Source organism: Carettochelys insculpta, chromosome 8 (assembly GCF_033958435.1).
Source record: "Carettochelys insculpta isolate YL-2023 chromosome 8, ASM3395843v1, whole genome shotgun sequence".
Lineage (NCBI taxonomy): Eukaryota > Metazoa > Chordata > Testudines > Carettochelyidae > Carettochelys > Carettochelys insculpta.
In genome coordinates, this window is record NC_134144.1 from 3,172,449 (window position 1) to 3,244,537 (window position 72,089).

At 47.0% G+C, this 72,089-nt stretch overlaps 1 protein-coding gene across 1 annotated transcript; it reads right to left on the reverse strand.

The window, feature by feature from the left end:
- Positions 1–42,640: 42,640 nt before the first annotated feature.
- On the reverse strand, positions 42,641–57,999 carry SPP2 (secreted phosphoprotein 2). The gene is made up of 7 exons (XM_075001904.1): positions 57,948–57,999; positions 57,734–57,858; positions 53,664–53,786; positions 52,067–52,177; positions 50,044–50,098; positions 49,107–49,214; positions 42,641–42,776 (listed from the first exon to the last, which is right to left on the reverse strand). The coding sequence occupies exons 1-7, from the start codon at positions 57,997–57,999 to the stop codon at positions 42,769–42,771; spliced, it is 582 nt and encodes a 193-aa protein (XP_074858005.1). The 3' UTR covers positions 42,641–42,768.
- Positions 58,000–72,089: the final 14,090 nt, after the last annotated feature.

The window sequence follows — 72,089 nt, forward strand, 5'->3', positions numbered from 1 at the left end:
GAGTGTGAAGGGAAACCTGGCACCCCAAGTTGCACGAGGGAGATGAATGCCTCTTTTTGTTTTCTGTTGAGGGCCATGCCCAGGAGGTATTCTTTGCTTTTGCTTCTCGCTTGCATGGGGCCCCCGACCCAAAGCCGGTTCCCCGCCCCTGCCATATGATGCAGACTCAGCTTCCACCGGTACATGCTTTTCTGCCAACAGAGGAGCGCCACCTCCAAGAGTGACATTATGGCAACGGCTGCACTGTGTCAGTAAAGCTGTGTCCCTGCTGGAGGTTCTGCTGCCGCAGCACTGTCAGCTACCAGGCGTGGCTTTTTTTCATGCCTCTCACTAACAGAGATGCCGGCACACCTTGTAAGTGTTAGCCAAGCCCCACAATGGGAGTCAGAGCCTAATCCATCACTGATTGTCTTTAAATCAAGCCTTGAGGTCATTCTAAAAGATCATGCAAACCGAGTTCCGTGTTGACGCAAATGTTACCGAAGGAAGGAGTGTCACACCAGGCTGGGAAACTCTGAGCCAGACTCCTATCTTGCCAGCTCCAATGCAGAAGGGTAACTGAAGTGGCTGATGCAGTCAAGCCCCTAGCTGGTAATGGGAAGGAGCAGCTGGCCTCATTAACTGGGGACTACATACAGCTTGCAAGGAAGGAAGGACAAGGGAGAGAGGAAAAGCAGGAACCAAAGACTCCAGGCCTGTGCTCCCCTACTAGCTGCAACCACTCCCCTCAAAAAAACATCCTGGCACTCCTTGAGGCCTCAGGCTTAAAATTCTGCATGGAAGGTGCACTTGCAATAAAACACATGGGCGATTGCAACACCAAAGAGGTGTCCAGCTGATTTGTGGGTGCCGGTATGGTAGAAGCTGGAAGGGTCCACTTCAGCCCTGTTACACCTCTCAGACTAGATCGTAATGTTCCCATATGGCTTTGAAATCTGTGAATTCAATTGTCATTTGGGCCTTTGAGAAGCTCCCCCATGGCGTGCCAGCAAGAATTGAGTGTAAAGGCAACCAACTTGGCTCATGTCTTCCTTCCACCCAAGCCAAATCCCATTATGCGCTCACCTTGCAGCTTCCAGTGCAAGACCTCAGTCTCCTCGCCAGAGGGACACAGTATCTTTACATAAAGGATGACAAAGGAAGCCTATTACGTTGATGACTTGTTGAGAAATGGTGATACATGTCCTTGACTACCCAGCGGCTGTATTATGCAAGTGGTCTACCAGTCTGAGCATTACTTTTATCTATGAACTTACTGAAGCACTCTCTTGTCTCTCTCACACTGGACCGGTTTTAATTCCACTTCAGTAATACTGTTGAAGAGGTTTGCATCAAGAGAAAGCTTAGCAAAAGCTTTTCCAAGCCACCGTACAGTGCTGGCTCTATTTTCAGCAATGTTCATCCATTTAAGTAAGAAATGAGGTTGCAGCTAATCTCTGGTGTGACCTACCTTACTTTTGTTATATCTGCATAGGACTAAAGCTTTCAGGGTAAAATCTAGCACTCCACAGAAGGCCAACACATTACCCTGTAAACCTCACAGCCTCACAGTCCTGGGGACAAAGGCAGAACACTCAGCTTGAATTTGAGCCTACAGTCCATACTCACAGTGAGGATTCACCCCATCGTGATCTTGCTAAGCAGTAATTTAAAAGATTTAATTATCCAGTTTGTCAGCAATTCTCTGTGCCTCATCCTCTCTGGTCACAAAAATCCTTTTTGTTACAGCTGTTCTTTTGGCTGCCTGGTGCAGGACTACATCGTATTAAGGGTACGAGCAGGACAGGAAGAATATCTCTGGAGACGTGCATGTCACGAAGCATCACTGCAAGCCAGTAGCAGAGTAACACTGACAGGAAGACAGCCGACACAAGTAAGGTGGTGACCCTTTGGAACTCTTTCAAGTAATGTGCTCTGGAAACACATGATCACTAGTGGTGATGAACAGGGAGGCAAGCCCAAAGCAACAGATATTCGGTGCATGGAGCTTTTTTCAAGTGAGCCTTGACAAATCATGATGAAAAGGGCTCAGCAATGCAATAATAAAAGTCTACTTCCCAGTTGTTTGCTGTAGGGTGTTTGAGGAGATATTTAAAGCCGGGATCGGCATGTGTTCAGATTTAGGAAGCAAAGTTCCTAACAAAACATGTCTATAACTGAAAGTAAAACGAAAGTAACAAACATGAGCTTCAATATGCAGCTACATGATCCTCCTTTTCCTTATGCTTTGGTGAGCCTGAAAGATTGCTAAAATCTTTAAAAATCCTGTCCCAGCACTGGAGCAGTCCCAGAACCAGTCTTCTCTTGGAAACACTAAATATTTTTCGCCGTCCCCTCTCCTTGCACATCCTCCTGAAGGAAAACCAGCATCAATGAAAGGACAAAGAGAATGATATTGTATGTACTAAAAAGAGAAAACCAAGCTAAGGTAGCACGTACTTGACCCTGGGAAATTGCTATGTTCTTCATAGGAAGGCAAGTTTTCTGAGGAGGCACTGTTTCAGCTGCTGCAAAGTGAAGAGAAAGACAAGAGGAAATTGAACAAAACCAAGCAGAACTAGTTCAGATAAACTGAGAGCTGTGTGAATAACTGTTTCTGTGGTTCAGGTCAGTTTAGGCCGAAGCTGGAAATGGAAAGACCAGACATCCTGCAGGAACAGCCCACAGCATCTCCAGACTGGCCCAATCTGTAGGTTACAAGAAGAGCTAAGTGTTTCTATTCAGACTAGAATTCCAATAGCTCAGCCTCCTGAAGTTCACTTGTCACTACTAGTGGAAATGACACCAAAACTTTTCACTAAGAGTTAGCTTTGTCTTCCAGGGTTAGGATACAGCTGGAGCATCTGAGCCCCTCACAATCCAATGTCTCTGTCCTCACCACACCTTTGTGGTGTATGGTGTATGGAAGTGCCTTAGCCCCAGTTTACAGATGGGGAAGTGAGGGACAGAGAGACTTGCCTGCACTAGACCCAAGGTCAATCCCTCATTTTACCAGAGGCTTCCTAAGAAGCTGTCTAATCCCCTAACTTTTGGAACAACCTTCCAGTCAAGTCTTCTCGTAGCAGCTAGTCTGTGGGCATCTCTGTGGGCACAGCACGGAAGCAGCTGAGCAACTGGCATAGAGCAGCTCTGCAGACTCTGCCATGACACCAGCTGAGATGGAAGTTCATGGTCTTTCAGCTCCCACCCGTGAGAGGACTCAAATTGGAGGGGTCACATGGGGGCAGAGCCCCAGCAACATAATGGTGACAGAGAAATTGATGACAGTGTAAGTCTAGCCTATTGACCAGCAACCTTGATTGCAGCACACATGTACCATATTTCAATCCATTGGCTTAACCAAGCAGCAGAAGAGGAGGTGTTGTACACTAGGATGAAGATAGTGGTTGATTCAGATTCACCCACATTTTATTTGCTTATGGTCTACAAACAGCGTGCGCGCACGCACACACACAGAGCATTCATAGGCAGTGCATTTAACAGTGAGTAAACAGGAGCAGCTCATCTAGACACCAAGAGTTGTGTTTTCCACTTCTGGGAATTATTTGAATTTACTATGCAATTGAAATGTCCAGAAAAAAGAGTTCAGCAGATCCATTCAGGAAACAATACCCAGCTGCTAAACTTGCATTTTAAAAATGCGTAGTTCATTGCCCATAAATACTCCTTAGTATGTGCTTAAAGACTTGTCATTTGCACAGAAAAATATGGCTGGCAGTAAACTCATTTGCAAGAATGACCACATTAGGAAGGTGGAGCTGGCAGCCACTGGGACCAGGTTCAACAGAGGGATTCCTTTTCAATAACACAACACAGAACTGGCTCAGAGGACCAGGGACAAGCTGCTGCTTCCGGGAGGACGTGCAGAGCCAGGTAGGGAGCCTGCCAGCCCCACAGGAACCAGACTGTAAACTAGACTTTTAGTGAAAAGCAGCAATGGCAGTTTATTGAGCTTTCTGGTTGGTGAGAAGCCAGATAAAACAGCTTTTACTGCAATATGTACAGAGCTCAGTCCCTTACTAATCATAGCATCATACACAAAACATTAGAACTGGAAGAAACCTAGAGAGGTCATCAAGTCCAGTCCCCTGGTCTCATGGCAGGGCCAAACACCATCCTGATCCCGCCAATGGCTCCATTCACTACGTACCATCTGAAGCAGGCAAAAATCGTGATGGTGGTAGGAAGTAGCAGGCTCTTTCTATGCCCGTTTGCCTCAAGTTGTAGCTCCCCACCCAAAGCCGTTAAGTGACTTGAAAACGTTTGCTCCGGTGGAGTGAGTGGAACCATTGCCCTAATACACGTGAACCATGGGAGTTTGATGGGACAGGCCCCAGCAACACCTCCACATGAGTTTTCCTGTTATTCTGTCTGTTCTAGGCAAAAAGTTGTGGATGAACCCTTAGTGCTCCAGAAAAGCTGCTTATCGGCATGGTGGGTTCTCGAATCATGATGATGACTAGCTACCAGCTTCATTCTTACATCTGCCACCTCCTACAGTGCAGAAACATTACAAGGGCAAAACAAGCCCCATTATCACTGCAGTCTGATTTTATATGGCAAGACAAATTCAACTCTGGAGGGAGAAGGTGAAACCCCAGGATGGAAGTTGGCTCCATAATGGTTTCCTCACTCAGTCGGCATTTACTTTATGTAACATACACAATAATTCCCCACCAGGGCTTGACATCTTTTTATCCTCCCTTCTGTGAAGTTTTGTGGGGGCATTACGTTGAGCTGTGGCAGTGTTAACCAAACAAGTTTTGCTAGCTCAGATCTCACCTGGGAGAGAGTTCCGTAGAGAAGTTCACCTGATCTGCCAATCCTTTGTTTTAACCCGCATATTTAATTAATAGCAACAAGCATTAGTACAATGTTAAGTTTGCACAGATCAGCGCTCATGGAAAAAACACATCCCTGGGAGATGTAGCGATGCTGAAATATCCCTGGTGCAGACCGTGCTAAATTGGCAGAAAATTTCTTCCAACAAATTAACTATCATGTCCCAGGGAGTGGATGACCGACACTGACAGGTGACTACATGGAAATGCTACAGTAGCACAATTGCAATGTTGTACAAATTGAACCTCTCTAATCCACACTCTCTCATCTGGCGAACTCTGTAATCTGGCATGATTTTAGTTAGCTGGATGACCACTTATCCTGGGTGCAGCCAAGTTTCCCATGGTCCAAAAAAGTTTGCTTACAGCCACTAGTCCTGGCTCTCAGTGTTCTGTGCTGTTATTTAGCTGCAATTTACCCCAAGTGGCTTCCAAGAGCCCAATAAGTAGTGGAAGTGTTGGTAATATTGCTAGACAATATTAACCTCCTGTGGTCTGACATTTTTTCTCTCATTTGGCACCAATTAGGACTCAAGGGACCCAGACTAGAGAGAACATAAGAACGGCCATACTGGGTCAGACCAAAGGTCCATCTAGCCCAGTATCCTGTCTGCCAACACTAGCCAATGCCAGGTGCCCCAGAGCCGGTGAACCGAAGACAATGATCAAGCGATTTGTCTCCTGCCATCCATCTCCCGCCTTCGACAAAAGGCTAGTCACCATACCTTACCCCTTGCTAATAGCCATCTATTGACCTAACCTCCAAATATTTATCAAGCTCTTTTTTAAACTCTGTTAGAGTCCTGGCCTTCACAGTGTCCTCTGGTAAGGAGTTCCACAGGTTGACTGTGCGCTGTGTGAAGAAAAACTTTCTTTTCTTAGTTTTGAACCTGCTACCCATTAATTTCATTTGATGTCCTCTAGTTCTTATACTATGGGAACAAGTAAATAACTTTTCTGTATTCACTTTCTCCACACCATTCATGATTTTATATACCTCTATCATATCGCCCCTCAGTCTCCTCTTTTCTAGACTGAAAAGTCCCAGTCTCTCCTCACATGGGACCCGTTCCAAACCCTTAATCATTTTAGTTGCCCTTTTCTGAACCTTTTCTAATGCCAATATATCTTTTTTGAGATGAGAAGACCACATCTGCACACAGTACTCAAGATGTGGGCATACCACAGTTTTATATAGGAGAAGTGAGATATTCTTCATCTTATTTTCTATTCCTTTTTTAATTATTCCTAACATCCTATTTGGTTTACTGACTGCCACTGCAGACTGAGTGGATGTTTTCAGAGAACTATCCACTATAATTCCAAGATCCCTTTCCTGATCTGTTCAACCTCTAGTAATTTAAGTGTAAACATACCCAGAGTAATTACTCAGTTCTTTCCACCCTATCCACCAGAGCCAAGACTGTGATTTGAATAGCGCTAATCCAAAATCCAAATTTGGCAAGATTTAGTTTTGTATCAATGGTGGTTTTTCTAGAACAGCAAGGTTTCTTTGACCCTCCAGACCTGGAATTAGGAGCTTTATTCCAGTGGAGGAAAAAGAGATTCCCAAATTCCTAAGGTTCAAGCGGCATTTGCTTCTAACCCGGTAACATCCAGAGATTTCTGTAGAAGTAGCATATATGAGGCACGTGGTAGGCTGAGTATCTATTTGAGATAGCCTGCAGGAGTCATTTTAATTGCTCTGGGGTCAGACTGATGAATTCTTCACTGAGCTCCCTGTGTCTGTACAATGTTAGATGTCAGATTTAGCACTTGATTTTTGCGGAAAGCTCTTTTCAAAGAGGCCCCTCTGACTCCAATTCAATTACGCTGAACCAGGCAGTGCCCATCACCTGGAGGAGGAAATCAGCACAGGTTTAAACTAAAGGGCATGAGAAACGTCTAAGATTTATCATGAAGGCCCATTAAGCTCATTATTTACTGCCAAAGTCTTCAGGCAGCTCTAAGCCCCTTCTAAATATAGAGCCACTTAATGCTTTTCTAAAATCCAAGGAATTCAGAACAGGAAATGAAAATGACACAGACCTACCAGAGCAATAAGGGATTTCATCAAGACTATTTTAAAAATAAGCCCTTGCACCTGAATGCACAAAGAATAGACCAGATTTCATAGGGAAAGGGATAGTTAATCAATGGAGAGCAAGAGCCACAGCAGGGGTAATTATTTTTTTGTCAAGGTCCAGAGTTCTTGGTCAAGATATAGTCACGGTATACGCTCTGGAGAAAATACAAAACACCCCAATAAATAAATAAATAAATAAATAAATAATAATAAAAAATTAAATAAAAAGACTTCATGGTCCCAAAAGCCATCCAGTCTGGTGATACAGATTTGGCCTGTGATCCACTTACTGACTGCCCCAGGCTACACTATTGCATTGTGAGAACATTCAATATTGCTACAAGATCAATAATTTTTCCACTGAGGTCTGAAAGACACCTGACAAGATGTGCTCTCAGGTGGCTCCCACATTTGTTAGCCATTATCGGGAATGTCAACATAACCTACTCCCAAATGCAATGTGAACTTCTGAAGTTACTTAATTCCCCGTCAAGATCACTAGTGATCAGATTGTCTCCAGGGCTGGGCAGTCAATAGGAGATGCAGCAACTCCAACTTTGATAATCAGAGGGATAGGCAAGGCCTGATGTTCGTTCAGTATTTCAGTAGATTATATGTCACTTTGCACTGTGCTTACCAGCTATCATGACATTTCTAGTAGTCCTAGTTGCCTTTTATTTGACTCCGAATACACCATTACTGAAAAGACCTTCAGCTGTATCAGTTAGAACTTAATCAATTAAAGTTTCCATTAGAGGCTTGGAAGGATCCGATATAGATAGAAGTTGAACCTTGCTAATGCAGAACTCTCTCATCTGGCAAACTCCATAATCCAGCATGAGTTTAGTTCGCTGGATGACCACTTATCCTGGGTGTGGCCAAGTTTCCAATGGTCCCATAAAGTTTGTTTCCAGCCACCAGCCCTGGATCTTAGCACTCTGAGCTGTTATTTAGCTGTAATTTACCTCTCACTGACTTCTAAGAGCTCAGTAAACAGAAGTGTTGGTCATGTGCTAGGAAATATTGACCTCCTGTCATCCAGCAAATTCTCTTGTTCAGCATCAGTCAAGACCCAAGGATGCCAGATGAGAGAGGTTCAGGATATTGAATCAGATCAGCTTGTTCATCTAAGCCAGAGTCCTGACACTAACAGAGACCTGTTCCAGATATTTCAGCCAAAGAAGCAAGGAGCCCTGCAGGAGGGTCCTATGGAATTCTTTGCCACTCCTAAGCCTTTATCGCTATGCAACTTAATTCCCACACAAAGGTTTACAGCCCTTTCAAAACCCTGACTTTTTCATTATTTACTGTAATGGGATATACTTGTTATTCACATAGCTAATCCATTTCTGATTCCTCCTAAGCTACTGCTGTCACAGATAACTTGTAGCTACAAATTCCCCTTGATACGTACATTGTGTGATAAAAAAAATCTCATCAGTGTTGAATTTACCACCTCTTCAATCTCATTTCAGGTCTTCTTATTCTTGCAATGTGAAATTTCTTTCCCCTCTTTCTGTAACGTCCTTATTCTGTAGGCTTCCATTGTGTCTCCTTTTTTCACGGGTTTAAGGCGAATAATTCCATTGTGATTAGAAAGATGGAAAAAATCCTCAGGAGAAATTCACTGGTTGAACTAAAAAAAACACTGGAAAATGTTTTTTATCAATCTGAAAGGAATTTTCCCCCCATTTTTCACTGAAAAAGAATCATTTAGGGCAAACAAAACAATGTATTTGACAACAAAACAATGTATATGCCTCAAAAATTTTTTTGGGGGGCGCTATTTAATTTCTCAGAAGGCTTCCCCACTTCACAGCATTTCAAAAACAAGTTGGAACATTTTATTAAGTCTTTCAAAACCTTTTTTTAGTCAGACAGAAATTAATTTGGCAAATAAATCATTTGTCCAAAATTTTGTCCAGTGTTACTCTGTCTAGCGTTCCTGTCATGCTCTTTAAATTCAGCTGTATCCTTTTTAGACTGGGTGACCAGAGTTGGAAGAACTCCATATAGGGGTGAGAAGATCGACTTATTTAGCAAAATTATAATAGTCTCTGTATTCTTCTCCATCCCACTCCTAAAAATATTTTAAGGGTTTATTTATAGAGAGAAATTGACTGACTAGTTATTGTGGAATGAATTGTTCCAGAATGGCTCCTCCTGTGGGCAAAGTAGTCTGGTATTAGAAGCAATTTTATTCCACAATATTTACTGCATTTTAGAAGTAAATTTAGCTAAGCCAAAACAAAGCCACTTTTATCTCCAGTAGTGCCCCAACAAGGCTTTAACCCAGTTTACCTCTACTGGTTTAAATTCACGCCATTAGTTCCTTTTGAACTCTTTCTATGGAACACCTTGAACGGTCTTTCCCCACAGTCTTGGCACCAGCCACATTAGTCTGTTTCCATTTTTCTTCAGCATCTGAGGCAGTGAGCTGTATCTCACAACAGTTCCTGCCCTGACACCCTCATGAATTGGTTATTCTTTAAAGTGCCACCCAACTCCTCATTTTTGTTCTAACTTCAAGGAGGGCAACTTGAACTCAGCTTGTTTGCCCTGCACAAATTGCACCACTGAATCAGCTCTAGCTTCCCAGTGAATATCATTTTACCTGCACAGCCCTATCAAGGGCCAACCCAGAGTTTCACAGCAGTTATTTGGCAAATAGTTTAAATAAATGAATACATTTAAGCAAGTTGTGATCTGCTTGTGGAGAGTTAATGCCTGAAGGGGAAATTCTAATGTATTTGCTCTGAACTAATCACCCAGCTACTCCCACTTCTATTCCCATTAAAGTCCTACAGAGTGTAATTGCACATTCACAATTCGGAAACAAATTATTCAGCCTAAACTACAGTCAGCATTATGAGGAAAGAAAGAAGAATCAAAATGGAGAAGAAGGAGCCAGAGGTGCAATTTTATCAACAAAATATGAAGTAAACCAGAAGCCTGAAAAGTAATTGGTGGCTTCTCTGGATCATGTAGGGTTGCAGGCAACACTTAAGGAGGTCATTCTTGAGCAGCTAACTGATTTTCTTTTTATTCGCCTTCACCACTGAGAACGCTGAGGAAATTCCTACTCCAGCTGCAGTCTTTTCTAATGGCAAAGATGAAGTACTCTCAGAAAAAGAAAGATGCTGGAGCAGTAACCCTAATATCCAGAGCTGTCAAATGGGGACATTAAAACTCTTGCCGATGGCCTTACTCCAATCTCCATTACAGTTGAGTCCAACATGAGGCCATGTTATCCCACATTTGCTTCCTCCAAAGCAGCTCACCCTGTCAGCGATAACCACTAAGCCATGTAGGCCTCGGCTCTACTCCAGTGTGGCCCTTTTTGTGTTATGTATTGTGGAGTTTCTTTTAATACCCTCCATAGTACCCCTTGGCACTAATGGGTGAGGTTTGCCGTGTTTGTGGATTTATGGTTTTTCCAAGTATCCAGCAGTGCCTCTGTCAATCAAACTTCTAAATGGACGTTCTGTCAATACAAGGGTAAGAAGAAATAAATCAGGCTTCAGCTAGCCAAAAAACATAAAAATATGCTTTGGCTGGTTTGGTTTTTTTTTTTTTTGTTTTTTTTGCAAGCGAGACAGGCAGCGACATGGGAACATGACAGCCTGAGCCAGGGAATGGCAGAGATTCAGCAAGGGTGGATGGCAAAACTATGTGTCACTTCTGAGAGGGGCACACAGAGTGCTGGCCCACAGCAATACAGAATTCCCACTCCTGTCAAGCCAGCACGTTAAGTTCTCACCATGGGGGGGAACGTTCTTAGCGCTTCACGACAGCCCTGACACAGTAAATCAAGGCTTCATGCAGCGCGCAAAGTAATTTCAGGACTGATGGCGTAAGACCAGAAGCTGTGGAGCTGGGTTTTGACTGATGTGTCCTCTGCTAAGCTGCACATCAGAATACTGCTCCCCTGGAGAGAAAAGAAATCAGGATTTGAACTTTCCCTCAAGTTCAGGGGACTGGAATCATACCCATTAGAGTGTGTGTTGCATAATTCCGGATTAAATCTGAGCGCTATTGACTTCTGTGGGCCTGGGATTTCATCCTTTGGACTCAAATCCAGAGCCAGAGCCCTCACTGCAGCACAGGGCCAGGCCTGGAGTGCAAGGGACCCCACTTGAAACACCCACTGCAGCACAGCACAGAGCTTGGGGCTGGGGCCAGACTGCAGGATCCCTGCCAGAGCATGGGGCAGGACTCCCAGGAGCGCAGGGCTCCCACCAGACTTTAAAGAGTATCACCAGCACTCGGACCAAAGGTCAAATTTCAGCACTCGGCCTTGGAAAGCCTGCTGGGCCCTGCTCTACCTCGTAGTCCATCAGGTTGCAATAAGCGCCCTAAATGGAGCTTATCCCCAATGCTGTAACTCTCCCAACCAGCCATGCAGCTGGTCTTCACACCCTGCAGTCTCTGGAGGAACTGAACTGCCTCTGGTCCTGCAGCTCCCTTTATATGCCTTCCTGGTCCCTGAGTGGCTGCTCCTCAGCTGCTATTCCAGCTTGCTTGGAGGACTTCTCTGGGGCAGCATTTGGCAAGACCACAAGATCTCCAGTAAGGGGCCTCAGAGTTCAGACCACCCAGTCTTCAGGGGCTATAATGCTTATTGGAGTGGCAACCTGATTTGCTAGATTTCTGCTTTAAATCTAACTGGCACCTCAGCTAGTTCATAAAATTGACCTGCCCTTTCACTCTAATACCAGGTATTGCTAACTGCGGCAGCCACTCCAGCACAGCCACAGCTTGGTGATTGTCTCCCGCTAAGCAGGAGTCTTTCGGGTGCTGACATGTGAAGGGCCATGCACACAGCTGCTGGCTATAGCTGCCTAGGTGTTTTGCTGACCGGGTCTGCACTAGTCAGGACCGGAGATCAAGATATCCTTAAGCTATCAGCCAAATCATGGCCAGTGAAAGGGAACACGGAGACAAAAACTTTGGTGACGGACCGAAAGGGACGCGTTGGCTAGCCCTCTGGTTTGCTGTGAGCAACTGAGCGCTGGAGAGGCTTCTAGTCTGAGTAGTGCAGGGAGAGCCCAAAATTTAATCCTGTCCTACACCTGGAACAAGTCCAGGGCCAGCCTGACCTAAAGTACGAGTCTGCAAACCCCCTCAGTTGCCCACAGAATGCTCCAGTACAAGCCTAGGCTGCAGTCTTGCCATCAGAGCCAGGCAAATACACCTGCATGGGGACCCACTGAAAGTTCTCAGAGCTCTGGGGCATGCATAATTGAGGAGTCTCTTCATCGCCCCCAGAATACACGTGGCTGCAGTCTGGTTCTGGTTGAAAGCTGTGTGGCCTAGTAGATTGAGTATTGGACTGGGGCCAGGAGAACTAGCTCTAGTTCCAGGCTTGGCACTGCTTTACTGGGTGACCTGTAACAACACACTTAATCTGTGCCTAAGTTTCCCCCGGCACTCTGGGGATAGTGAGATTGACAGGCTTTTGTGGAGCACTTTGAGACTAATGGAACCAAGCGATATATGTGAGCTAACTAGCTCTGATTCATCACAGCCTCATCATGGCCCTATTCAGCTTCATGGCAGGATACCCACTGCCTTCCTGTGGATCTGTTGGAACCTACTTCCATCATGTAGCGACAATCCATTCTCACTTCTATGAATTAGAACTTCACCTCCTAGAGAGGAAGCATTTGATGAAGTGCCAGGAATTCACAGTGTCCTGGATTTAAAACAGCTGCTGCTTCTTCTGTCTTCTGCTTGTGGTGCACACCATTCCTGGCAGGCATGCTACCATCTCACCAAAAGAATAGCTAATGCCAAAAACATCTTCCCATAGATCTCTACCCTGAAGGAGTCATAACTTCAGCCTTAGTGGCATGTTTTTTTCACCACAAATAAAATCACTCTCCAACGGGCATGGATATTCCTGAAGGGAAAATTGCAGCTTGGCCAAGGTAGAAAAATGTGTATTTGTCATGGGGCTTGGAAGATAGTTCTGAAGATACACTGAGTTTTGGAAAACATCCGCTCGCATTGACAACACCAGATCACCACGAACCATTTCTGAATTTAAAAAGCCAGCTGTGTTGTGAAGGAGTGGAGAAGGAAGGGCCTGGCATCCAAGGGGTTAAAGAGGGCCTCTGGGCCCAGCTAGCTCCAACCTGCTTTAGGTGCAACCAATGCCAGCTCTGGAGGGAGGAGAAAAGGAAAGGAGCCTGGCTCAGTGTGAAGCTGACGTGCAGGGAGGCAGTAGGAGGTTCATCAGCAGAACCGTAGTCTGCCTACTTAGCAGCCATGGGAGCACATAAGCCCCCCCCCACCCCTCAGGAAAAAGGGGGAACCCCCTGAGACACCCAACTAAGGGGCAATTTGGACTGTTGGGGCCAAAGCCCAAATTTAAGGAATAGTAAGGGCGTGGTTCAGTGTCCAGGACCACCAGCGTCCCTGCTCCATTTTGGCCTGGCTACTTGGTGACCTAGCCACTCGGCTACCCAGCCACCTGGGACTTGGCCACATGCATATTTCACACCAGGGGACCAATACAGCCCCAGTGTGCATGTTTAACACTGAAAAATCACAATGGCCACTTCAGTAGAGTTCCGTTTATATCTTCACCGATCGCAAAGGCATATAGCTTCCTTTAGAAGCCATGGCTTCTGACTTTTATTAAATTTAATTGCTTCCCCAGTGGCTTTAAATGGAGGACATTTTCTATTAAAAGTAATTACTTTCCCTACAGCTGGCATGGTAAAGCGACATGATAAAGGTTAATCTGTTAAATGATGGCAGCTACTAAATGAGGGTAGATTCTATTAATAATTGCATGGTGAACATGAGCCTACAATTTAGGCATATAATGTATAGGGCACCTATCATGTCCCCTGGGTGCCTTGCAGCCTATTGTGCAGAGGAGGAACCTTCTCAGCTGACCAGGGATGCATTAAATTGCAACGAGCACAAAGGCCTCAGTATGCATCTTGTACAGTTGTGTCTTGGTCACGCAATGGAAAAGGAATCCTTGTGCTCCAACTGCGCCTTTTGTTACCAGCCAGTCAGCACAGGGCAAGGTGGGAGGGGGACTTGCTCTGCCCCCTTGAAGGGGTGTGGCGAAGGGCAGAGCCTAGGGCAGTCAGCCCTTAGTGCCTCGCAGAGCACAGCACTGTTCCCCACTCCCTCATAACCGCATGGTGCGGCACAGCAATTCCGTTATGGTCTTTCAAAGGGGCCTGGCACCCAGCCACCGCAGAAGTAGCAGCCATGACTAGAGCTCCAGGCCCATTTGAAATGGTGAGCTCTGGGGCAAACACCCCCTTTGCCCACTCCTCATCCGGGGGCCTGAAGAGCAGGAAGGGCATTTAGGTGTTAAATATTTGTGCTCCAATTCCTTTTCCCATCCCAGGAGGTCAGCAGTCCTTCAACTCCTGAATTAACAGTTTTTTTCTCGAGATAGCCTTGCCAACATGCTGATCATCCCAGCCACCTCCAAATTCAGTGTGGAAACAGAATGCAGGTATTCTGGGGAATCGGTGTCGACACTTGGGAGAACCTTGCCCAGGACTGTCCCAGGAGAGAGCTGTAATCCATGAGAGGGCGGCGCAATTTGAGAGGTTCCACTGCAGTGCAGCTGAAGAGAGGTGGAGAAGAAGGAAAGAGCGGCAAAATCCATCCTGTGCCGCTCCAACAGCTACCAACACCTGCCCCTTCTGGGATAAGATCTGCAGCTCCAGAATTGGGCAGGTCCACCATCAACAGACTCACAGACAGGAGGATGAGAAGACGGCCCACTCGTTGTCGAGTGGCTGCCAAGGAAGAAAGAAGAGATAGTGGGGAAAGGGTCAGAAACAGGCTGTTTGGCATGAGCTGTCCTTTAGGACAGAGGAATTTGAAGCAGGTAATAAGGGGAAGAGTGAGAAGGTTTTGATCACTACCCTAATCTGCCATCCCAATGGGAGTTTTGCCGTGTCTTTCACATCATATCTGAATGTTCATTTACACACAGGGTGAACTCCCTCTTAACCCTACAGTAACGACCTCCCTCCCTTCAGCATCAGTCAAGTTGTTAGTATGAGCAATTCTGATGATCTCACTTTTTCTTTAAGTCCCAGCTTCTGGAGTCAAGTGATTCTGAATGCATTAAAAAAAAAAAACCAACATAAGCTGAGATCCTTGTATAAAGATTCCATCTCTCCTGGTTATGAAGAAACATGTGAACATGTAATGTGTATATAATCTCAGCTTGTTTCAAAAGCCTTTGAGTTTGCAATACAAGTACTGCCCTGCAAACAGCAGGCATCCTCCTATGGAAGCAACTTCTACTAGACCGCCAGATACCTCTCGCTGAGGGAAGTTCTACACAGCTGCTGTGTATGGAGGGGGACTTTTCCCGACAGGGAGGGAAGGAGCTTAACGTACACTTGCAGATCATGTGCAAAGGGCAGGCTGGGCCCCTCCATTTCTGACTGCAAGGATCCTATGTGGGGAAGATCTGGGCCAAGAAGATGTGCCAGCTCTAGGGTTTATCCCCCTTCTCTACGTCTCACTTTTGTTTTTCTTCAGGCAAATCTGAAATGGTGGCTCAGAACAGGGGAGAGGAGGAAGGGCTTCTGCTTTCCCCTCCCTGAGAGTCCACATGCAAATTAATGCATATATTCACATCCATCACCGAGAGTCCTGCAACCCGCAGTAACTCTCCTTCCGTAGGTGCCAAGCTTTGCGGAGGAAGGTATTGCTCCAGAGACTAAGTGATGCAGGGCTTCTACTGCTATCAGGTGATGCCAAGAAGATGGAAGGGACGTGAACAGATTGTATAATGTTTGGCACACCATTTAATATGCAATATTCTTGTTGTCTAGCCAAGATAAATCCCTGCCCTTCTTGCCTCCCTCCCTTCCCTCCCCCTCCACAAAATCTTGGGTGGCACTTTTGGAAGCATCCCAAGAAAGGACTTTGTCTTCTGAGACCATGGGCTCCTACTAGGCCTGAGCATCTGGAACATTCCACCCCTCTACGCCCAACAGGCCACACCCTATCATACAAATTAATCACATAACCCACGCCTGCAGTTCCCAGAGAGTCATGGCCATTATCCTCTGAAGTCAGGGCCTGTGATCCAAAACCGTGGCTATGTAGGACTTGAGAGAAAGCAAGAGCTGCAAATTAAAAGCCTGAGAGCATGGAAAGGTTTTTGCATAAATCAAATGCTCCTCTGAATAATTCACAAGCTATTAGCCCTGTATGAGAGCTGGGGGTTGCTTTGGCCATCTTTCAGGGCAAAGCCAGCCAGCAATTCTTATGCCCTCATAAGGTATTAGAGCAGAAAATGTGCCCCCATGGAAGATGGGGAAAGATGATCATCTGCTCAGTGTTGGACAAGTGTATGGCGATCCAAACATGATGCCGAGAGGATTCTTGCCCCACGGGTATTTGAACAGTACAAGACATGCTTTAGGTGCTCAATAGAAGATACAGGGGCAGGCCCAGGGATTGGGCTAATAATGAAAACGATGAGCTTTCAAGAATCATGCTCGGCTCTTACAAGGATGCAGGAAGAGAGAAAGGCAGAAGGCGACGCAGCACAGCTCTGCTAATTCTGACTACCCAATTAAATTTCTGGATTCAGCAGACTGTGGAGGAATGACAGAAAGAGAACTGAGTCCAGAGGGAGTGTTTGAGCATCTTTCCAGCACATAATGCAAACAGAGCTGTTAAAGAATGCTCCTCTGCACTTTCACAGCACCATTGGACAGGGATTGTTGTGTTTTGTAGAGGGGGGAAGAAAAAGAAAAGAGAATTAAATACCCCGCTGCTCTGTGCCTGTTCTCTGGGCATGAAAAACAAATAGTCAAGCTTAAGAATAAAAAATTAAATCTCTTCAACAGCCCACGGTAGTGACTCTAATGTTAAGCCTATCATTCATTTTCCAAGAGAAGCTGCTCCCCCCAGCCCCCTGCAATGTAAAGAAGAAGGGAAGAGACAGTTCTCCTGCAAAGTTTGCACCCGGAAGAGAGACTTGAGGCGCGTCATACACGGACTTAGAAAGGGGCAATATTGACAACATATATCTCTGCAGCTGGTGTAGCTCAAGTCCACATGGGAAGGCGATGGCATGAGCGGGGAGGGGAGTGAGCGGAGGTAAGGGCTTTGGAGAATGAGCAGGGCTGGGGTGTTCACTTCTGTGCCACTAGAAAGCTGGCAGCCCTGAGATTCCAGCCACCTGCCACTGACCCCAGCAGGAAGGTGTGTGGAGGGGCCTAGCTCCCTGCCCCGCAAAGGGGTAGGGCCTTGGACACAAGAGCTGGAGCTGGGGCACCAAGCCCTCAACACTGCCTGGATTGCAGTGCAGACCCCTCCAAGCCCTCAGAGCTGTGCAGAGTAGCGCTCCGGTCTCAATTCAAAGGGGCCCAGGGCTTCAGCCACTGCCTCAACACCAGCAGTGGTGGCTGGGAGCTCCAGGCCCCTTTGGATCACTGGGCCTCAGAGCAACTGCCCCCACCTCACTGCAGACTGCCCCCCAGCAGTTCAGAGATGCCAGCGTCTCCCCATGGCTCCACTACACACAGCAGATGTGCTGGCTGGACTGGGGAAGGAAGAACAGATTCAGTAGTGGCTAGACAGCCAGGCACACCTGCAGGTCATCTTGCCCACTTCTGGAGGCTGTTCCTGCTCTGCCTTGTTGCCACTACCCATCTGTCCTCTCCTGCCCCCAGACACCCTCCATGCTCAAGTAGTGTCACTATTCCCCCCCAGCTCCATTATCTCTCTCTTACTTACACGCAACTCCCCAGCCGCCAGCCCATAGTGGCCCCGAATAAGAGCTGTGATGGGAAAAAAACACAGAAGTGGGTTGGAAGAGTGATGTGCTTGGGAGCACAGGGGGTATTTGTAATACATGGCGGCAGGGTGGGGAGAATTTCCTATGTAATTATCACTTACATTTGAAGAAGACAAGACCCTGCTTCCCTTGGCCAAATAGAATACGTAAATAAATGATGCTGCTCCTACATAGTTACAATTATCGACAGCCTGCTCCTACTCTAAGGTCAGTGGCGGATTATGTATTTCCAGCCCCTGAAAGAAAAGACACTTATTTGGTTATTTTTGCAGCTAAGCCAAGCAAGAGCTAGAAAGGTGTTATATTACTGTCAGCTTATCCACAGGTTTAAAAATAAATCCCCACTTTGTTGGATAGAGTCACTCGAGCAAATGAAATGGGAAGGGACTGCTGGGGAGGCAGAGACATTCATTCAGACCAAGGCTGTCTGTCAGGCAGGTCTGTTCCTATTAGGTATTGTTCAGCTCCCTCTGGGCCACTCAGAAAAGTGACTAGCCTTGTCTGCAGATAGCAAGCGCATTTTGAGTACAGGCAGACAGCAGGTCTTGGGCTGCATATAAAGATTCGCAAAGGTACTACGTGCATAGAATTGATAAACTCTTGCACCACAGACCACCAGTCACACCCCAACTCACTGCAGTTGCTTGCTTGATGGATCAGCCTTCCTACACTTGTTCTTTAGCAACTTTGGCAACATAAAAGGTTACCTGGGGGGGCTTTGGATAAGCAAAACTACATGCAATTATGCTGCAGAAGGATTATGCCCAGCCAGAGGGTGTTGCGATGACCAGGACTTTAACAGGGTTCAGAAAAGAACTAGATAAGTTCATGGAGCTTAGGTCCATCTATGGCTATTAGCTAGGACGGGTGGGGATGGTGTCCTTTGCCTCTGTTTGTCAAAGGCTGGGAATACATGATAGAGAGGGATTGCTTGTTCTGTTCATTCTCTCTGGGGCTTCTGGCACTGGCTACAGTTGGCAGACCGGATACCGGGCTAGATGGACCTTTACTCTCACCCCATATGGTCATTCTTATGTTATTAGTAATTTCTTTTCAGTCCTCTATTGAGTTTAATTGGACATTCAGCAAATGAAGGAGTCAGCCATAACAGTTCCCCATGAACTCCGGTGTCATTCTTACATTATTATTCCTCATACCAATGGGGTACAAGCCACCTCAGGACAGGTTGCAGAGATAAAGTTTTAGACACATTCATGATGGCTTCTCATAGCACCTAATCCTGCCTCATGGCCTTTCCACACCCTTCTTAGCTTCTCCTCAGAAAGCCCCTGCAACACGGCTCCCACACTGCTAGGCATGGCTGCATAGCGAGGCACAGCACGGCTGCTCACTCAGGCTACGTCTACACGTGCAGCCAACATCGAAATAGCTTATTTCGATGTTGCGACCTATTTCGATGAATAACGTCTACACGTCCTCCAGGGCCAGCAACGTCGATGTTCAACTTCGACGTTGCTCAGCCCAACATCGAAATAGGCGCAGCAAGGGAACGTCTACACGTCAAAGTAGCACACATCGAAATAGGGATGCCAGGCACAGCTGCAGACAGGGTCACAGGGCAGACTCAACAGCAAGCCGCTCCCTTAAAGGGCCCCTCCCAGACACAGTTGCACTAAACAACACAAGATACACAGAGCCGACAACTGGTTGCAGACCCTGTGCCTGCAGCATAGATCCCCAGCTGCCGCAGAAGCAGCCAGAAGCCCTGGGCTAAGGGCTGCTGCACACGGTGACCATAGAGCCCCGCAGAGGCTGGAGAGAGAGCATCTCTCAACCCCCCAGCTGATGGCCGCCATGGAGGACCCGGCAATTTCGACGTTGCGGGACGCGGATCGTCTACACGGTCCCTACTTCGACGTTGAACATCGAAGTAGGGTGCTATTCCTATCTCCTCATGAGGTTAGCGACTTCGACGTCTCGCCGCCTAACGTCGAAGTTAACTTCGAAATAGCGCCCGACGCGTGTAGACGCGACGGGCGCTATTTCGAAGTTGGTGCCGCTACTTCAAAGTAGCGTGCACGTGTAGACGCAGCTTCACTGGGCTAACACCCCTCACCAACAGTCGCTCCAATGCTTTTATTTGCAGCGACTCAGCCCAGGCCTGCCAGGGTCATCGTTACCCCAAGTGAGGGGCCGAAACGTGCTTTTAGCACAAACAAAAATCCTTCCCCACTGGCTGCATCCCTCTCTGGGGCTCCTCCTCAGGCCGTCTCCTTGCCACACTCAGCAGCTGGTAGCCCTGATTCTCAGGGGCCAGCAAGGAACCTTAGTTCCAGCCCCCCTGATTACAGCCCACCAGGAATCTATTTCTCCCTCTCATTTGCCTAAGATTTCCTCAGGCAAACCTCACGTGGGCTCTGCTCCTTTCCCCGACCCCACAGGGAACCCTGCTGCCTCCTCAGCCTGTCTTTTCTCAGAACTCCCACAACTGAGCGGAAGGATGTCCTTTTTAATAGTCCTGCCCTTTTCCCTGCCAGCCCTTGTCTGAGAGGAAGACCCCTTGTCCCCAGGTGAGGAGCTGAGCTAAGCCAAATCGCCTCCTGAGGCCCTGCTCACCCTGTGATGCCCCTGTGCTCTTCTACACTTTTTATACTCAAGTCTAACTTCTTCCACACAGCACTTTAGACAAGCGGGGACAGAGACTGATGGAGACTCTTATTCCTATTTTGTGCCCCAAAGCCATAATCTGTCCCACAAGCCTCAGGAATACACAAGATATCTGCGGGAGGTGCAAAGCACCAGCGTGCCTCAGGTTACCCGGGTCCTGAAAGCAATTCCCTGAATAGGCTCATTAGTGCATAGAAAACATTTGTGTGAAAGCTGGGCTCATTTTTAGTAGATTCAATGTCTTGGTAGCACAAGCTCATCAATTATGAATTTTAACGATGCTTAGTTGAAATTTGTTTTGGTTGAGCAGGGTAATTGGTAGGAAAAGTACTTCCTTTGTGTGAAAAAATACTGCTTCAGAAATAGACCATCACTGCTTTTTCCATCATTCCTGTTCCAATAGGTCTTTTTATTTGATTCAGAACATGTGTGTGGCTGCAAGTACCCCCTGAGGTTATTTAATCGTCTCGTCGGAGCAGTCGTTGCAGAGAAAGGACCGAAGGGGGTAATTTGGTAAAATGTGAAGATGAAGATGTGACCTTAGCTTTTGTCTGTTGCACAGTAATTGCAGCACAGATGTACAATCTGCTTTGGAATTGTAATGTGCGCAGTTTACAATGGAAGCTTTGCCACGAACATCTATTTGTCTTGTATGCAGTGTTGTTGTGGCCATACTAGTCACAGGATTAGTTGGAGCAAGGTGAGGCGATAAGGGAATATTTCATTAGACCAACTCGGCCATGGGGAGGGGCAGGCTTCTGAGCTTCCAGCTTGTCTCTCTCACCAGCAGAGGCTGGTGGTGTTAGGGAGCTGGCCCCAGAGAAGCAGCAACAAGACTTCCTCACATGGAGGCAGTGGGACAAGGTGACTCACAGCCATAGACGCTGACTGTGGGGGTGTTCCAGGTTAGGGGTGCTTAGTACCCCACCAGCAGCCAGCCCCACTGACTAACTCCTCTGCCTCCCCACATCACCACCTGCCACAGGCAGTGTTCTGAGGCACGCAGGATGCACTTGGAGGGAGGGGAGGAGGAGCGGGGAGCAGGGAAAGGGGTGTGACTGGGTGGGAGGAAGGGGTAGTAGTGAAGCAGACTGAGAAGAGGAAGGGGTAAGAGCTTTGGAGCAGGGCTTGGGGTGGAGTGGGGAGCTGAGTACCCCCAGTGCCCAGAGGCAGCTAGCACCTGTGCTCACCTTCCCAGAGGTGAAAATAAGCAGGTGTGCCCTGGTGTGCAGCCCTGTGAGAGCTGGCTGAGCTGTGGGAAAAGCCAGCAGGGAGCTACTTAGAGCTGACAGGGACCTGTGTGGCAATAGGACAGGACCTGTAAGGAATTGTAAGTTACTTTCACCGCTGCACCTACCTTTGTGTCCGTGCCTGGCCATGATTCAGATCCTAGAGATTGAGCATCGACTGGAAATAGCTTGACCATGCTTCTGCCCACGAAGGCACTGAATTAGCGCTTCTCCTTCCCTGAGCCGTATTTAGAGCAGCCGGAAGAAATAAGAGGCTGTTGTTCCTGTCATCACCACATATCATTCAGCTGAAGGGATCCCACCCAACCTCAGGTCTGTACCTTGATGTGGCTGCTACATCCCTGCACGCCCTGCAATTTTACTGCTTACTATTTTGGCCAGGGTGGAGGTTACATGAGCATGCATTCCTGCCCCGTTTAAAGGGTTCCCTCTTCTTTTGAGAAAGATGTTCTCTAGGGCAAGCAGCACCTAGGGATTCTGGCTGGTGGAAGACTGCTCTTCTCCTAGCTGGGTTTTACTTACAATAACCTTTATTTCCCACAGGAAAATGAAAGAAGAAACAAAGGCAGGGTGTCCACAAGTCCATATACATTGTGTCAGATTCCCCCCACCCGTTATTGCTAAAGTTGCACTGGTGAAATGCCACTGGCTTCAAGAGCACTGGTCTTACTTGGCACCAGTGTTCAACAGGCCAGAGGCCGTGTTTATATCTTCTCCACACCTGAACAAAAGATGCTGGCTGCCTTGCAGACCATAGGCCCACCACAACAGTGAGCTGAATGACCCAAGGGTAGACTTCCAGGGGACAATTCCTGAGCCCTTCTGTGGCCATGGATGGTTCCACACTGTGCAGAACCAATGTAGTTCCACTGAACGTTGCAGGGGAGTGGCTGATTTGAAAGCCCTGCACAGGGCATTTGTAACCCAGCTCTCCCTGGTGTCCAGCTTCTGGAGTGTATATCCCTAAACAAACAGATCTGGAGGCAGGGACAGGGTGAATACAAGGACCAGCAGGGATGGCAGATTAATCACCAAGATCCTGAGTGGAGCAGGGCGAAGGACGCACTTCACCATCAGGGCACAGTAAATTTGCTGTATTCCAAGCAACAATATGTTCTTCTCTGGCTCTTAATTTTTCTTTTTTATTTTTTTGGCAATGCAGTCAGCTTCCCAAACACTAAGAGACTGTGGAGCTTATGACTGTCAACAACCTGGCTTCCCATTTGACATTTATTCCAGGTTCAGTTATAATCAGTTCAGAAGCTCTGCCACCAAAAACGCATAGCCCCCAAATCCCACTAGCATGACAGCTGTTTGGCTGCACCGCTCTTAGGGGCCAAGAACCTTGGGTGGCACACAGTGGTGCAAACCAGCTGTGTGAAAATGGTTCTACAATCAGCCACGGCAGGTCTGGGATCCAGCCAAACAAGGCATTGTCATTATTGTCCCCTACAGCAGTTTGTTACTCTGCGCGGACTTCCGCCAGGCTGCTCCGAGCATAGTCTAGATTTGCAGTGGGTTGAAATGTGCCCCTTTCCTGGAGTTTTGTTTCATATCTCAAACAAACTTGAGATGAAGCAAAACCCACGTTCAGCTATTGGCGCCTTCCTAAAATTGTAGGTTCAGCTCAGGGCGCCAACGAGAAGTTATAGCAAACCGTGGACTAGTGCACGCATACAGAATGAAAGCAATGGATTACTCCATCATCTTCAGCTTGCCCAGGATGCAGCACACAGTAGCTGTAAACTGGTGTGGATGACAGCAGAAAATGTAACAGATGCAAATGCAAAGAGGCCAATTCCTGCTGCAGACACACAGCTCCACAATCACAGTACTACATTGATTGATGCCATCAGATTGGAAACTCCATGTACCTACAACACAATCCCAGAAACTCCTCTTTCCAGGGGAGGATGTGGATTGAAGAATTCTTCCTAACCTGTGGCTTTTGCTATAACAAGAGAGAAGTAGCCCTTAGATGGTAAAACATCAGCACTCTCATTAACAAGCTATTTTGCTCATTGTCACTCCCCTATCATATAAACAAATAAATGATGTGAAGAACATTAAGGATGCAAACTCAAAGGTGATGCCAGAATTAACCCTAATTCATCTGACTTGTGGTGTGACACAGTGGTAGTAACAACTTTCCTGAAAGGCTGCATAAATGGGAGGCATAGGTTTGAATCCCACTTCCAGATTAACTCTTTTGAAGCCCCAAGTGTATTTAGTATTGTTGCTCTTTGCCAAAAACGAATGTACACTGATATTAGTGCCTAAGTCACCGCCAGCTTCCTGTCTAGCTCTCAGAGTGACAGACAAGATACTTTGGAAGCATGGAATATTGAAAGACTATTGTACTGAGATTTGACAGCTGCTATGGACATATGGAACATTCAGAAGCTACTGTATTAATTTTAGAAGTGTTGCTTATTTATGGGTTGGCTGGTGATTGTGTTCCTGGCTGAAGGGGTGAATTTAAGAAGGCTTCCAACAGGAATTAAATCGCTTTGCTCTGCCCTACTGCCTCCTCCCAGCCCGCTGTGCCCTGCTTCTCTGCGGTAGCAGGAAGCGGAGTGCTCTGGGCTCGGGGTGGGAGGGGGCACGGCCCCAAACTGTCCCTGGGGTGGGCCGGCTCTGCAAGTTGCTGCTGGTTACAGATGGCAACATATAAAATGCTGAGGGAGTCTTTTGTTTCCCTTTTCCTATTTCCTGCTTTCCCTTCTCCCGTCTGACTCATTCTGTCCATCAGCCTCTCACCTTGGGACTGCTCTGAACTCTCGTTTCCAGCATAATCGGTTGAGGAAGGTACATTTTTTACCCCCTCTTTTTTTTTTTTTTTTTTGCTGGCTATAGTTCTGCCAGTCAATGCCCCAGGGTAGGTGCAGTTACGCTGGTGCAATGGCACCTTCTACTGTGATGCCATCTTTTGGCTCCGTAACTCGTATAAGCACTCCTATGCCGGTGCATAATTGCATCCAAAGTAGGAGGACAGCAAAGCATGCACGCCAGGCTTGGGTGTCCACCTTTTCAAAGCACGAGCGCTGCGCCTTCCCTGTTTCTTTCTTGCCGCGGTACTGCCCCATGCTGCTGATGTTCCTCTTGCTTGTTGACTATTTCTCTGCATTACAACAGCCAGCAAAGGCCTCACTGTGCTGGGTGCTGGATGGTGCACAGGAGCACACGTGGACCCAAAGAGCACAAGAACGTGGTCTAAGTGCCACTAAGGACCACAGGCTGCACCCAGAAGGTGTGTGGGTTGCGTACGTGCTCTAAGTAGATGTGCCATGTGCAGCAGCCTGGGGAGAGGGAGGCAACCGCATGTGCAAAGTGTTTCCATACAGAAATCCATCCGTGCCTCTCATCAACGAACCTCCCCGGATCTGGCACTGCCCACACCATCCACTAGGTCCACTTAATCCTCTGCCCTCTCTCAACACATACCGGCTCAGCCCTCCCCGCATTGCCCTGCAAGGAGGGAACCACCAGGATCACCCCCCACCCCACTCCTGCCTGCAGGAGGTGAAGGGGCTGCCAAGCAGGGCCACACCCCGATGCCTGGAGGAATTGTCAGCCTCCCCACACCTCTGCCACTATACCCACGTTGCTGCTTCCTTAACCCCCTCCAAGACTCCACCAGTAGCAGCTGCTGCAGCAAGAGTTCTGCCTGGCCACTCAGCAGGCACACGCCCATGCTCATGGCTCTGTGACGGAACCACCAATTAATATCCCCAGCAGGGTGGAATAGAGACTGGCCCACTGGGGTCCCTCACCCACCACAGGTGGGAGACAGTCCTGCCACTTGGTGGCCACAGGCAAGACATGAGGGTAAGGAAATGGAGCACAGACGTGTACAGCTGGCTCTTGGGAGCAGTCCAAAGGGAAGTGGGCTGGGAGTTTGTAGAACAGAGACAAAGTGGTGGTAGTGCATACACAGCATACATCTGTAGCCTGCCAGGTAGTACCCCCTCTGCACTGGCCTGTAGCATCTTTCCCCCTTCCACTCAGCAGCATAATATTTGCTGCCCTCAGGGTGGAGCCTTCAGAGCTGCCAGGGGTACGGCAGGGCAGCGTTTTGAGCTTTTTAGTGCTTACATTAATTTTCTTGGCTTCTTCATCAGCCCGATCCCAGCAGGGACAGACTTTATAACCTGGTGAAATGAAATCATTTGCAAAGGCTGTGGAGCTACGAGCAACAGCAAGTCCGTGCTGAAAGGAAAGAGCTGGGGTGAAGGACAACCATCTGCATTGAGCTTCATGCGTGCAGTCTGGCAGGGAGTGTGATTTACGCCACCCTGACAGCGCCTCTTCCGTCTGCTGTCATCAGCCTTTTATACGTTCCAAAGTCTGCCTGTGGCTCTAAGAACAGATGCCTCTAGCCTGCGCAAAAGCCTGCAGCAGACTTCAGGCTCATATTTTAACTTTCATATCTTAAGTGCAACACAGGAGGGGCTCTTTGTAAACTCTTTTATGCCTTCCCGTCCATGTGTTTTCACAATACAAAAACCTCACGCGTTCCAGTCTCCTCATACTAAATCAGATGAAGACCGAGGGTGCAACTAGCAAATAGCCTACAGATCCAGCAGCGCAGCTGTCAGCAGAGCCGCCAATTGGAGGCAAAGATCTCGCTGACTTAAACTGCAGCCTCCTCCCACTTCTTTGAGGTAATTTAGAGTTTTCTTTGGCAGAACTGGGTCTGCTGAAGTTGCAGTGGGCCCAGCCGACCACCTTGGGGCTGGAACTGTGTTAAACTTCGTTCCTGTGACTCATCATGCTTGTTTATGGTAACCTGTCCCACCTCTGCTGTGCCATATGTTACTAGCGGTCCCAGGGTTCACTGGCATGTCCTCTAGAGTTGCTACTCTAGTAGCACAGCCTATGGAAAGCAATGGATCTCTTGGGCTCAGCTTTGCAGATGGGTCATTTGAAATTCCTTTTGTAAGGGCCAGACAGATAGCAAAATACCTTCCTAAAAAGCCTTCCTACGGATAAACCTGTTTGCAGAGGCCTGACTCTCTGCAACAAAGGCTTGGTGTGGACTAGGCAGGTAAGTCGATTGCAGGTATACAATTCTAACTGCAGCAGTTGTGTAGCTAAAATTGACTTATCTGCAATCGACTTACCTGGCCATCCACACAGAGGGAGGTCGATGGGAGAAGCTCTCCCGTCAACCTCCCTTACGCCTCGTGGTGGTGAGGAGTACAAGGGTCGACTGTCGACCGCAGAAAATTCGATTTCACATGTCTCTGACCTCGTCCATCTTCCCAAAAGTGCAGAGACAGCCTGACACAATGTTGGAAGAAAAAAAACGGAATACACAGGTCAGTCCTGGGCCCCAGTAACCCAATGCTGGCTGCTCAGAAGCGTCTGAGGATCCCTTCTAATAGCAAGGTGCTGTTTGGTTACACAAGCAAATCCGTCAGACACTCCAGCTTCCTTTGTGCCACGACCAGGACCCTCCTGACACAGATGACCGGCTACGAAAACCACATCCACACAGGTTCTTCCATCCCCAACACAGCATGCAGAGCCAACCCTTTAGAATCTAAAACCTAAATGTTTGTTAGCAAAAGAGGGACAGAATAGGGTGAGAATGAGATTGTTAATGGAGTCAAGTACCCACATCATTCACAACATCCTTGATGCAGGCTGCAACAGATGGCGTAGGCTGCTATCTTATAAGTTTTTGGAATGTATCCTTTGTCAGGATGACTCTGCAATTCTTCCAGACTCTGCTCATAGCAGAGCTGCTCCTGCAGTGATGAGCTGTATTGCAGACTGGAGAGTGAAGACAAAATAGAGACATCTCAGGGCCCCCTTTGTAGCCTTGCCAATGTGGAGGGAAATCCATTGCTCCTCCTTGTCGGGGAGCATGTTCACAATGGCGAATCACATGATCAGATCAGCTGGTAATGTCCTTTCCTTGGCATTCTGCCACTGGTGGTCTCTCAGGCAACACGTCCACAGCCGCATTCCTTCAGATGAGGACTGAAGTCTGATGAGGCCCTGTCTCTGTTAAGTACAGCTTCACCTGGCTAGGACGCTGCCACACCCCCTTTTGTGATCTAACTTGGACTATGACTAACTTCACATACAAAAATGATGCAGATGTATAAGCAGCATAAGTGGATTTAGCGACTCAACCACTGTCATTAGGCACCTCACTTGGCCATCTTGCACAGAATTTGGTGCAAATGTAGGACAGGGGCTACAATAATGGTTTTCATGTTCATTTTAAAATCCAGTAACGTCACACATGGACACATTTTTTTTCCCATCATCAGCTCTGGGTTACTTTACATACCCTATTCCCAGATGGAAACTGGCCAAGGTCTAGGAAATTAACTATGAGCTCTAGCTATTGCTAGAATTGCATTGTCACATCATTCCTGAAAAGTTTGGAAATTGATTTGTAACTGAGGGTATGTCTACCCTGGCAACTATGCAGCACTGGCAGTTACACCGTGGCTCATATCGTGCTGCAGGGACACCACTGTCCTGTGTCCACAACATGCTTCCTGTGACACTGATTGAATCCTGCATTGTTCTAAGTTACCGGCAGAGCAGCACCCTTGTAAAGCAAGTCTTAAAGATTTTAGTCTAAACATGTAAGAGGCTGTCCCTTTAATAAGACTGACTCCAACTTTTCTTTCTAGCCCACAGAAGGGATTCTGTAGGTTCATCTGGGATTATTTCAAAAACTGAGCCTACTTGGAGGTAGCCTGCTTTGCATTCAGCATCTACAGAATCAGAATTTCATAATAGATTTACAATTTCTGTGGCAGTAAAGAAAGATTTCCTTGTGCAAGCCAAGCGTATGGGTGCAGCTGTGTCTTCCTCCTGGCTGCCTGGCTAAGGAGAACATGGACAAAGTCTGGCCCTTTGGTTGAATGACTGCATGCAAGCTTGCTTAAGAAATGTAACATAATTCAGCTCTACTATTATGACTTGCTGAAAGACCTGTCAGTCAGTAATTATTTTAACTCAGAGCATAGTTTACTTGTGACACATACAATGATCAAGTTAATTTAGCACCGGTTTGCCTTCAGAATGATGAATTGCAAATGGGTTTGTCACTGGAGAGTTGACAGATTCCCCCCTGAAGCTGGCTTTCCAAATAAGTCAGCAGAGGTATTGTGATCTGGTAGGTGAAATCTGACCTGGCTCACATTTCTCATACTAAGAAACGATAGTAACAGAGAGAAAGCCGTGCTAGTCCATATACTGTGAAAACAAAAAAGCAGTCCAGTAGCACTTTAAAGGCTAAGAAAATAATTTATTAGGTGATGACGACAAACCGGTCAGCCAGCATTTTAATGGAGTGGGCCATTGTGTTAATGACCTGAAGGTTTGCATCTTACTGAAGAGGAATTTTCACAACACTTTGGAAACAGAGGCTGCTGAACTCTCTTTTATATTCAAATTCGACACATTAACACATGGTTTGAACCGGGATGTGAATTTTCTGGGTCATTACAGGGGCTCTTTTGCATACATGGCTTAATCTAATTCTTGACTCCCTTTCCACCCCTCTACTCTCCAATTTGCTCACCTTGATAATATTTTTCTGATTTGTCAACCTTGATTACTATTTTTGGTTCTCTGTGCCTTAAATATTGAGTCTGTTCTGGTATGGCTATGATCTGAAGAAGTGGGTCTGTCCCACGAAAGCTCATCACCTAAGAAATTATTCTGTTAGTCTTTAAAGTGCTACTGGACTGCTTTTTTGTTTTCATAAGAAAAGATAACTTCAGATTAGGAAGTTTTGTCGTTGCTGCCTCTTCATGGGAACCGGTAGGTCTGTTACAGCACTCATTACACCCTTGGCTCAGGACAGAAGTCTCAGCATTTGTTCGCCCATGGATATCTGAGGGCAGGTCTACACTAGACCTCATAGTCGATTGTAGATACTCAATTCCAGCATTGACAGTTGCATAGCTGGTATCAAGTTCTCTACAGTCGACTTACGTGGCCATCGTCACAGAGGTAGGTCAAAGGGAAAAACTCTCCTGTTGACCTCCCTTACTCCTTGAAATATTCAGGAGTACAGGGGTCGACTGTCGACCCCTCCTAGTTCAATTTTGCATGTCCCTACTAAGCTTGCGTAATCAAACCCCAGAAGATAGAGCCTGACTGAGCTGATATTCTGGGTAGGGAAGCCACACACTGCATGTCCTGCAATGCTTAAAAAAGGGCAGAACTCATTTGCACTGACTTATTTAAATAGAGGCCACTGTTCTAGCATCTGTTCCTCAGTTCTTCGTGTGACCTATCGGGAGTGATGGGTGAACAAGTTTGGTTTGGTTTTTATGTTTAAATACAGCAGGTCAGCAAAATAAATATTGAGAACTTGAAAAAATGCTGTTCCCATTTCCAGCCAGGAAAAACCAACCTCCTATACCTCTGCATATGAAATGCTGTCAGATATTTCACTGTGAACCAATTCAGTAATAAACGTGTTGTGCTCCCTTAACATTTCACAGCCCAGTGCGGGGTCTTCCAGAGTGAGTTGATATGCAGACATGTTTATATCTGTAGAGGTAGTTACGCTTTGATGCCGATGGGTTGGGGCGGGAAGAGGACATTAGTATGTATTAGCTACAGGCAGCTTGTGAAAAGATTAATGTCTCACTTTTACCTGGTGTTAGACCTGATCATCGAGGTCAGGGGTCAGCAAACCCCCCCCCCCGCCCCGCCTCCCAGCACGGGTGCCAAGAGTGGCACGCAAGCCAAATTACTTTGGCATGCAAGGCGGGTTAATGGAGGCTACGTGGGCAAAGCAGCTGGCTCCCAGGTGTAAACAGAAAAGCACTGTACAGTCCAGAAAAAAAGGATGAATGGGGAAAACCAAGAGCTGTGATGTATTGCATGCAGGTCAGAAACCAGTCACCGAGCACCAATTCCATTGTCTCTCCTCTTTGGAAAGACTCCAGGAGATGCCATAGTGCAAAGCTACGTTGTCCTAGGGATTCTCTTATGTCTGGGGAAATGCTGCTCTCTCCAAGCTCTGGTCTCAAGCACCATGCATTGTGTTCACACCCACGCACTGTTTCAGTCCAGGATCTGGAACAGCCATGCACTCATGCAAAGGGCTAATCACTCCATTTCATTAATCATTCATTTCATCAATCATTCCATGCTGTTCCCTGGGGGCCACCCAGCCTTCCCTACAGCCTGTTCCAAGCTTGTTTAATCTCTAACCTAGTTTCTGAGCTGCTGTGCTTCGCTCCCTTTCACATTGCATTTTATTCACATGCAGTCATTCAACTGCCTCTGCTAGAATGAGAAGGTGATCCAGACAAGTTATTATTGTTTTTACTAAGCCTGGTGTCTTGAAACAAGATGGTTCAGTTGCTTAATTCAAAGTCTCAGAAGAGCACGAATCCATAAACTGGGAAAAACTTCACGGTAACTGGTATCTACAGGTCTCTAGTAATTAGCAGGTATTTCATCACTGTACAGAACAAAATATCTTCATGAAACAGCATGTCCCGGTGTTACATAGACCCCATCGCACAGGAACTGGCAGTAAGCACCAGTACATGTTAGGCACAGTCGTTTAATCACGAGTAGCAGCAAGATGCTACTACGTGTTTAAAGTCCGGGAGTGGGAAATCTCTATTCTTCTCAGGGTCCCCAATATACAGTAGTAACGGTGTGGCCTGGTCTTGTATGGCAGCACTGTACCTGGGATAACAGGAAGAAAGACACTTGAACTGAAGAGGAAGGGTTTGTCCAGCAGCCCCAGGAGGGAATGGTGTCGCTAGGATGGAGGACATAAGCCTGGATGGGCAAGGGAAGGGAAGTATCCAGTGGAAAGGAATCTGTAGATAGGGTCCCTGGACTAGACCCTACAGTAGAGGGATGGATGGCTAATGATCGGGCATGAATAGGTTTTTGTTTATTCTTATGGTTATCCAGCCCTTGCTCTGCACATTGGTTACTGGTATAAAACAAGCCTTTAACGACAAGGTCTCTCACACCTGGAGAATTCCCCCAACTAGTGAGTGAAATCCTCTGTAACCACATCATGGTCACCATGATACCGACTAAAGGGATGCAGCGAAGAGGCACGCTGCCATTTTAAGTGCAGCCAGCACTTTCCTTCCATGAGTACCTTGCTCCAGATGGACAAGCAAAAGAAAGAGCTGCTGCCTTAGTGAGTCAGCTTGCAGCAAGTTCTGCAGCTCCTGGTCTGCTCCCCAAACTTAGCCCACAGTACTTCCTCCACCTGCTGTGCCTACGCCCAGACTAAGAGTGTGAAAGGGATAAAAACCAGGAGTGAGGGAGTCACCCCAGAAAGTGTAAACTTTGGGACGGAGGGGAGGTGTGAATTTAGCTTTGTGTTTTGCAGAGCTTCTTTCTTCATCACTCGAGCCCAGAAGCCAAGTACCGCCTGAACTGGGGGATATTTAAAGCTCAGGTCTAAAGTCTGCAACATAGTCCTGTTTCCATGTTATGTGTAAAAAAGAAGCAAACTGCCAGAAGATGGTCTGCAGAGAGGACATGGCAGGTACACACACACACGCGTGCGCGCGCACACGCACGCACACGTGCACGCCAGCTCCTGGGGCACAGCTTTCGCCTCTCCCTCCTGGAAGGACTAGGCCATAACTCCTCCTATGTGCACCAAGCATGAGTCAGCAGGAAGTTAGACCTCCCACTTTCTCAGGAGACATTCAGCACTTGGCAGGATCAGCTTTATTAACCTGCTTCTGTGGAGGGCAAGTCAACATCTCTGAGAGAATCATCTAAACAGGGCCTGCTGGGAACTCAGCTGGTAGTTTACACAGGAAGACATTTTGTAGTGCAGTCCCATGCGCCCCTTCGCAGTAACATGGCCTTCCTGAGAATGACCTGCAATACCCTATCTTCCTTACATCAGTCTGGTAAGATCTCAGACTCTCGTTGTGCACTTCTCACTTTGCAGGATGCAAAAAAAGAAAAAGAAAAAAAAATCAAACAAACAAACAATCATAAACCCTTCATTTAAGGTTGCCCTGCAGATTAGCTCTGGAAATGCTGCAGATCCTCAACGCCTCTATACTTAAACTTGTTACCATGTTATCTCTGCCTCGCCCTGAAGTGATGGATAGAAAACAGTTGGCAGCTGCTTCCTGTCTGCCCTTTGGCGCTGCTTGACAGAGAGGGTTATAGCTAGATTCAACAGGTTCCCCCGACACACCCGCTGTCTTTCACATACCTACACCCACTCCATACAAATATATACATCCAGCAATTTATGCCTTGCTTGAGAAGAGACTTCAGATAGTGTTTTGTGGAGAACACAGGAGTTCAGAGCTGCCATTCCAGAGCCCTTCAGAGCTGACTTTCAGCTCACCTTTGTGATGCTACACTCCAGCTGCGTCTACACGTGCACGCTACTTCGAAGTAGCGGCACTAACTTCGAAATAGTGCCCGTCACGTCTACACGTGTTGGGCGCTATTTCGAAGTTGAAATCGACGTTAGGCGGCGAGACGTCGAAGTCGCTAACCCCATGAGGGGATGGGAATAGCGCCCTACTTCGACGTTCAACATCGAAGTAGGGACGTGTAGACGATCCGCGTCCCGCAACTTCGAAATAGCGGGGTCCTCCATGGCGGCCATCAGCTGGGGGGTTGAGAGATACTCTCTCTCCAGCCCTTGCGGGGCTCTGTGGTCACCGTGGGCAGCAGCCCTTAGCCCAGGGCTTCTGGCTGCTGCTGCTGCAGCTGGGGGTCCGTGCTGCATATACAGGGTCTGCAAATAGTTGTTGGCTCTGTGTATCTTGCACTGTTTAATGAAAGTGTGTCTGGGAGGGGCCCTTTAAGGGAGCGACTTGCTGTTGAGTCCACCCCGTGACCCTGTCTGCAGCTGTGCCTGGCTCCCTTATTTCGATGTGTGCTACTTTGGCGTGTAGACGTTCCCTCGCTGTGCCTATTTCGATGTTGGGCTGAGCAACGTCGAAGTTGAACATCGACGTTGCCAGCCCTGGAGGACGTGTAGACGTTATTCATCAAAATAGCCTATTTCGATGTCGCAACATCGAAATAAACTATTTCGAAGTTGGGTGCACGTGTAGACGTAGCCTCCATGTGCTCAAATGCTCCTAATTCATGGGGATCATCATTTTCTTTTCTCTGGAAAGGATGGGTTGAAGGGGGGTTATTTTTGGACTATCCATGCCTGGCTAAATATTAAAGCAGCATTCCACTCCCACCCAGCACTCAGTGGGAAGTCTAAATAGCTGAAGAGAGAAATCCAGAACCAAAGACTGTAGTCAGATGCCTTCTGCAATTAAAGCCGAAGCATACACAATGAGGACAGGTTGCTCTCTAACAATTCGTTCACCTCATGTTAAATTTTTGGCCTACAAGTCTTCCTGAGGCAACGAATTCCACCATCTGATTCCACACCGTGTGAAAGAGTCTTTCATCAGAGCTGAACTTCCTACCGTGGAAGCTCACTGAAGATCACCTTGCCCTGTGCTCGGAGGCAAAGTGAGTGTTCCCCCTCCTACACCATTCATTATTCTGCATACATTTGTCAAGCCCTCTCTGATTTGTCGTCTTCCTAAATGAAGGAATCCCTATCGCTTCAATTTCTTCTCATGGGGAGGTTTTTGCAGATCCATAATCACTCACCGCACCCTTGTCTTAGCTGCCTTCTACATCCTTTTGACTAAGGGGTGACCAGTGCTGTACACAGTATTCCAGACGTGGAATTATTGATTTATAAACAGACATAATATAGAATGCCCTCTGCTGATGTGCTGCCCATTTACCTCGCCCTCTAGACCTGGGTAACCTGAATAACTCTACACCATCTATGCCAGAGCTTGTTACCTCACAACTCACTCTGCTTTACAATTTGATATATTAAACCCAGAACTTGGTACAGAGCCTTCAGTCCCTGCCATTTGCCATGATAAAAACTGCCAGTTTGAGTCTGCTCGTCACTCTGCCTTGCTGTTTTTGGTCCATGACAGTACTTTGCCTCAGTCCACGACTAGCTTCTTTAGGACTCCTCTCTCATGCCAGGCCTTGTCAGAGGCTGCTGGGGAGGTTAAATAAACAATGCCAGCTAGTTCTCCCTCACCCGTGACTTTACTGACACTGCCCAAGAACGTTGAGATTGACAAGGCTATTTCCCTTTGCAGAACCAGTGCTGTTTGGGCGTGCGTGTATCGTGACCTTCTTCATGTTTTCATTCTCCTGTTGCAAATGCTCATTTGAATCAATTGGTGAGGTACAGCTCTAGCACTAACTGACCTAATTTCTAAGACCAATCCAATCACTGGTGCAGGGGCTGTTTGTAACGAGACAGTATATTTTAGTTGTCACTCAGTCACCTCTTGTTTAAGTTCCTTCCCAAGTCTTGGCTGTAGACTCTTGGGGTCTGGTGATGTGCCAGGTTTTTCATGATCAGTTAGCTGCAGAAGCCCGCAGGCCTCGGTCTCTGATGGCACCTTGTCTTTATTATGAGAAAAGAGCCACAACAGACTGGGTAGCGAAGTCCAAAGTAAAGAGTTTGTTTAGCTTCTCAACAGGCAGACAGGAATACCAGGCCCCAAGATGGTACAATCGCTGGGGCCCCGGCCCCCTTCTCTCAGACAGAACCTCATGCCCCACCCAGGAATAGTGCTTCCTCTCCATCAGCGGATCCCTGGTCGGTGGCAACCTCACCCCACCATTTGCGTGAAGGTCTCTGCCCAGCTCCTTCCTCTCTCTGCCCCACCACCTTTGCCCCCCTGGAAGTCCTGCCCCCCATCCCCCTTGGCTCCTCTCTCTCAGCCATGACTGCCTAGCTCTGTCATCACCCTCTGCTCTTTTCCCTTCCCAGCCTGGTTCCTCTGCCCACCTCGGCCTTCGCTCTGCACAACCGCCTCCCTGGCTCTGCCCCAGAGCTCAGCTCCCTCCTCCTCTTCCCAGCCTGCCCACTCCATTCCCAGCCAGGCTCTCCCTGCCCTGCTCACACCCATGGTTACAATCTCCAGGCCCCACTCCCACCCTGCAGCTCTGCTCAGCCCCGGGACTCCCCTTAGTCTCACACACACTGCCACAGCAGTGCTATTGAAAAGAACCCAGGCAGTGGCAGCCCTGGGACCTCTTCAAGCCACCGGGCCCCACTGCAATTGTCTCCTCTGCCCCCTTCTGTCGGAATAAAGTCCTCGTTTCCCTTTGCCGCCGGCGGAGGGCTTCCTGAGTGAGTGACCCCTCTCCTGGACAGCACGGTGCTGAGTAGAAGGGCAGTAAGGTGACACTGGCCCTGCCGCAGTTCAGCAGGTACAACCAGGAGATCCAAACAGGTCACCGGCAGCAAACTGCTAATCCTTCCTCCAGCTCCCCTGGGATTTCACATGAAACCCCTCACAGCCCAGCGCCTCAAGACCTGCGGTTATTCAAGCCTGCCATCTACTGGGCCCTTGATCACTAGCCAGCACAGAAGTGTAGAGTGAAACTTGGTAGTGCTTCCGTAGTGCCGGTACCAGGGCTTGAGAGCTATTGTTGATATTGCCACCAGAAGGTTCACGCCACTCCTTGGAAGACTGCCTTGCAATGGGCTTTTAGAAGAATGTCTTTAAGTTACATTCGTGCTGGGGAAAGGGCTAACGTCACATGCCAAGCAGCTCGTCAGATGAATGGTCCCAACAAGGGAGTTTGCTGGACAAGGGCGGGTCAATGTCCCCTGCTAGCCTCCCGCTCCTCAGTTCTCCTCCCAGCTATGGGCCGGCTCCCAGCTCCCAGCCCCAGCCACTTCCCAGTTGCAGGACCACCAGCTCCCCTGCAGGGCCTCCCTGGATCCTGCCAGGCTGCCGCCTTGCCAGCATCCTGCTGGGGCCCCGGATCCTCAGCTCTAACTACACCTCCACCCTCTCCAGATCTTCGGCAGGAGCTCCCCTGTGTCTTGCCAGGCTGTTGGCTTCCTGCTCCCTCTCCCTGGCTCCTGCTGGGCTGCCAGCTCCCTAGCCACTACTAGTCCCCCTTTCACCAGCCTGGCCCAACTCCCAGCTAGCACCCAAACCCAGACACCAGGGATCTCTAGTCCTGTAATGTCCATAGGTTGGCAGACATGTCAGGCTGTTCTCTCTCAATTTCAAAATGACCCCAGGGAGAGTTGGCCTGAATTCAGTAAAGACAAAAGCACAGTACTGGGGGATTACAGACTGAATGAGCATCAACAACACGATACTATTGCAAAATAAATAAATAAATAAAAAGGCTGATACCATTCAGGGGTGCACGAGCAGGAGAGTTCTCGGTAAGATACAGGAGGCAGTTGTTCTGGCTGTGGCCTCAGCTGGAGCAGGGCTACATCCAAACCCAGGTGAAACATGCCAGGAAAGATGTGAACAATTGAGCACATGTAGTCTTGAGGAAAACAGCCTGAGGGAAGAACCTAGTGACAGTTTTGAGCTCTGTGGCAGGCTGTTACAAAGAGGACAGTGGTCAGTTCTCCCTGGCCACCGAAGGTGGGACCAGAAGAAAGTGGTTTTATCAGCAGCAGGAGAGATTTACATTAGGCAAAGCTTCCTAGCCAGGAGACTAGCTAAGATTTGGCAGAGGCTTCCCAGATGGTGGAGAATGTCCCTCAGTGGAGGTGTTTAAGACCAGGTTACACAAACCCCTGTTAGGGATGCTCTAGATTTACTTAGGCCTGGCTCAGCACAGGGGCCTGGATTTGATGACTGCTCGAGGTTCCTCACAGACCAACATCTCTATGATTCTGCAGTGAAGTCTTGCATATGGTCATGCTGATTAGCGAAAATAATGTGCCTACAGTGACGTATCTTTGGCAATCAGAGGCAAACCCAAAGCCGCGTATTGTCAATGAAGGCATGGCTGATGGCTCCTTCTTCCTTCCCACACACACAGCACACCTAAGCCCTCAGGAGGGCAGACGCTGCTTGATTGTCTGCTCCCCTACGTCTCTTTGTAACCACCGCCATGGCGCCGCCAGCTGGTCACGCAGGAATTCGCTCAATCTGCTCTCCACAGCACCCTCTGTTGGCGGTGCCTCACTCACTGTTACCAGCTTGTTCACCACTCATAGTGGACCTGTGTCCCTTACAGAGTGTGGGGCCTTTCCCTCAGGTTACCGCCCTATGACAGTGCCCTGCCCTTGCAGTCCTCCCCTCCCTGGGAATCCAACCCCGCCTCGCCTCAGTGACTCACCGTCAGTCTTCATCTAGCCCCTTACCTCTGGGGCAAACTGAGCTAGAACCAGGAGAAACTCTTAACACAGCCCCACTTGGGCCCTAATTATCTGCAGCCCCACCTGAAGTTGTCTACCACTCAGTCTCCCTAGACTGGTTTTAACCCTTGTAGGGTCAGCGTGGGGCAGACGCCCCATCACACTCTTCAGCCCCTTTTTTCCTGATGGTGCAGAGGGGTGAGTTCCATTCTAATTTCACTGCTAGTATCCTCTGATCTTGGAGTACAGCGATGTCACATTGTCGTGTGTAAAAGACGGAATCTTTCATGCAGCTGGGCTGTATCACTGGAACTGGGAAAGCAAATTAGCAGAACGGGAAAGGGCACGGGAAAGTAATCCCCCAGAAAAAAGGAAATCAGCCAGCTTCCAAATGGGAGAGGTCCCAGAGGAGATAAAAGGCTGAACATCCATCTTCCGTACAATGGCACTTATCCAGAGAGACAGGCTGAGTCTGGCAGGTTGGCAGCCGATCAAACTGCTGCTGCACACCCTCGGTATAAACAGTGACAGCAAGAAGGATTTAAACTCTGCTTGAGGCTTTCTTTAATCTGCCCCAAGAGAAAAAAATTACTGTAGCTTAGCCTATTGGGATGAGATTGTCATGTGACCGGGTCACTCCTTTCCACCACTAGCCAGTTAGCCTTTGATTTGGCCATCGCACTGGGCTGAACTATTCATGATCGACCCAACAGCACAAGCAGAGGTAAAATATGACCCTCTGTGTATTTCAGTGACAGGATGCCTGCTGTTGTCAGACAAGGCTCTACACTTCTGTCCATCCCTGCTTAATTTCACTGACAGTTCAGAACCAAATGGATTATGGCAGCAGGGTTTCATCCTTTTTGCTGTTGTGATGCCTCATATTGCAACAGAGAAAAGTTTGGAGGTTGCGCTCACGTGAGATCTTAAAGACTGTGCTGGGGGCTCCGGCTTTTACACCCTGGATTTGCTATGGATCATATGGAAAGTGTGTAAAACACAAGCCCAACTTTTTATTCAGAGCATTTGGGTAAGAGGCAGCTTTTTACACCCAGCTGTCAAATGCTGCTGTGTCAAGCAGAGTCCTTCCCTGGAACAGTGCTGTGTCCCTGAGCCTGGACCTCCTGGGGACCGATTCAGAGCCAGGTGCTGGTTAGAGCAGCTCTAAGGGCTGCCCTACATGGTGCCCCTGTTGCAGACTGGCCTGAGTGTATGAACACACCAGTTATAACCTCCCTGTGCCTGGGTGGAAAGACAGGGGGATAAAACACATGGGACTTTGGGGCCCTCACTGCAGCTACTTACTAGAAAGGGCTTATGTCCCTCTGGACCAGCCATGATGTGTTCCATGTAATAAAGAATCCCTGTGCATGTGAGTAAATGAGAGCGAGATGCATGCACAAGGCAGACAGCCTCATGCAGACACTTGGTACTGAAATTACAGCCCTTCCCCCAGGCTCTGCCAGCTGTAAATTGCCCTGAGCTGTTGATATGGAGAACGAGACCCCTTCATTCTGACCAAGCCTCTTCCTCATTCATATCAACGTCACGGACATAAGACAAGGTGGGAATGGCATGTCAATTTCCATTGGCATTTATTAAATGGGCAGACTTGAGTGAGCAATGTGATCAGTTAGCTAAACTATCAGCCTCAATTATAGCTCAAGTACAGATTAATTAGAGCTAAGCAGCTGACAGCTATTGTTTCAACATTTCTGCCAATGGACAGGACCCCACTATAATAGCCTCCACGTTCCTCTCTGAGCCACGTTCTCCCCTGTGTGCATGCCGTCCAGTTATTCCTGAGCTCAGATTGCATAGCATACCCATGTACAGATGTTTATATTACAATGGTGCATAGAGGCCTCAGGTAGAATAGGGACCACCCAATGGGCCCTGTACAGAAGTACAGTGAGACAGCTCCAGGATTAGTCAGAGACAGAAAATGGAAGCCCAGTTTAGCTTGCAGGAAGCCAGGCAGGTTTTCTGGAAAGGAGAGGTCTGGGGGCCCCTACCTGCCCTTTGAGAAGACTTCAAAGCCAACCCGGTTTTGCAAAACATTTTGGGCTCAACGTATCAGCTTTCTTGTCAGGAAGTTTACAATGACCTCTAATTGGAACCAAATTTTTAGTTTTATTTATTTCTATTACTTTTTCCCACAATCCTCACTGCTGCTCCACAGATGAAGGAACCAGGCAGGCTGACCAGATATCTCAATTTTATAGAGAATCCAAATATTTTGGGGTTTCTCTGGCAATCGGCACCTATTATTCCCCACCCCCATTCTGATTGTCACACTTGCTATCTGGTCACCTTAAGACTTGGAAACTAGAAGCCCAGGGAACAAGTCTGCCCTGCTCCGTCAGGGGCTCCACTGCAGACTGTAAGGAGTTTATGAATCACCGGCACAGCATCTTCCATTGGTCACTCTGGGAATTAGCTCAGCCCAGCACTTGGGCTACCTCTTCTGGCCAGTGTCTCACCTATTGTTCCATGTTGTCCACCACCTTATATCAGGACCTACATTCCTCCCAGATCACAGAGCCCTGTCCTCAGGGTACTGCCCTGCCCCAGTGCCCGTGCACTCCAGGGTCCTTGCCCTCAGGTAACCCCCAACCTCCTATACCCTCCTTGCCTCAGTGGCCCACTGCCAATCATCGTCTAGATCCTTAGCACAGGGGCCAACAGCAGCCTGAAATGGCCACTCCTCACTGGGGAGAGGTGTGGACCTACTGCCTTCACCTGCCCTGGCTGCCTCCCTGAAGCCCTAGTACTCCCTAAGACATCTACTGCTTGGCCTCTGCATGGAATCGCTCAGATTGGAGCTCCCTTGGCTCAGCCTGCCCTCCTACAGCCCTGCTCCGCCCATAGTACCACAATCGCTGGTATCCAGATCCCCCTCCCTCCACAGCTAGAAACAGAGCGTATTCTTCCTGCCCCACCTCCCAGGAACCCTCCTTATAAGCACCTACCTGGGCTCTGATTGGCTGTTGTTAGTCTCATTCTGATTGGCTCCTGGGACAGCCCTCTTTAAGGGCTGTTTTTAACCCTTTTTATTATGGAGCAGGGTGACCGCCCTGCTACACAAACATAGGCAGCATCATTTCAGAGGCCAAAGCCAGCATCTGTCGCCACCATGGAGCTGGTGCTTCTCCCTTCCATTCCATCAGCCGCAGAGAAAGGGTACAAGGACCACAGAGTTTATTCCACCTCTTAGAAAGTAGCAGCAGGCAGTGCCACTTCTGCTTTGGGGTAGGCAGCTCAGACTTGTGCCACTCCCAAGGAATTTACTGTCTTGCTAATCTACTGGTGTAGGCCTTTAAGATAAGGCCCTTGGCTGTTAGCAAGTAGCCAGAACCACATTTCTCCCCTTTCCTTTTCAGTGCGCCCTTCATTTTCTGCATTCCACCACCCACTCCCTGAGTGATTTTCATATGCACAGTATTTCCTAAATTAATTAAAATAATTAATTGTGATGGGAAAGCACAATAAAGCAGGAGGAAGCAGCTACCATCACTTTGATTTAATGTCCCCTTCTGTAAATTTAGAGAGCAGGACTTGTCAATAATGTACCTCCACTTTTGAGAGGCAGCACATATCTTTTATACAAATAACTAAATTTTTTCACCAAGGCGGCTTAGTAAATCCACAGGTCCCTTTGCAGTTACCTTCTCTAGAGGTGCCAGACCCTTGCCTATCTTATGTAGGGAAAAAATGGTGTAAAGGGCAGAAAATGATTGGTTTTAAATCAAACAAAAGTTCATAACCAACACCCCCAAAAGGAATGAGTGTCAAATATGGAGACATACATCTTATAGAACTAGAAGGAACCTTAGGAGGTTGTTGAGTCCAGTCCCCTTTCCTCTTGACAGGGCCAAGCACCATGTGTTTTTTTCCACCCCCCTGTTAAATTTGCCTCAGATCCCTCAATTACCCCTTCAAGGAGTGAACTCATAACCCTGGGTTTAGCAGGCTGATGCTCAGGTCACTGAGCTATCTCTCCCCCAACCAGCAGAGGTAGACAATAGAATGACCCTTTAATAGCACCATGACTTGATGTTACACCACACCTTGGAGAAAGTTATGCTAGATGCATAGGGCAGCTTTCCCAATGAGTCCTCATATACTTCAGTGCTATCAAATGCCACCCATTTGTGCACACAATTGCACAGACATTGAAATCGAGGGTGAGAAGGAGTTAAGGGCTACGTCTACACGTGAAGCCTACATCAAAATAGCTTATTTCGATGAATAAGGTCTACACGTCCTCCAGGGCTGGCAATGTCGATGTTCAACTTCCACGTTGCGCAGCACAACATCGAAATAGGCGCTGCGAGGGAACGTCTACACGCCAAAGTAGCACACATCGAAATAAGGGTGCCAGGCACAGCTGCAGACAGGGTCACAGGGCGGACTCAACAGCAAGCCGCTCCCTTAAAGGGCCCCTCCCAGACACAGTTGCACTAAACAACACAAGATACACAGAGCCGACAACTGGTTGCAGACCCTGTGCCTGCAGCATGGATCCCCAGCTGCCGCAGCAGCAGCCAGAAGCCCTGGGCTAAGGGCTGCTGCCCACGGTGACCATAGAGCCCCGCAGGGGCTGGAGAAAGAGCGTCTCTCAACCCCTCAGCTGATGGCCGCCATGGCGGACCCCGTTATTTCGAAGTTGCGGGACGCGCAATGACTACACGGTCCCTACTTCGACGTTGAACGTCGAAGTAGGGCGCTATTCCTATCCCCTCATGGGGTTAGCGGCTTCGACGTCTCGCCGCCTAACGTTGAAGTTAACTTCGAAATAGCGCCCGACGCATGTAGCCGTGACGGGCGCTATTTCGAAGTTAGTGCCGCTACTTCGAAGTAGCGTGCACGTGTAGACACGGCTAAGGTGTTATTGAATGGCATTTGCTGATGAAACAGTTCATTGCTGTTAAATTCATCCTTCATGTGTTGTTTCTTTGGCTTCTGGTCCTGTTGGATCTTCAATATACTATTAAAAACAATAAAAGAAAACAATCATTGTTAAAGCATTCCGTGTCTTGTCCTTCACAAAACCTCATCGGACGCGGCCTAAAGAAGGAGACCGCATATAAACTTGTGTTCTTACTAGCTACTAATTATTTCCTTTAGCTTCAACCTCAGCTCACAACCTGCATTACCAAAGCACATTTTTGTTGTTCTGGTTGTCTTTCAAGAGGGCCCATAATATTCCATGGCAGTTGCTCACAATGGTATTCTAAAATGTAATTCCTGCAAGGTCATACTCCTCAAAAGAAGTTGGTCCATTAAACAATATTACCTCGCTCATCTTCTCTCTCTCAGATGTCTACAAAGCAGACCCCCAGACTTTTGCAGAAAGTAAGGCCCTGTTGACTAACCCAGTCAAAACTGAAGCAACCACAGTACAAAATGTACAAAGTGACCTAAAATAGCTTCTGAGAAGTAAAATTAGCAATACAATGGGCAGTCTAAGAGGAGAAGCCATTTCTAGTGACAACACAATCCCGGGGCTTATGGGAAATGCAATTAAATCAAAGGCACACTGCAGACTTGGGTTACATGTGTCTCTGGAAGAACACGTGAGCATTTTTCCACCACTCACTATAAGCATCTGGTGCAGTTTCATTATCCGATCATAACCATAAATCTCATTTCTCAGCATTGCCCTCTCCAGAATAGCTTTACAAATAAATAAAAATGATTGAGCTACAGATGCCCCCGAGGAGGAAAACCCTGATAGACCTGGAGTCACTGGAAAGCCACAGTTAACAGTCATTAAGCAGTTTGTCTGAACAAGTTCATGGCCATTTCCTCACTAACAGGTGCCCAGGTCGGAGAACAAACAATGCAGGATCATGGATAAGGAGTTATTGTCTGGGCTAGGCATGGCCCTCCCCGTTCATCACTCCCCATCTATCAGAGAACGCAGACACCCCCACCCCTCCAGGGGATAAATACACATCTTCTACTTGGAGATTTAGTCTTTGGTGTGTGTAGAAGACGACAGCCTGACAGTGGAGGAGAGAGCTACAGGGCCTCCTCCAGTCTGCTTTGCCTGGGAATGAATCAGTGGACTTTGGATCAGGCCCTAGCCACCGGCTGATGGGAGTCCTGTAGGCTTTGAAGCAAGCTCTGCATTTCCTGGCAGCAGTAGCAATTCCTAGACAGCGACAAAAGCAAATGCCCTGGATACTAGGTCTGAAAGCGAAAGGCACCTTCTGGGAAGTCATCGCAGATCCTTTCCTCGACTACTGAACGAGAGGGACACTGACAAATCTTTACTCCACTGGAGTGGCTTATTGGAGCCAGGCTCTGATTTGTCAGGGCACTGGGAAACTTTGGTCTCCTGATATTGCTGCTATACCTGGATTATTTGTTGGGGGTGGGACTGAAGAACTATTCTGGGGGGGGCCTTGCACTCCATAGATTCAAAGAGAATCCCTCACCTCTCTCCCAAGTTTTATTAGAAACTGGTTCAAAGAGGAATTAAAAATGCACATGGGTTTTTGGGCAGTCAACAGACTTGAGATCCTTCTGAGCTGTACTTCTTACAGTCTCTTGACCCCGCTGAGGTCTCCTCACTCACTTGCCAGCAAAACCAGACAAAAACACAGCATTTCTCATGCAAGATCTCAGCAAAAGAAATTTTAAAATAAAAATGACACATAAAATAATCCTGCTCTCCAAACACACACACTCACCATGCCTACGTCTAAAGATGAATGAGCTTCATTCCTGCTAAGGGTCACGGCACTGGTCTTATTGGAATGGATTCAGAGTCCGGCCGTAGCTAGCTGAATTTATTTTAATCATTGGTTTAGAACATTTAGGAAAATGAAACCTTTTAGTTACTCTTGATTTAGCTTTGGTTTTGTCATTGTGAGCCTCAGAAAGGAAGAGAAGCCAGCTAGAAGAAAACAGATTGCATACTAGAACGACCCTGCAGCCTGGCCATGGAAGTTGGACGCAATTAAAAAGGCCAGAGATTACATAAGAAGGAAAGACATCTGACAAAGCAGGTCTTTGCCCACAAAAGCTTATGCTCCAATATAGCTGTTAGTCTATAAGGTGCCGCAGGACTTCTCGTTTTTGTAAAAATGGAAAGCATTAATTAAACTGGCCTGTCACCTTACCATGACTTATGACTAGCATAAAAGACGATTGACTTAGGAAAAGCATGAGGGTTTTTAAACAGCACAATGAAATGAAATAAGCCCCAGCAGAGTACTGGGTTTCCTCTTTTTTAATTTGGACTTCTCTTTTGAAAGAAAAAGTGGGTCTTCCCTTCTGTGTAACTTTAAACAAGAATCTGCTTCAGACCTAACAGCTGTTTGGAGTTTCACTGACATTAAATTTTGTCTCCACTTCTCCTTTTGCCAAACTGGAGACGTTAGTTCATTCTCCTCTCATATGGAGTGGTGCTGGAGCGCCTTCTGCCCAGGTGGCCGGCAAATGTGTTGTGGTTAGATTGTCAGTCGGAACAGAACACAGGACAGCTCTTATCCTGAAGAAAGATGATTCTGCTTAAAGAGCAATTTCTCCCTTTTCCCCAGCAGACTTTGAAAGCGACGACTCCGTGCTGTGCGTATTCATCTCATTTAAAGTCACTTTCCTTCAGATTAACTTCTCTGCTGCATGATAGGGTGGGTGAAGTAGCAGCTGCATCTAGAACGACTCCCACACAGCCTCTCAGAAGTAGGTTAGTGAAGGCAGTTTCTGCAAGGCGAGACTTAGTGAATCCAATGACTTGCATTTGACTTCGCTATTATTTGCATTAATTGTACTCTAAATGCTGTTTCCCTTGCAGCCAGACGGCAGCCAGAGGTGTAATCAACAGCTGCTGCAGTTACATTGCCTCTTTGTTCTCTTAGATACCGTAATGCAGCACAATGGGTTGTATGACAGTAAGGCCGAGGCATAATTCAGAGAAGCTGCTTCAGAGACCTCAGCAGTGTTTCCTGTAAGCTGAGCATTTGTGCGCCCGCCCAGGAAAGATTCAGGTGCCACCCAGCTGATTAGCGGTGAGCCCACAGCACCCACAGCTGGCACTGGTTTCCACTGGTGGTGCACATCCACAGATGCCTTGGTGCACATAACAAAATTTATTCCACCCATTAATGGAAAAAAATAGAGGGAACACGGGAATAACACAGGGGAAGTGGAAGTGCCCAAAGTCATAGACTAGAACAGTGATAGAACTAGGTACAGGATCCAGATCCCCTGAGTCCCAGTCCAGTGTGCCTCTCTATCCCACCTCTGCCCCTTCAGAAACCCTACATTCGGCTTCGCGTTAGCCATTATTCCTGGGACAGTCTGAATGGCTGCCCAGTTAGACCTGGGTGTGTATTTGAATGAAACGTAGCTGCACATCAGGAATGCAGCTGGGATTCACCCACGGAGAGTTGCAAGAGGGTCTCAAGGTTATTTTAGGTGGATCACGGTATTGCCACCCTTACTTCTGCACTGTCCTCAGAGCTGGGCATCTGGAGAGCAGCAGCTGTTGGCCAAGTGCCCCGCTCTGAAGGCAGCACCCCTACAGCAGCGATGAAGCAGAAGAAAGGCAATAGCACACCAGCCACAGAATGACAGCTGCTGAAGGAGGGCCCAGCTCTGTAGGCAGCAGCACAGAAGGAAGAGGTGGCAATACTGTACCATGCCATCCTTACTTCTATGCTGCTGGAAGTGGTGGCTCTGCCTTCAGAGCTGGGCTCCCAGCCAGCAGCTGCCCCCTCCAGCTGCCCAGCCCTGAAGGCAGCACCATCAGCAGCAGCACCGCAGAAATAAGGGTTGTAGTACTGCAAACTGCCCAACCCCTACAATAGCCTTGTGACCGCTCCCCACTACCCCACCCCAACTCCTTTTTGGGTCAAGACCCCTATAATTACAACACTGCAACGTTCTCGACGAAAAAAAGCTGAAAGCATGAAAATTATAATTTTTGAAATCCTACAACTGTGAAACTGATCACAATGGACTGCAAATTTGGTAGGGCCCTAATGATAATGTAATTATGCTGCACCTAACAAATGAATTATTATTAAAATATTGGCAGTGCCAATGACAGACACTTTCAATAACTATACTATTAAAGAAATGTATAAATATGCTGATAATAGCCTTCCTCCAAAACTGGGAGATCACCCCCGAAATGCCCTCCTCTTCAAAGGCATCCGCCAGCCAAAACAAACTTCAGAACCTATGCTAACGGCACCTACTGTGCTTTCTTGCTGACACAAGTTTCCCGTGTCAACCAAGATAGGTCAAGAAAAGCGGGAGAGATGGAAGACCACAGGCCTGTGAACACCAGAGTTCTTCCCAGCCTACTGACCTTGGGGACCACTTTGGTCACAACATGGTCAGCGGCATGTGCATGCTAGCATATTGGCAGCTTGTGAAACCTGTGAGCTCTGCAACTGAGAACATAGGAGCGGCCATACTGGGTCACACCAAAGGTCCATCTTGCCCAGTAGCCTGACCTCCAATCGGGGCCTATGCCAGATGACGCAGAAGGAATGAACAGAACAAGCAATCACCACGTGATCCAACCAACCCCTGTCACCTATTTCCAGCTTCCAGCAAAGCGACGCTAAGGCCGACATCCCTGCCCATCATGGCTCTTAGCCATTGGTGGACCTGTCCTCTATGAATTTAGCTAGTTCTTTTTTAAACTCATTTAGTGTTGGCCTCACAACATCCTCTGACAAGGAGTTCCACAGGTTGACTGTGCGCTGTGTGAAGAAATACTTCTTTTTATTTGTTTTAAACCTGCTGCCTTTTAATTTCACATGGTGACCCCCTAGTTCTTGTGCTATGAGGCGTAAAAAGCACTTCCTTATCTACCTTCTCTATATCAGTCATGATTTTATAGACCTTAACCATATCTCCACAGTCATCTCTTTTTGAAGCTGAAAAATCCCAGTCTTATTAATCTCACCCATATGGAAACCATTCCATACCCCTAACCATTTTTATTGCCTTCTGTATCTTTTCCAGTTCCAATCCATCTTCTTTGAGAGGGTGTGACCACATCTGCACTCAATACTCAAGATGTGGGCCTACCCTGGATTTATACAGAGACAATATGATATTTTCTGTATTATTCTTCATAATTTTCCTCCCCTTTGTTAATGATTCCCAACTAGAAAGAGAGTTGAATACATTTTTTGTCCAGACGTTTCACAGAAATAAAAATCAGATTCTGGGCGACTGAAATCCTTTGCAGATTTGCATTGATTGAAGTGACTTGTTTTGGGTGAAAACCAAACAAGTTGGTTCAACCTGAGGCAAATTTTGGCTTTTCAGAGCTGCAAGCAACCCCCCAACACTCTCAATTTTCACTCAACTCTTGTCAGAAGTTCCTTCTCTCATCGAAGCACAGGTAAAGTAGGGAAATTCTATCACCCTGATCCTGACTTGGAAGGGCCACCTGTAAAGCCAAGGGCACCTACGACTCCCATACAAGTATCCTTTCTGCTGAGAAGAGTCAAGGATTTATTTGTAGGAGCAATTTGGGAACGTGGAAGGGTGTGGCACATACATCTAGCTAATGTTAGTAACCACCAGTCACTGGTGCTCATTGCTGGATTTGAACAGGCAACCTGAGAGATTTCCCCAGTTATGTGGTCATGGAGCTAGCCAGGCCTGAATGCTTGCCAGGTTCATAGAAAACATGGGGTATGGGCTATGGTTAAAGAGACAGCCAAGCCGTTGCAGTTGTCTGAGAAAGCAGATTGGACGGTCTCCAACAAACTGCATCTTTTCTTACAGTTTCTTTGCTTGCTGAGACCCTTCAGTTTAGTGTCTATGAGTGATGAGTTCATTTCTGCCCTGGACTAGACATCCCATCATATGCCAGTTTTCCTACAATCTGGCCTTTGTATTGTAGCACTGCCAGTGTTTCTTCTTACCTGAATAACAATGTGGTAGTGCTGGTCCTCTTCTTACCTCTCACAGTGGGTCTCAGTGGCTGGGTCCACAGCTCTCACTGGAGCGCTAAAATAGCTGCAAACTTTCAGGCTTGTGCAGGAGTTTAGACCCCAAAATGAGCTTCAGAGCCTGAGCAAAATCATTTCCACAGCGATTTGCAGTATTGTAGCATGAGCTCGAATCTATCGGACTCAGACTCTGAGGCTCACTCCCATGGGTGGCTGCTTGCTGTGTAGATGTACCCCAAGTTCCCAGGCCAGGCTGGCTTCCAGCACACCAATAGCCAGAGCAGTGGATTCCTATATTCCCAGGAGGTCACTTATTCTAAGCAGTCAGCCCCCTGATGTCCCAGGATGTTCCCTAGGAGAAGGAAAATTCCAGCAAGTGTATTTACCTGAGCGGAATTGTTTCAGTGCATCAGAGTTGAGTCTGCTTGATTTGCGTTGAGCTTTAGAGCTTTGGCGCCTTCTCCCCGCAGGGAAGGCCTCTGGAGCAAGCGAAGCTTTTGGAAGAGAATGTGAAATGTTAGTGGGTCCCGTCAGCATTCTCATACGTGGTTTGTGCTAAACTAGTTAACTTCTCCTCACGTGGAGAGATGTATACACCAAAGAGCAAGTATTGCCTTAGCAGGTGAAAAGCATTTGGGGTCTATAGTAAATTCTCCCTCAAAATGCTATTTACGATTTCAGCTCAAAATTTGCCAAATCGTTTCAGCCCCAAATTTTGAGAATGTTAAATGGACATTCCCTTCCAAAGCTATTCAGGGGACTCAACATTCAAGGGGTTTCATTCAACCCAGAGGGAAATCTGAGTTGTTTTTATTTTGTCAAGAAAACCTGACCAAAAATTCAGCTTCAGTTTGAAAATAAACTTTTTCTCCTCTGGTTCAGCCATTGAACCAAAACCAAAGAAACCAAGCCCCAGTTCCTCACTCAAGTCCAGGGGAAAGCAACACCTGCCCAGGGAAAGCTTGGAAAGAGATTGTGCTGATGGGCCCAGGTAGAATGCAAGTATCACCACCAAAAGAGATGGCAGACTGCTCCCCTCTCCACGTTCTCAGAAAGGCGTACCCTCCCATCCCCACAAAAGCTCATCATAGTCCTCCAGGTTGCATTTCTGTTATTCTATACTGGGCACTCCCTCACTCTTCCCAACACCTTGGATCAGTAAGTCGGGGGGCTTTTTATCCATTCAGCCTGGACTCACTGCCTCAGGAGAACATAATTTCAAATGATATGGTCATTTAGGGGATGAAAGAAATCTTGTGTGTGCCAGAGATATCCACCAGACCTCTGAGTGATGAAGACTCAGCCACCATGGAGATCACTTACCCTCATTGCGATTGTTTCCCCTTCTACCGGGCACCATCATTTCCATGAACATCTCCTGAAGATAAAGACATCTTTAAAAGGCATAGCGGCAAAGCTGTCCATAGAAGCAGCAGACCCGGGCAGCCTTGTGGAGTCATGGTGATTTTGTCACCTCTAATATGACTCAGTTTTGGAGGGAAAAAAAGCACTCAAACAGCCAAAGAAATTTAAGTACTGAAATGGACAGAGCAAGTCCAAGAGGGAACTGGTTGCTACGCCTGGCTTGCATGCAAGGAATCTGCCTGGGACACTGGAAATAAAGCGTTCTCCCAATGAATGGAAACTTTTAGGAGTTGTTAAACAGAGCCTCAGAAACTAATGAGATTAGGGACCTTGGTTCAGACCCGTTGGGTTTTTCTAGAGGCCTTATCAGTTTCTAGCAAAGCTATTATCTCTCCTGCCTGCCACCGGCATCACATGGCCATGACCCTGACCCCGCCCTCCTGAAGTTAATGGGAATTTTGTTGGAAGATGACTGGTCCCCACACCATTGATGGTAGCAAACATACAGCCATTGAAATTCTCCATTCCAGCAAGCCAGCTTCACGGGTGCTGGGCAACCCTTCCAAGAAACCCCACCCCCACCTGGTTCTCATGTTGGAAAGCCTGACCTATGTGGCAGTGTGGCTGTATTTGAATTTTAAAAAAAAAAAAACTATGGATAATCTCAATGTTTATTTTAAGCCTATTTTTCTATTTTTATCTATTTAAATGTTCAGTCGCGGGAAACTATGCGAGATCAGACAATACGTGGTTAAAGACAGTAAACAGATATAAAAAATTAAAGCTTTGTAATGGTTTACACACAAATCACCAATATTAATATTAATATGTCAAAATATACACCTCTAAGAAATTCGGAAGCAGTATTTTTCTTAATTTGGTTAACTCTACATTTTGATTATTATCAATGGGAATTTTTATAGGTCTACCAGGGGAACTGACATTTATCAGCAAAAATCTAATCCTCCCAAGCCTACGTAAGAGGAAAGGTTACGAAAAAATGGTCATGTTCAGTACTGAGAAAAAGAGATTGAGCTGGGGGAGGGGAGTGCCAGATTAATAATGGCCTTTGAATATGTAAAGAGGGTTATAAAGATGATGGTTCTCTATTTTCACTGAAGGGAGAACAAGATTTAATGAGTTTAATCTGCAGCAAGGAAGATTTTGATTAGACTTCAGGAAAATCTCTCTCGGTGCAGAGGAATGGGCGAGATGACTTCTCCATGTCCCTTCCACCCTGACGTTTCTATGATTCTATGACATCATCCAGAACTCAGCTGCTTTCTTGCTTTCTGACAATCTGGAAATGGAGGAATGTGTTTGTTCAGCAGTGGGACAATTGGCACCCAAGTTTTGGTCAACTTAGTTTTGCACTGAAATCTCGCAAAATGTGCACACTTGCATGATTTGGAAACAGAGTCAGGTAGAGCTCAACAGTTTTGAATCAACCTTCACTCAAGTCTCGGAATCGAGTGAGGCAGATCAAAACTAAAGATGACTGTGGAATGGTCCCCAGAGTGAAGGTGCCTTCATTATCGCATTAAGTGCTTCGACCATTATGACTTGAGAACTAAACAGAAGTGTAAGTGAATAAATTGTATTTGTGTCTGAATCTGCAACTCAGTTTTCCCAGGGTGTCCACCAGGGAAGATCAAACCTCCCTGCTGATCTGGGTGATGCGAGAGACAAAAGAGCGAAGATCCAGACCTGAAGAGGGGAGCAGATCCCCGTCAGCTGGTCTGGAAAGGCAGATTTTTGGTCTGTGTTGGTAGTCCACTAAAAAGCTCTTCCCCTGCTAAAGTGATCACGTTTGTCTCAGTCATTCACTGGGTCAGTGGAACCATCTATGATGATGAGATATCTTCAAATAGGGGTGTGCAGCTCCTATTCAGGTCAGTGGAAGATGAGCGTGTGCAGCAGAGGAAGAATTTTCCCTAACAGGCAGCTGCAAGGCCAATGCATCCCTAACGTGGCTGCTTACCTCCTCGCTGCTTGAGGATTCTGAGCTGGACCCATCCTGGCTGCAGAAAACTGCCACGTTCTGTATCTGCTCTCCAGAGACCTGCACTGTGCTTCTGCAGCTGGCTGTTTGCTGTAACAGATCAAAAGCGAGTTCACCCACTCAGCTCTGGAGTAAGCCTACTGGCACTGCCATGAGAACAAGGTTCAGGCTAAAGCCTTCTGAGAGTCAGCAACCCGGAGCTGGGGCCTGAGAAATTACATTGTTCACAACCACAGATTAGCTTTGGGGTCTGGTCTTCCAGCAAAACTTATCTGGGGCGGATCATCACATGGGAGCGTGGTAACCAGTTTCTGGTTCCTTTCTATTTTTCAGCCTGGCTTGTATGGGCTTTGTGCTCATGCGAGACATCACCCTGGTACCGAGGAAACCATTGCCCTCTGCCCAGCCACAAATAGGGCAGCACAGACAGTACTGGGGTGAAGTGCTTCACACCTTCTTCCTCACTGTACCTCAGCCCTGCACAGAAGGAACCCCTCAGAAGCAGGCATTACATGGGTGCCTTCTGACGCAGAGGCCCTCTTCATCCCATCAGGTCAGTCGCTGGCAATTTGTGACTCAAGACTGGATGCTTGTCTCACAGAGCTGCTCTAGTTCAAACAGGAATGAATTCCAGGAAGTTCTCCAGCCCGGGTTCCACGAGGGGTCAGTCTGGATGCTAAAAAGGGTCCCTTCCAGCCTCGGGATTTATGAACATGTTCACTGTGGAGCAATTCTTCACTCGGGTATTTTTTTTATGTGAAAAATGTCTTAAAATCACAAGTGTTAAGTGAGGAACTGTGGAATGATGAAGATGGGCTGGGTCAGGTCCATTCTAAAGTGGCACGGAATACTCTTCTGTCTCCCACTCTGTGCATGTTGAGCAGTGAGCGGTCTGCAGCAGGTTACGTCCAGTGGCATGAGGCTGCCTCTCACCTGCATTTTCCCGCTAATTCCAGCCAAGTTTCTGAGGCTGGGTTGCTAGCAGCATACCTCTTTTGAGAAACGAGGACCTCTGAGTTTTCGCACTTATCTATTTGGTGTCATTTCAACTCACAGCTAAACACAAGTTTCTGTGTGTCCCCCACCCCTTGGGTCATTCAAAGAGAGCTCCCCAGTATAGCCAGTCCTCAATGTCATTTACTTAATGATTCAATCAGGTACAAGTTGAACTTCTCCAGTCCAGAACTCTCTCGCCCTGCAACATCTGTAAGCTGGCATGATTTTAGTTGGCCGGACGACCACTTATCATGGGTGTGGTAAAGTTTCCCACAGTCCCATAAAGTTTGTTTACAGCCACCAGTTCTGGCTCTCAGTGTTCTGTGCCATTATTTTGCTGTAATTTACCCCTAAATGTCTCCTAAGAGCCCTGTGAACAGCGGAAGTGTTGGTAATGCCTCGAGACAATATTGACCTCCCATGATTTGGCACATTCTCTTGTTCAGCACCAGTCAGATTCTGAGAGCACTGAACTAGAGTTCAACCTGTACTGCTTAGCACAAGCTTTGAATGATCAGCACAAACGCTGAGGGGTTCCCTGCCCACGTTCAGTCACAAAGAGGAGACACAGCACACTCACCACGTAACGTCCCACTCTGAAGTCACACAAGGACAGGTCCTTCTCTGAATCTTTAGCACAGGTGGTTTCTTGAATAATGAAGTCCAGCATTATAATGTAGTCATTGTTATCCAGCAGATCAAGCTGTATGAGAAGGAAGAACCAATAACATGTATGATTGCAGCTTGATCTTTTTTTCCTTCTTTCCTATGTCTGGTACTATTGCCTCTTTGCCAAACTGCAGCAGAAGTCAGGGCCTTGCAACTCAGTACCCTATCTGGAGCAGAATGTCAAGGAGAGAGACAAGGCATTTTCTTTTGGACATTTTGTAAATAACCCTATTACAGCAAGTCTTAGTTCTTGGAACACAACTGGCGAAAGCAGGACACTGCCAATTCTTCCCGCAGAAGCCTCAGACAAGGCGTGATGGCCCCAAGCCAAACCTGGCATGAGGGACCCCTAGGGTCTCACGCACACGTAAATTGCAAAATTAAACAGCTCTCCTCCTGTTCCATTCTTGCCGTTCTACACCTGGTGCATCCCTGTAGCTCATAGATCCTCTGCTGGGACTCCACGGGCTTTGAAAGAGTCTGGGCATCTGGTCTCCTTTTGTGTGGCTGCTTTGCCATCAAAAAGGAAGCTCAGAGCTCTAAGGGCTGATACAGGAGGGCTGCTTCTTTAAGTCCCGTTGTCTCCTTACTGAGAGAGTCAAGCGCGCACACACACACACACACACACACCCCCAATGGCAATGCTACCCCTAAAAGGCAGCTATGCCTTGCATGCTCTAGACAGTACTGCCAATGAGCTATCCAGGGGTAGAGAATCAGGGTTGAGTTACAATTAATGTGCTTCTACTGTTAACTAACCTTACTGGTGAGGAAGCTGCTGTACCAAAAAACCCCAAAGACAATTGTGTTCTTGGGTTTTTCCTCTCTGTCATAACCCCTGCAATTGTGACTTGCCACTCACCCCTGGATTTATTCATGCTCAGCGATATTATAGTTCTCTCATCTCATTACTTTAGCCTATACATGTCAGAAGCTGCATAACAATCAATTTCCAAAGTGACACCCTTAAAAAGATTGACTGTACAATGCCTAGTGCCAGACAGCCAAATCTGGTTTTAGCCACTAGGCCTTACTGAGGATATAAGCATTCAGTGATACCAAACATTAATACAAGGGCTGTCAAGCAATTTAAAAAATTAATCATGATTAATGAGGCTGTTAACCAATAACAGAATGCCATTTATTTAAATATTTTGGATGTCATCTACATTTTCAAATATACTGATTTCTGTTACAACACATAATACAAAGTGTGCAGTGCTAACTTTATTTTTAGTTACAAATATTTGCACTGTAAAAAATGCAAAAGAAATAATATTTATCAATTCACCTAATACAAGCACTGTCATGCAATCACTTTATCATGAATGTTGAACTTACAAAAGCAGAGTTATGTATAAAAATAATGGCATTGAAAAATAAAACTATGCAAAACTTTAGAGTCTAAAGTCCACTCTGTCCTATGTCTTATTCAGCCAGTTGTTCTAACAAGTTCATTTATATTTGCAGGAGAAAATGCTGTCTACTTCTTTACAATGTCACCTGAAAGTGAAAAGAGGCATTCTCATGGCGCTTTCATAGCTGGCATTGCAAGGTATTTATATTCTAGGTATGCTAAAAATTCATATATCAGAGGGGTAGCCGAGTTAGTCTGTATCTTCAAAAACAACAAGAAGTCCTGTGGCACCTTATAAACTAACAGAAATTTTGGAGCATAAGCTTTCATGGGCAAAGACCCACTTCGTCTCTTGATGTTCACAACTCTGTGAACTCCCCCTTAACTACTGATAATGGGCCACATCCTCTGTGACTGAACAGACCTTGTCAACTTTGGCCCTCCCCTTGACTGGGACACCCTCCTTTTCATAAGTCTACATATTTAATCCCTCCCCTGAACCCCGCACTCATGCATCTGATGAAGCAGGTCTTTACCCATGAAAGCTTATACTCTAAAATATCTGTTAGTCTATAAGGTGCCACAGGACTAAAAATTCTTATGCCCTTTCATGTCAACATTCCAGAGGACACACTTCCACGCTGATGATGCTTGTTAATTAAATTTTGTGACTAAACTTCTTGGGGGAGAACTATATGTCTCCTGCTTGGTTTTACCTGCATTCTTCCATATATTTCATTTTATAGCAGTCCCAAAGGATGACCCAGCACATGTTCAGGAGAACTGACCGAACACAAAGGATGTACCAATTTGAGAATTCTGAAAATAGCTACGGCACTTGATCCAAAGTTTCAGAATCTGATGTGCTTTCCAAAAATGTAAAAGGGATGAAGTGTGGAGCATGCTTTGAGAAATCTTAGAAGAGCAACACTCTGATGAGAAAACTATAAAACCCAAACCACAAAAAAGAAAATCAACCTTATGCTGGTGGCATCCGAAATGAACATGATTAGTCTCTGCTGCTTTGGATCACTATTGAGAAGAACCCATCAGAAACATGAATGCTGGTCGTCTGGAATGGTGGTTGAGGCATGAAGGGGCATACGAATCTTTAGCATATCTGGCATGTAAATATAATGCAACCCCAGTTACAATATTATGCAAATAGCTGGTCTCACTTTCAAGGGGCATTGTAAACAGGCAGCAGGCAGTACTATCTCCTGCAAATGTAAACAAACTTCTTTGTCTGATCAATTGGCTGAGCAAGAAGTAGGACTGAATGGACTTGCAGGCTCTAAAGTTTTACATAGCTTTTGAGTGCAGTTATTTAATTAAAATCATTTTATTTAAGTTGCACTTTCATGATAAAGAGATTATACTACACTACTTATATGAAGTGAATTCCAAAATACTATATCTTTTGTTTATCATTTTTACAGTGCAAATAGTTGTGTTAAAAATATCATGAAGTGATTTCTCTACACTCTGTATTCTGTATTGTGATTGAAATCAATATATTAGAAAAACATCCAAAATATTTAATACCTTTCAATCAGTAGTCTGTCATTTAACAGCATGATTAAAACTGCCATTAATTTTTTTAAATGCTGACTAATTTATTGAGTTAATCACGAGTTAACTGCAATTAATCAACTGCCCTAAATAATATTATTACCATAACAGGTGCCGAGTATTTCCCTCCAGCAGGAAAGTCGGCAAACATTGAAGAATGGTAGGTGCATTTGCAGTGTTATGTATCAAGGTCTTCTTTTCTTTTTCTCCCATCTTATTGACTTTTCAGACCCAGTGAGTCTGCCTTTCACCTTTCAACTTTGCTTCCTACTGTATTTCCATATTGGTTTTATTGCAGCAGGACCCTGGGATCACTCATCATGCAGCAATAGGCACATTCAAAGTTCAAAGTTTAGAAATGGTAGGGCATTAGGTTTGCCCAGGAATGCAAATTTTTAATTCTCTGTCTACATACAGTAATTACGCTACAGGTTTGTCTACACTTGTCCCCAGCTTCGAAGGGGGCATGGTAATAGGGTATTCAAAAAGTCCCATGTGGCATAACAACAGAACATAAGAAACTAGAGAAATATTCTGAGGATGCTACACACGACCAGTAGAAGTGCTTCTAGGAAGCTGCATACAGACTGAATATGTTTAGATTGCATGTACGGTGAATATAAGTGACAAGGACACATGCATCTACTAACAGTTATAAATACTGCCCAAGAAATGGTCAACTGAGCCAAATTACAACACACCCCAAAATAGAGAGCTCTTTTCTAGAGCTGGCTAAAAAAGTCAATTATTTTTCCATGAAAGATTTTGAAAAAACCTGTTTTTCCTTCAACTGTTTCTCAAAAAACAACCAACCCAACCATAGTTTTTATGTTGAAGGAAAAGCTGAAAACTGACAATATTTTGTCTTTCAAAAAACAATATTCAGATTATTTTAGTTTTGAAGCCAGGTGTTTTGACTGACTGCCTAAAAAAAACTACCTTTGAAAAAAATCAGCATCTTCCAAATGAAATGAAAAATTGGGTGAGGCCTCCTGGTTTTCCCCACCACAAACACACTTCAGGGATGTTCTTCTGACAAGCTGCACACTCACCCCTCTAACGTAGCTCCTGACGATGGCAAACAGGGCTGGCCACCGCGATCTAGAATTCACTCTTCCAATGGAGGCACGCAAAGCGTCTGCTATGATGGATGGCTCATAGTCATACGCCGGGAGCCCTGACACAAACAAATGGCATTCCCATTAAAACAAGCATTAACCATTCAGCCTGTAAGAATGGAGGCTTCACCTTCTGAGAACAACTCACCAGAACAACCCCAAACACACATTACAAGGACAAAAATGAATAAAATCTTCATAGTTCCTCCTCTTGGAAGCCTCACGTTTCCCGTCTAAGCAGCAAGGGCTTCCCATCAGCTTTCCAACATATATTTCTCTGCCTTTATATAATGCAACCTTGGTACTCTGCCTGACCTCCCTGTGGCGGAGCTTAGCTTCAAACATTGCACTTTGAACAGAAAAATTGATCTAATGGTAAATATTTGATAGGCTTCCTACTGCTTGTGGGCTTTCTCCATCCAAGAGGTATGGGAATACTTCCCCACAGGCCTGCGACCAAATCAGAGACATCTGTGAGCATCAGAAATACAGCTCCTAACAAGCTCCACATCTTATATCACTTTGCTTCTCGCTTTGGCTTTTCAGTTTAAAGCCAATGGTTCCAACCTGATCCAGCCCCTTTGCACCACTACAGAGGCTAAAAGGATCCACGTTCTGGTCCCATTTGAGCAGCAGAGAATTCCCCTGGCATGGGGAAGTTTTGTCTAACTAAAGCTGGTCTGGCCAATTCCTGAGCCACCATTGCTTCTGGTCCAGGTATACAGGCTGTGCCGCACAGGTATGGCCAAGGTCCTGCTGCACTCTGGCTATTGTCAGCTGCCAAGGACCACTACCAGCTGATGCAGACTAGAGAAGCCGTCAGGCTGCTCTAAATTTGACCTGGTCTAGAACCAGTCTAAACAAAGAAATTATGGACAGAACTGACTCCCTTATCACCTTCCCACGCTGCAATAAGCAGATCTCAGTTGAAGCAGAGAAATTATGGATGTTTACTCAACTTATAAGGTTAGTGATCTTCCGTCATGCATGGTGGAATCAGAGACAACAGGAGTGGGAAACATGACAGCTCAGCCCAGAGATCCTTTTATCCTGAACAACCACATAACCAGGCGTTTCTGCATGCTGTCCAGTCAGAGAGGGACTTTGCTGTGCTAGTACATTGCTGGAAATCCAAAAGAAACTCTTCAGAAGCTTGACTTGGACACCAGCTGGTGAATTTTCTCCAGAGTCAACGAATGTGCATCTACAGGGCAGCCTCCCAAAGCCCTAAATGAAATGCATCACACAGGAAAATAGGGCAGTTCAGACAATTCACCTTGGTGTAACAAGCTCCGGACTGGGAGTTAGCATGTCCTGGGTATCATTTAACACTGCCTCACTGCACGAGCGTGGCAGATTACACCCTCTTCCCCAACTCCAATTCTATCCTAATCAATATATTCATAAATGATCCAGAAAAGGAGCAATCAGTAAGGTAGCAAAATTTGCAAATTATACAACACCACTCAAGATAGTTAAATCCAAGGCAGACTGCGAAGAACTGAAGAAGGATCTCTCAAAACTAGCTGACTGGGAAACAAAGTGGCTGATAAAATTTAACATTGATAAAAGTAAAGTAATGCACAATGGAAAACAGAATCCAAACTGTACATATAAAAGGATGGGGTCTAAATTAACTGTTACCACTCAAGAAAGAGACCGTGGAGTTATTGGGGATAGTTCTGTGGATACTTCCACTCAATGTTCAGAGGCAGTCAAAAAAGTGAACAGAATGTTGGGAATCGTTCAGAATGGGTTAGAGAATAAGACAGAAAATATCATATCGCCGCTCTATAAATTTATGGTACATCTGCATCTAGAAAACTCACCCTATCCCAAAAAAGATCTATTGGAAATGGAAACTGTTCAAGGAAGGGCAACAAAAATGATTAAGGTTATGGAATGGCAGCCATATGAGCAGAGATTAAGAAGACTAGGACCTTTCAGCTTGGAAAAGAGAATATGCAGGGCTGCGATTGAGTTCTATAAAACAATAACCGATATAGAGAAAGTAGACAAGGAAGTGCTATTTACATGTCATAACACAAGAACTAGGGGGTTCACCGTATGAAATTAACAGGCAGTAGGTTTAAAAGAAACTAAAGGAAGTAGTTCTTCACACAACACAAAGTCAACCTGTCAAATTCCTTGCCAGAGGATGTTATGAAGGTCAGACTATCACGGGGTTTTAAGAAGAGCTAGATATGTTCATAAAGGACAGGTCTATCAATGGCTATTAGCCAGATGGGGAGAGATGGTGACCCTAGCCTCTGTTTTTCAGAAGCTGGGAATGAATAACAGTGAAGGGATCACTTGATAGTTAACCTCTTCCATTCATTCCCTCTGCATCACCTGGCATTGGCCACTGTCAGAAGACAGGATACTGGGCACGGTGGACCTTTGGTTTCACCTAGCATGGATGTTCTGATAGTATTATGGTATTGATACTGAGCACCTGAAAATCAGCCTTATCTTTTTGGTTCCCAGCTTCTGCCAGGGTCAAAGAGAGAGAAAATTCAAGGCATTTCTGTATTATGTAGATAGTATTGCCAACGTAATCAGGTTTGGGAATGCCCTTTCAAAGGGAGCCTGAACTCAGACAACTGCTATAAACCCTCATGGATCCCAACAATGCCTCTGGAAACAGAACTAAGAGCCTGTTTTCAGAATATCCTTGAATCTCCTGAAATTTAAGGGGGAGGAAATGATATTTTAAGGCAATGTAAGCGCATTATAAATAAGCTCCCCTACCAGCAAGTTCCAGATGCTAAGATCTCTGGAGAGCTTTTGGCATCCAATTTCATTTCTGCAATGAACAGATACGCACCATTTTTGAACAGAGAGAACTAAGGATCTTAATAGCCCCCCGTTAGGTGACAATTTGCAAGCCAGTTTCACTCCCTGTACTCAAGTCTACTTTCTTCCTAGACAATTGAGAGGGTAATAATTTCCCTCTAGGAGAGAGGTTTAGATAATAACCGTGTATGTTGCCATCTGAAAGGGAAATCAGTCAGCATTACTGCATGTTTACACTTCCGAGAACATGCCCCGAGGCATTGTTCCAGGCATTTAGGACTATTGTTTATCCTCCATAGCTTCCTAGGAAGCTACTTTTGGTTTTCCCGATAACTGAGCCTATGAAGAGTGGCAGAGTTATGCTTGGGCGGAAGCCAGAAGCAGCATTTCTGTAACTATGGGTTAAACCAAAGTCAGTCACAAAGATTACAGAGCCTGATCCAAAGACCACTGGAAAGATTTGGATGAGGCTCATATTCGCTTGGAGCAACTGACTTCAAGGTCGGCTTTGACCAGCCCATGGTCACTCCCTGCAAACATCTCTGAACACTGTTGTCCTACAGGACCCTAGAATGAAGTATGGGATGGAAGAGATAGATGGACTATGTTTATTCTTCCAGCTTCTCCAGGATCGTTCTCTCTCTCTCTCTCTCTCTCTCTCTCTCTCTCTCTCTCTCTGCAGCTTGTTTAACAATTAGCACAGAGCACAGCAGCTGATGGCTGAGTGGCCTCATGTGAGCAAGAACAGTGAGAGAACACAAATGCCAGGAACTAGAAGCAAACTCAGATAGTCACGTGGTACCAGAGGTCCCATTGCAATAACAGTGAGGGTAGGACTTCATGCCTCTCGTAAGTGCTACAGCCTATAACTGTTCTAAGTTTCATCAGCCCTGATAGAAACACAGACAAAGTGACTGCCTTGTTCTTTCACAGCCCATTCCAAAGCCTGTTCTGATGGTTTCAATAGGGTTTAGCTTAGCTCCCGACACAAGTATTTATAGGTAAGGCCTGGCTCTCTACATGTGAAAAGATTTGGGTTGGCAGACAAAAGCCACTCAGACCCTCCATTGGTGTTCCTGGAGCTGGATTTTGAACCTGTAGCCCAGGAAACTGTTTATGGACTCAAACAAAACCTTGATAACTACAAAACCCTTATGAAACAGAGGGTGCCTGAGCGCCCCACTGCCTCCATTCCTCATCTCTTTGAACCTGGCTGCCTTTGAAACTTCAATATTTACGTTTGCGCTTTCTGCGCATTCAGCAGTTACCAGCTCTAATAGGGAGGACACATTTTAAGTTTTGCTGCTGAGAGTCAAACTTTAACCCAGTTATCTAAAAGGTTGGGAAGTATGAAGCAAAGGACAGATTTAAAAAAAAAAACTATAAGGTGTCACTAAGTTCTGTAGCGCAATATGCAGGGAATACACACGCTGTAGGTATATTATTTTTGTATGGTCCTGTTTATGTAGTTAAGGCTGTTAATAGCAACTAGGCATATCAAGGCCCACAAGTGCCAGGACATTTAGATTAAAACCCAGGATCATTTTCCCTGTGATAAACAGAAGCCAACCGGTGTCTTCGAGGTGACCCAGTCACCCTTCACTCTGGCCTCCATGGAACACATTTGGTCATTCCACCCCCGACAGCCTTTCCATTGCTGAATTTAGACCTTAGCACGGTGAAGAGTCCCCCACCATTGCCCTATTGCCCCCACCGCCCTCTGATTAGTAAGTAACACACGTTCTGTGCTGTGTGTGGGCAGTGAAAGTAACAGGATGGTCGTGAATGGTGGCCTGTGTGCAAAAGATGCCTCCCCCCGACTGTCAACAGAGTCCACCCACTGCAGGGACAGCCTCCTCCTGACCACTCCGGGGATTGGTTCTACAGCTCCCCTGCCCCGGCTGCTGATAACTGCATGTTCCTAGACCTCTCCCTCACTCTCTGGGGGGTCACCAGCAGTCAGGCAGTTTTCCCAGCTGTTGCCCCTCTCCTCCGCTTCAGGAACCCTCTCATCCACAACCAAAGCCTGCACCCTCATGAGCCTTACCGTCTTTCCTCTGAGCCCTCCTCCAAATCTTCCAGCTCCCCCACATCCCACATTTGGGTGCACCAACCCAAACCTCCTCCTCCCGGGCAAAAACCTCTATGCCCCGCCCCGACAGCTCCCCAGGGAGAGACCATCCACTACTGGTCTGCAGCCGCAGCTGCTCCCTGGCTCTGTAGCAGCCCCCACCTTTTCCTGCACAGGTGAGCATCCCCTAATTAAGGCCTTCCTCTCAGCCTTAATTCCCTCAGCCTGCCACCTCATAGCTTAATTGGTCCCCTTGGTTTCCATTAACCCCTTCAAGGTGAGAGCAGGTGGCACAGGCTCACAACATATTTTTCCAAGCTGAAAGACACTTATTCCAGTTTAATTTGCCAGCCTCGCTGTTGTCCCTTCTGCCAAGTGCATAGCGGCCAGCCAGGCAGCCGCTTCACTTGCTAGAGGGGGACATTGGAAACTGCGAGCTGGGCTGAAGGTCAGAAGTAGTCCAGCTGGCATGGCTTCCGGCGCAGAAGTCTGGTCACTGTTCATGACCAAATATACGGGTGTCATATAACAAGAAAGCAGAGGGGGAAACAATCAAGTAATTCCTGCTTCCAGGTGCCCTGGGCTAGCCAGCAGCTGCCTGGCCATCCTGCTGCTGTGCCCTGAAAAACTTCCACGTAACACGTAGTCAGCTGGCCTCCCCCTCCCCAGAAGGACCCTGCATTACTCGTCACGTGGAACAGCTGGCACAGCAACTGCTAAATGGCTGCAGAGGGAAAACAATGGGGATAGAACTCAACACTTCCCAGCTCCCAGGCCTGGTTTCAGGCCACCAGATGCCACCGCTGTCTAAGGGGCATTTTCTACATTCGACTCAGAAAACGGGCCCAGTGCTGACTGCACTGGCTCGCTGAAATGTTACAAGCTGGAGTCAGGGCTGTGGAAGTGCATTTTGCCCAGCACTCTCTGGCGAGGCTAAGGGAAATGGCCGGTAGAATGGCTCTCCAGACGCAAGCAGGGCTGGGTACTGTCTCCTTGTGTTCTCATCTGTCTCCCGCCCTCTGTCACCTCTTGTCTTACGCTGAGCTTGCCAGCTGTCTGGCACAGAGCACGGCCTTTTTCCTGGGTTTGCACCACGTTGTGCCCGGGGCCTTGGCCCAGGACTGGACAATGGTGATACGCATAAGAGGAGGTTGTGGTGGACGCAGGAGAGTTGTGGCGAAGAGGGAGAGGCTATTGGCAGGAGGCGTGGAGTGTGGTTGGTGACAGCAGGCAATGTGGGGGCAGGAGCTGGGCAGGTCTACTGCACAGAGGTGAACCAGTAGACCTTCCTTGGCCACCTGGCTCATGTGTATCCCCGCCCCTGCAGAAGCAGCTTCCCACCTGCGCAAGCACACTAAAGACAGAGCTTCCAAACATGGGCTCACCCACACGCTGCAAGCTACCTCTGAACACGTGCAACCTGTGGGGCCACTCAGCAAAGCATGGGGGCAGGGATCTCACAGCTAGAGCCTGGTTCTCGTGCTCAAGCCATTGTTACTCATCCTTTGTCGCTGTAGCTGCTTGGAATGAGCTGACCCCTACCACACATGAAAGCCAGGCAGCTGGGCACCCAGGCCTGGAGCCTCAAGGCAGTTGGGGTTTTCACTTTCTGTAAATGGATGTTCAGAGAAATGTTTTCTCCACGATTTTTTCCCCACCCATTGTGTGGAATAAATTTTGTTATGTGCACCGAAGCATGCGTGGCTGTGCACCACTGGTAGACACACACACACACACACTGCTGTGAAGAGGAGGATGTGGGCAGTGAGTGCTTAGAGCTCTAGCCTGGAGGGCAGAATACATGAGTTCAACTCCCTCCTCCTGCCCAGCTTGGGTCAGCCTGTGCCTCCGGGTCCCACCTGTGCAGGGCAGCTGTCTGCACTTCTCCGCCTGACGGGGCACATTGTGCAGCTCAGTGCCGTCCGTGTGGTGCGGTACCTGGATACTGTGCTCGGAGGCAGGAGCAGCAGCCTGGTCCACCACACCTCCTTCCCAGCCCGCGGTACCTCACGTCTCTGCAAGTGGTGGGAACCGGAGGGGCCCTCCGCTACCCACCGCTGCGGTGAAGCAAGCACAGCAGGCTGGGCGGAAGGCGTGGCACGGCGCACCACGGAGGAGCAGGCTGCCACTACCACCACCCATGTGATGAGTGGGGAGGGGAGGGGAGATAACCCCTGCTGCCTCCACTGCCTGACCCTCAGTCCCAGGTAAGCCCCACTATTCCCATCCATAGAACCATTGGAAAGGCTACTGTGGGGCCCCCACCAAAAGCCCAGGGCCTGGGGCAGCTGCCTCAGTTCATGGCTCTGTTATCAGTGAACTCTCAGTTGCCAGCAAATCACGGAGGTATCTTTGTATTAGGCAGATCTGAGTGAAGAATTCAGAGGGATCTTTTGGGGGTTTTGCCTCCTTTTGATGGCATGGCCATGGACAGATCATTATTTCCTCGAGTGTATTCAGACACACATTGCTCAGAATTTGAAATTCAGGCTATGGGCAATTTGAACCAGTCACACGCAACATGTGGTACTGATCCTGCCTGAATTAATTTAGCTCTTGTAATCAGATTTCTTGTGCCAAGTGACAAAGCAATTCACATTCATGTGCTGTACGTATCAAGCATGCAAACGCAAACATCCCAAGTGCCCTAATATTAGCAAAATGCAATTACACCAAATTGGCAGATGGTGACTGAAACAGGTGCATTCACAAGACTCAAGTGATTTGATTTAGAAACTCACAGTATTCTTGAAGCACTTGCTTTTTCCTTACTAAGATAATCAGGTAGTTAATTTCTGTGTTGCAAAATTTCTGACTACTCCATGAATGCTAAATGCCATTAATGTAACTTTGTGACAGACTACATCCCTGTTTTCACATCCTACACGCTGCTACAAAAATGGTTGCATAAGGTATACCTTAGAAGGTACCATTTGAAAATTTGTAATTTACTGGCCAGTATTGTCCTGATAAAATGTGTGGTAAGACTGCATGTGAACTTATAAGAACACACGTTCTAACCCCACAGACCTGCCCAAACAGAAGTTGACGTACAGATCAATCCAAAACAAAAGAAAGTGTTTACTGCTTAATTGCATGTAAGCAGTAAACAGAACCATCAGCCATGAAGGGAAGCCAATAGACTCTCAAAGAGGGGAAAAAGCCCAACAACCAGCAGGGACTATCCTTCCAAGTGGACTCAGGCTCTTGGTTCGTAAGTGGAAGTGTTTTTCAAGATCAGAACTATACAAAAGGAGGAACAAACACCCCAAGCTTCACCCCCCCACCCCCAACACCCTTCTGTTTTCCATTGCCTTCTCTGCACTTGAAGGAACCACTGGCTAGAAAGTCTGATCAGAAATCTAACAGGACATATAGAGACAGATTGCTTTGCAATTATGACAGTTTCTTAAGTATTTTATCTTTATTTTTCTTGTAATCCTTTTGACGTTTATGCCCCATTACTTGCACTCCCTTGAAATCTATCTGCAGTTAATACACGTGTTTTATCTGACCCAGTATGTTGAAATTGGAGTGTCTGGGTAACTCTTTTTGAGGTAACAAGGATTAACAGGCTCAATGTATTTGTTGGACAGTGTAGGACATACATTTTGGGGAGGAAAACAGAAGCTGGAGTGTGATAGAGTCATTCTGTAATAAACTTTAGGGTTGGTCAGAGCCACATTGTGGCTGGCTCCCTGTAACACACACACACAGACCAAACCAGGAGTGATTCTCACACTGGAAACTCTGAGCAGTCCAGGATGTGGAGAGTCTAGCAGCAAGGCCTTGCAAAGGGCACCTGCGTTACAAGGTATGCAGGCTAACAAGTGACAACCACCCGGCCTGGAACCACAGCCAATGGGAGGTTTGGGGCCAGTGCCTGTGCGCACAGGCAGTTCACAGAGCTGCAGGGACAGCTCACATCAAGCAGGGAGCCTGCCAGCCCCTCTCCAACTGGGCTATAAACCAGACTGTCTATGAAAATAAGAACTGTTGGTTTACAGCTCTTGCCAGTTGGCAGAGGGCCCCGTAGCACATCTGGCTGAAGAAGCTAAGGCCCAGACACCTCTGGTAAAGAGAGCATTCAGTGCAACAAAAAGCAATGCTAGTCCCAGCAGCCTGCAGCCTGGGAACTTGCTGCTTTCTTCAACTGCATCAAATCAGAGTACATGGGGTCGGGGAAGCTCCCACTATTAACACAGGTTGTAAGTGGGCAGAGGGCAAAGCTTCTTCCCCCAATGCTCCAGTTAACTCTACAACAGCCACTACAACAGCAAATGTGACATGACTTGTGCTAAAGTCATCGGAGGTGACAGCACCTCATTTGATTCACTCCAGGCAGCCAAAAACCAACCAACCAACCAAACGCTGGGGCTTAAAATCTTGACTATTTTGCAGTCACTTGAGCAACTCTTCATGGAAATCAAGGGTTTCAGCTGGCACACACGAGCCCACCTGCTGTAAATGTTACACACACATAGGCCAAGTGCATGCATGTGAGCTGCCCTGCGCAATTAACAGCTCAAATTCCACATCTATCCATCCATCCATCCATTCATTCATTCCATGCTGATTAGTGTAGGCGATCATGGCCCTCCACCCCTGTCTATTACGAGTACTCTGGAGCATCTCCACAGTACGGTGGCACTGCAACCATGAAGTGATACTATCCAATATTTTCTCACGTTGTCTACCTCGTCCTCGCTTTCCATTGTACTTTCCTGTTGTCACTAAATTTTCAAGTTCAGACTTTCTAATTATATGGCCTATAAATTTTGCCTGCCTTGTTCTTATCCTATTTAACAGTGTCAAAAACAACAAACGAACAGGAGAAAACAACCCACAGGCTGATCTTTTGCAAGCAGGGGGAAAAAGAACTAAAGTTAGCGAATGCATTATTCATTGCAAGTGACTCTCTCCATTCCAGTACAGAATGCACCTTAGCCTGGAGGGCAATTGTACAGACCAAACACAGAAGCACTTCATTTCAAAAAATTGAACAGCAGGTAGTGGATGCACCTGCCAGACTCTCATTTCACCTTTCTATCCCTGCCCCGAAACACTCAGCTGTTTCTGAGTCTATGGTTTTACAAAGGGCAAACGATTTACTGTAATCAAGGTGTAATTTTGGCCATGGTCAGTTTTCTAAGTTCCTTCCCTGTTCTGAAAGCTGTCAGCAGCCAGTACTGATAAAACCCTTTCATCGTTCACTTGGTCCCACATCCTCCACGGAGGTGAGATTTCAAGTGGTGTCATTTTAATGTATCCCAGAGCAAGCCAGCATTTCAGATGAACACAATATTTATTTCCGTTATCTGACTGAAAGTAGCAATTCCTCTGTCATCTGAGCAAAAGAAAAATTAATTCCTTCTGGAACTCAGCTAAATCATAAACCAAAGGCATTTTGTACATCTGCTTAATGTTCTCTTTTTGAAAGAGATTGTCCTGATGGCATAATCCCCTGTTATAAATTAGCAGAGAGATAACTGGATTTCCATGCTCCTTTGGAGATGGCATTAGCCAGTTTTGCATTATTGGAAATAAATTAACATCCTACACAAAATGAAATGGAGTGTCATTAAAAATCGTTCCTAAAATACTAAAGATAAGGGGGGAAATGAATGCAAAACTGCTGTGAGATAATACTACATCAACATTAAACCACATTAATAATGGCAAAGCCCAAGATTGCTTGGGGCAAAAAAAGTGCAACCTCCCTCACTGAAAAAAACACAAAAGAGTTTATTGACAATACCTACATGCTGCAGTTACACGTGGGCTACATCTACACTGGTGCCAGGACACAAGCCTAATACAGGGGTTTGTCCTCCAGACCCAGTCCCCACATTGCTCTGACCTCCTTCCTGCCTGATTGTTTCCCAGAGTTCTTTTGGTGTCTTTTCACCAGTACATGAGAACGTGGAACATGCTCCAGCCAAGAGCTGCCACCTGGTTAGTTGAATGCGCCTGGTGTGGTCAGACTTCTCCATTCTCCCTGGCTTCTCCTGCAGCACCAGGATATTCTGCAGATAATGGGGCAGGCAGGCAGGCATTCCCCGAAAGCACAAGGCTCCACTTGTGAAAGAGCTGGCTCAGGTGCCCTCCCAGCACTGAGCCTTAGGTGATGCACCACCCTGTCCTCAACCCCAGCAGGCTTACGGTCCAGTGAAATGCCAATGAAGGCCAGGGCGCGGAGAAAGCTGCGATCTTGGAGGAGCCAGCCTCAGAGGAAGAGGAACACTTTATCCTGTACCTCCTGCTGGCAGAGCCAGCCCAGCTGGCCCTTCCCAATAAGCCAGATGATGACCCAGAATGAGTAGGAACCAGAACCCAAGGCTGATAAGTTTAAACCCTACCCTGTCCTGGTTTCTCTGCATGCAGGGTGGGAATGCCCCCATCCTATTTAATGAGATTAGAAGGACAGACTGGGCACAACTCCAGCCCCTCTGCTCCCCGGCACATCTTTACAGCCCCTATCATAGAGCTATTGGTTAAGGCTATGTGCAGGCACCAGCAGCCAGCCCTGACCTGAGTGTATGCTCCTGGCATTCTCTCTGCAGGCAGGAGGACTGAAATGAAGGTGGCCGAGAGCCCTGGTTCTCTCAGGCTGCCCCTTGTGCGGAATAGGCTGGCAGAGAGGGTGTCAGGTAGGACACAGCTCTGTTCCAGGTGACCAAATGGAGTAACAACCAAAGAGGGGCTGGTTCTACCCCTCTAACCTTAACCTGCTTTCCTCCTGCCAGGCCAGAGATGTGGGCTGGGATAGGGGAGTTTGCCATTCACTCTCATGCTAGCAGAGCTGCAGCAGTGGTGAATAATGAGAGACAGGGCCACAGAGAGCACATGCCTCCCTTGCCCTGTCCAGAAGGCAGGGAGAGAGGTTTCCCTGCATCTCACCTTAGATGGCATTCTCCTCCTTTAGTGCATGGGTGAGCCTGTATTATAAAGGCTCCAGGCTCCTCCCCTTCCCAGCATGCTTTGCGATAAGGAGATCGACAAGCAGCCCGATCTTTGCCACTTTGCTCAGTAGCAAATTCACACGGCCCCTAGAACAAACCATGGTTCGCTGCAGCTTGGAGAGGCCAATGACGAAAAGCACCAGCCAGTGCTGATCTCTCCAGACCAGTAGCAAACCGTTACTTTCCTCAAATCAACACCCTTCTGTGACCTGAGGAGACACTCAGGCCTCACAGATGTACCCAAGCCAGCTTTGACCTCGCCAGCAGTGAGGCCCAGGGGAACGCAGGCTGTGTAAGTCTCATGGGACCTTGGGTATGCACTCCAGTTGTAAGCCCATACTGTCCTGGCTTCACAGCTACTAGTACTCAAGATAACCCCATCTCAGGCACAGCTACATGTCCTGCTATCATACCACAGCTACCTCTGCTGCAGTCACCCCTAGCAGCGTGGCCGGAGCCTGAGTCAGGGAAAGCATGCAGCTGTGGAGCATTGCAGTTGCTTGGCCCTTGCCAGCAGCTTTTTATAGCAAGGAAACATGTCTCCGATGCACAGCAGTGGTTTTCTAAGAGCAGGAAGGCGGTTTGCAAAGGATCTCAGCGTGGGCCAGCAAGGAAAGGTTATTGGCAAGTGCATTGCGGCTCCGATTTGTACCCTGGGGCCTGATGCTGAAGTTAACATTAATAGGAGATGTAGGAGCTTTGGGAAGTGAGGCTCTCTCACCACAGGAAATGGGATACACTGCTGGGCAGGAGGAAAGGCCGAAATCCAGCCATTTCCTCATGGACACCTCAGAACCCATGGCAGCATGGACATAGCAGTGTTTATTTTCAGCGTTGGTATTTAACAGTTCCCATTTACTTTCCATGACTAGGAGCGTTGCCACTGACCGGATGTACAGACTGTTTAACCCAATGAAGCACAAAAGGCAGTGGGTTTGTTTTGTGCATTGTACTGCCGGAGCATCGGGTCAACACCTGACACAAGGCACATCCATAGGGCACAAGCCAGGATCCTAGAGGGAGAGCTGTATGCAACACAATAGGATGCTTATGAAGTCGGCCACTGTTGTCTGGTTTTTGCAGATGAGTAATTCCTTGGCTTACTCTTGAATTGATCGTTCTGTTTTGGTCCACAACATTATACTTTTTTAGACGTCTTGATCACTAAAAGTAAAGCAGTTTCATTACATTTGAGCTCTATCTCCCCCCACCCTGAGAAATCTCTTTGGCACAGACTGTAAGAATGTCTTTCCTCTCCCTGGAAAATCCTTTTCATGCAGAGATGGGCGCCCACTGTGATTGTTTCCCTAATTATTCCCAAAAGTCTTCTCAGTCATGTGCAGTTCCTAGGGACAGGCAATGAGCGATACATAGGTGACAATTAAACAAAACTTGCCTGGACCAATGAGACTGGATAAAGAACTACAGTAAGTGTCACAGGGATAACAATGATTGTAGAAACTATTTGGCTTAGGAGAATACCTTATTTATCTTTCCCGACCTGAAATAAGGCAAGAAGGCAGAGTTAACTTATTAATTAATGTGCATGTTCATAAAAGTACATTTGATTCTTTGTTATACTACTCACAGCTACATCCAACACAATACACAAGGGGCCAACACTTCTACAGACACAATGGAGCAAAGATACATTTTCCACATTAAAGGCAGACACAAAGGAAAATTCATTTGTATAAAGGAGATTTATCCTAGTTATTAAGGACCCAATCCAAGTGCCATTACAGTCAGTAGCAGTCTGATCCCGACCTGACATGCCTTTCCAATGTGTGGCTACCGCAATCTGACGTGGCGCTCCCGAGCAGAGATCCATCCCCTTTTGTGTTGATGTCACAGAGCTTGAACTGCGTCAGTGCATTTGGTAAGTCCGAGGAGCAGATCGGCCAGCAAATGAACAGCCAGAGGCTGAAAGGGTTTTATTGTAACAGGCAATTTGTAATGCTTCCCCAGGAGAATACAGTCGGTTGTTTTCTTCAGCAGAGACAAGACAGCAGTCTTTTGAGTTAATAGCTTGTGGGGGCTTGGCTCCCAGGATGATTTTCAGCATGGAAGAAAAAGGCAGAGCTATTTTGGTCCAGCAAACCTGATGTCAAGCTGATCCGGTCACAGGCAGCATCGCATTTAGAAGCTCCTCTTCCCCTCCCAGGAATGAACCCTCCACTGGGGATGCTTGCTGTCTACTCTACTGAGATACGAGGAACTAGCCCAGCTGTCACATCAAGCGAGTGGTGAATCACACACCACCTCTGAACAAGGGTCACCAGCTGTCTCTTCACCTGCCTTGAACTAACATGCTTTTCTAGACACACAGCACATTCCAGTACACATTATGTACAGAGACAGACCAGGGAACCACAAATTTGCAGACAGTCCCATACGACACGGTGTGCTGGATTAGTCCCCAGAGAACTTTAACGACCATTTGCCCATGTGACCATTAAAT

Bases quoted from the DNA above. Each gene is read 5' to 3' on its own strand.
- SPP2 (XM_075001904.1), bottom strand. From the start codon at position 57,999: ATGAAGATTTTATTCATTTTTGTCCTTGTAATGTGTGTTTGGGGTTGT. The intron at 57,859-57,947 runs GTGAGTTGTTCT...TGTTTGTGTCAG, and splicing joins GTGTGTTTGGGGTTGTTCTG to GGCTCCCGGCGTATGACTAT. The intron at 50,099-52,066 runs GTAAGCAGCCAC...CTTTATCTTCAG, and splicing joins AATCCTCAAGCAGCGAGGAG to GAGATGTTCATGGAAATGAT.